We start from the raw sequence: 72,089 nt of genomic DNA, 5'->3' as shown, positions 1-72,089 counted from the left end.
GTCTAAGCCTTTTTAATTTCTCTTCATATGGGACTCGTTCCAAACCCCTAATCATTTTTGCTGCCCTTTTCTGAACCTTTTCCAATGCCAATATATCTTTGAGGTGACCACATTTCTATGCAGTATTCAAGAAGTGGGTTTACCATCTTTTTATATAGAGGCAATAAGACATTATCTGTCTTATTCTCTTCCCTTTTTTAAAGATTCCTAACATTTTATTTGCTTTTTTGACTGCCACTGCACACTGAGTGGATGTTTTCAGAGAACTATCCACAATGACTCCAAGATCTTTTTCTTGAGTAGTTGTAGCTAAATTAGTCCCTATCATATTGTATGTATAGTTGGGATTATTTTTTTCAATGTGCATTACTTCTGGGGTATATTATTTCTACGGTATATTAACAGGAGTATTGTATGCAAGACAAAGAAGGTATCTGTCCTACTCTATGTGCTGGAGAGGGTTCAGTCAGAATTTTGCGTCCACTGATGAGCACCACACTTTAGGACAGGTTAAAATAATGGAATTCATTAGTCTTGAGAAAAGAATTTTGGGATGGGGATCTTGGTGTTTGCAGTGTTTTTGTAACTGTTTTCGTCCCTGGATATGAGAGAGACAGGTAGGTGAGGTAATATTTTTATTGAACTAACATCTGTTTGGGGAAGAAACAAGCTTTTGAGCTTCATAAAGCTCTTCTTCGGGTATGAAGGTCCTGGTATAAAGAGAATGGGGATCAGTTATTTTCCATGTCTGCTGAAGGTAGTACAAGAAATAATTGGCATAGCAAGGGAAATGTAGGTTAGATAGAAGGAAAGCTTTCACACTATATGGGTGGCTAATCTCTGGAATAGGCTTCCAAATGAAGTTTTGGAATCTCCATCACTGCAGGGGTTTAACAGGTTGAACAAATACCCTTAGGAATGATCTACATTTACTTGATCATGCCTATTAATAAGGGCTGAACTTGAAGACTTCTTGAGTTCCCTTTCAGCCCTACATTTCTCTCATTATGTGTCTCTGTGATTTAACTGCAAAGTTTTTCAGGAATGGTGAGCTGAGGACCTTCAGTGGATTTGTTCTTTCTCTCATAAAAGTCCCTGAAGGTACCTGGTTTGGTGCACACATTTGGTGCAGGATTCCATCTTGTTCCTCCTCCTGGTCACTTTATATGTGTGGTCTGTAGAAGAAACAGTAAATCGCCTTGGTTTCCAAGATGCTTGTACATATATGACAGCTCATTGTCATCAAACTAGGATACTATGGCTTCTGTAGTCTTTCAAAGCCTAAAAGAGGTAAGAAAATGAAAGGGGAGAAAACTATCTTAAGCTCTGTGTGGATGAGGTGGAACTGATGCAAAATGGGGCATTTGGATAAATAATGGGAGGGTTGTGAATATGACTTCTATTGAGGAACTATACCTGGCCTTTATTAATGCAGGTCATAGTCTTTGGGTAATATTGGTTTCAAGTGGATTCACAGGCACAGTAGAAGCTATGGAACATAGTTAATCATATAATCTATGGCTGAGAGTACCCCTCCCTAATGTGGTACTTACCACAGTGATCCTTCCTTTGAACCTGAGGGGCAGATTACTAAAATCTGCTCTTCTCAGGGCTATTATATAGCACTTGATTATCATGGTAGTGAGTTTAGAAATAGGCCCCAATTCAGAAAAGTTCATAAGCTGGTGCTTAATTTTCAGCGAGTTGTTTCAAGTCCCTCTGACTTCATGTCTTGACCCACAGTCTAAGAACTGCAGTGACTCTTTTCTGAAAAACCTGTGCTCTATATTCTGTGTTGACTTTCTGCTTATTTCTCAGATACTACAGTGATGGGAGAGCACTATAGCCACCCTAAAATGTCTGGGCAAATTGCTGGGTGTTCTATATAAAGCCCTAAATGCAGAGCAACTATCTTAGAGTATAGTCACATAGAAAGCTTATTGGCTTGTTTTATGTGATTGGCCCTTTTGTTTAGGGGCAAGGGCAGGAGGATTAATTATTGGGGCCTCTTAAACTGGAAGGCTTATCATTCTGTGTTTTATTAATGTCAATGCTTGGCCGTGGGGGCCAATAAGCATTTCTAAATAATTATGTGCTCAAAAGTCTCCGAGTGTCATAGCTCTTGAGTGCTCAGAGAAATGTATTGCCTGGCAGAAAACCAGGGGGCCTTCTAATAGGGGCTGGCTGAACTAGGGGAAAATAAGGAATTTTGGACACACAAACTCCTCCTGAGTTCACTGAAAGTTATGCATGTATATCTGCCTTGTATCTTTTGGCCTTTTCTGAAATTCATACAATAAATGTACAGGACAGTTCCTGATTTGATGGTGTTATGAGAGATACGAGACTGGGGAAGGGTTATGAGTTCAAATGACTATACTGATATGTGCCAGACAGGCATAGAGTTTTGAGACAATAACTGTTAAATGGATTTCCTGGGGAGTCCCTGGGGAGTGATTATTGGAAATCTTACAAACGTAGTTATGCAAAAACTCAGTCTTTAGAAGCTACAGCCCTGGGAAAGGGCCACTGATTGGTAATTACCTTTTCACAAAGACTGGAAATCATCTGGAGTGTAGAGTGAAACACCTGACCTGTCCAGCTGAATCTGGTTCCTGATTTGAGGACTGAAATGAACTTGTAACAATGGGGGAAAACCCACTTGTGCATCTGCCCTAAGAATAAACACAGTTATCTTTCTGAAGACTGGTTGGTAACTGATATACACTGTTATTGCCCCTGGAAAAAGAATTACCCACAGGTGCTGTGGGACTATAAATCTAAATCCCTGGTCTAAAGGAAGAAAGACAGGGATCTCTGCCACATGAGACAAGATAGCTGGGAATCCTAAACCCTTCAATGAGTGTCCTTAAGAAAAACTGATGTGTGTGTCAAAAGTGCAGTTAACCCTGAAACTGTGACAGTTATGAGCATATGTACATGATCTTTTATCAAGTTAGGTGTGAAAGGAGCCCTAAGTTAGCCTTTAATTTTTTGCATTTAGTGTGTGAATAATCCATATGTTTACAAAGAAATGTAATTTCACAAATAAAGGCTGAGGACTATGAAAATCTTCATTTGCACACACAGATCTATTAAAATGTGAATAGCTTTATGTGCACTATAGTTATTTGCACACCCAGGCAACTAGTTGCCTCATTCACACATTTTTGTACCTGGATTGCTCTATGTAAGTTTGCATAGGTGTTGGAACTGAAGGTGCAGGGGATGCTGCAGCACCCTGTGGCTTGAAGTGGTTTCCATTATATACAGGGTTTCCCCTTGGGTTCAAGAGCTCTCAGTACCCTCACTATAAAAACTGTTCCCGCACCCCCGTAAGATTATAGGAAATCTCATTCCACGAGGTGTAACAGTTAACTCGAACTAAGGATTTAGTTCGAGTTAACATTTGACTGCCGTGTGTAGCTGCAGGCAGCTAGTTTGGACTAAGGGGATTTAAAAATGGCGCCCGGATGGGAAGATGCAAATAAAGCCCAGGATATTTAAATCCCGGGCTTCATTTGCAAGTTCGAATGCCTACAATAGCCTCCCTAGTTTGAACTAGGGGGCTATTGTAGACATACCCTTAGAGACTAACAAAAAATATAGAGAGAATCATAAGTTTTAGTGGGTAAAACTCACTTCATCAGATGAGTTGGAGTGGCACTGAAGCTTTGTAAATGAAGAGCTGTAAAGGAAGCTATGGCAAAGTGAATTGCTCCACAAAATGCTGGAGTAATCTTTGCAAAATGAAACAGAAAAGGGGACAGAGGAAAAATGCTGATTGTCTCAACATCTGCTGTATGTGGCTCAGCAGATGCCAGTCAGGTCAACATTTAAAAACAAGAACAACAATCTTTTTCCTCTGCTGATGTGGATTTCTTCGGCAATATGCCAAAAGGCTACATTTGATGCTTATGGAAAATGATCTTATAACCAGAAGTTTTTATTTTTACTGCAACTTTACTGATACATTAGCCAGGTCTAGATTAACCCTATAAAATAGATAAATGCTTGTCTTTTCTTTTCCAAACACACAAGAGTTCTCTTTTAACAATTTTGCTATTTTTTATTTTATTTTTACCTTCTATTTCTTACCATCACCAGTTTAGAACAGGTTACAGAAAGGTAGAATGTTTTTAAAATGTTGACATTTCAATAAAAATCATGAAAAATTATCAATTTTTCAGCATTTATGATCAACCTTATTTTGATAGTACCATTGGTATTGTTTTGCTTGACACCAACATGTCTGCAGTCACCACCCCATTCATTTGTACCAATTTATTAATTTCTGTCACTTATGCTTTAAATTTCAGAGGTGTACAATGCAGTGGGCCCATGTCTGTTACTGACCTTTGCAACAGCCAATGAGCTGCCAAGGTTTACCTCTATATAATGGTTACCTGGAATTGAGTGGAAACACATAGTGATATCCATGAATTTGTATAATCTTCATAGGTGAAAATCTTGCAATGAATCATCACAATAGCATGTCCTTCTGCTGTCTGGTGTAAACTCAAGAAACCACTTCTCTGAAACTTTAAACTTTTCACCTAGGGTAAATAGGTTTGGATGGAGCTATGTAGATTTATATCAAGTGAAGATCTGAGTCACTTTATATCAAGTGAAGATCTGATGATGCATGTAATATTTTTGCATCATTGCAAATGGTTTGATGTTTTCCCTAAATTGTCTGTACTGGAATCAAAATGTTGGTCCTGACTCCTACATTTACTGGTGACTTCTCTATCTAATTCAGTAAAAACCCATCAGTTTCCACAGTACTGGGGGTAATACCTTTCGACTATGTCTACACTATAGCCTCTTGTGCAAAAACATGTGCAAATGAGGCAAAGCATGGAATATCACCACGCCTCATGTGCATAATTAATGAGGTTCCATTTTTGCGCAAGAGGCTTTTGTGCAAAAAGGAGCCATCTCTGTCTCCGTTTTGCGCAAACCCCGCCTCTCACGCAAGAACGGTTCTTCCTGAAAAAAAGAAGAACGGCTCTTGCCCAAGAGGGGTTTTTTGCGCTAAAGCCTCTTGAACAAAAACAGAGCCTCATTAATTATGCAAATGAGGTGCGGAGATATTCCCCGCTTTGCCTCATTTGCATATGTTTTTGAACAAGAGGCTATAGTGTAGACTTAGCCTTTGTTTCTATTATAAGTACTTGAGGGAAATAATATTGTTTCTCTAATACCCAAAGGGCACGTCTACACAGCAAGGCAAAAGTTGAATTAAGCTATGCAAATTGAGCTACATCCATTGTATAGCTTAAGTTGAAATAGCTTAATTCATCTTTTGGCACCATCTACATGGCTGGAAGTTGAAAGAAGAGCACCCGTCCTCTTACTTCCCTTACTCCTTGTGAAATGAGGGTTACAGGAGTTGCAGTAAGAAGACCTCCAGCTCGACATTATTTTGAAATAATGGCTTGCAGTGTAGACGTGCTCTTTGTTATTTCGGAATAACATCAATTATTCCAAAATAACCCTGCTGTGTAGACATAGCCAAAGAGTGGTAAATTTTGCTAATTACTGGCTTTTTTATGTGCAGCAGTATAAGGTGCCAGTGTTGAAGTGTTGTATAGTTCCTCACAACCTGTAAATCTGACAATTTGAATAGCAGGCAATTTTGTCTAATCTATATATCTGTGTACTTGTGTGGCCCCCCATTACTATAGTTACTGAGTATTTCTCAAATATTTCAAATATAATAACTGCCTATAAGAGAAAAATCTTGATTAGTTTGTAGTTTGTATATGTAAAGAACCTTTTAGAGGAAAGCAAAAACAAAGGCATGAGTTTTGCATTGGTTTTGAATGGCATAATTTGAAAACTTATCTATGTAACCCACACACCTCCAGGGTGTGGTGCACTGTCCCATCTAGTGGCACTTGCAGGGAGAATAATGAATCTTCTCCACAGCCTTAGCTGAGAGCCAGTTGGCTTTTAGCTGCATGTGGTGGAGGCTCATGCACTAAGCTGCAGAGATTGCAGGTTCAGTTCCACCTGTCAGTGTTACATCTACACTGCCCCACTATTCAGACAGTATGGGTGTGAATAGCAGCACACACCACAGCACTGTGCTGTAACTCCCTTGTGTGGATATTACAAACAGTTCTTACCAGGGCTGTCAATTACTCAGTTAACGCATGCGATTAACTCTAAACAGATTAACACTTTATTTTTTTTAACAAGCATTAATTGCACACCCCTGGAGATGGGACTCAGTGACGGCCGTGCGGGGAGGGATGCACTATTTGCAGCAGTAAGCAGGAGTCGGTCTGGGACAAGAGACTCCATAATATACAGAGCAGATGCACGGATTACTGAAATGCCTCCTGGCCTGCAGGGACTTGTGCTCCCATTCCCACGATAATCTATTGATTTGTTTTACATTAGGGGAGGGGTAAGAACAGTCACCAGCAGCTGCGAGGATGCAAAACAGGGAAAGGACACTTGGGAGACACCACCACATGACACTCCCCACACCCACACCCACTGCACTAATTGGTTGGGGCCCTATCAAGTAGACGATAGGTGATTTGGGAGAGCCAGTTAAACACCTGCTGAGGGGAGAGAGGAGCTAAGCCCTCCACTACCTGCACCATTCCCTCCCTGCTGGACAGGGACACCCTTAGAGGTGTGAGGGTGGCCACTGCCCTTGTCTTGTGCTCCGAGTGGCACTGCTGTGTGCTTCCTGGTCAGGGGTGCCCTTCCTCTCTCTCCCTTGCTCCACCACTACTCCCACCTCCTCCCCCACCCTATGGAGACACCCTTGGCCAAACTGCTATGGACTGGGATCCTGCCTCCTGTCTGCTGCATAAGGCAGGGGCGGGGGGGGGGGGAACGACTGATGATGGGGTGTCCCACTGCCCCCACCCATGTGCACAATTGCCGCTGAGCTGAGGTTGGGAACAGGGGGATCCTGTCTGTTGAGGGTGTCTCAAGAGTGAGAGTTGCTGACAGCAACTGCTGCTGGCTGAAAAAAGCATCCTCTTCTTAAAGAGACAGCACTCTCCCAACACACACACATATTCTTCCCACATAGTCTCTCATAGCAAACCTAAAACTGAAATGGCACCCTGGTGAGCCAGGTGTGGCCAGAATGCTTCTGAATGGCTATGGCCTCTAGCAGGTGGCAGTCCCCATTTGACAGCATGAAGCCGGCCTTAAGCAACAGGCAGAGTGCCAGGCACCATGAACTGCAGCAGCAGCACAGAATTAGTGGTGGCAATATAGCACTTAGTGAATGCTAAGCCCTAGCACCTCTTTAAATACAAATTAAGCACTGGAGAAGGCAGTGGGCCTGAAGGTGATGTGGGTTGGGGAGCCTGGGGAGCCCCTGAGGGCCAGTGGTAATGGAGGCGCGCAGAGTACACGGAGGCCAGGGCAGTATACACTTGGTATTCTGCATTATAATTAAAGTAATATGTTTGAAAATGTAGAACATATCCAAAATACTTAAATGAATTGTATTCTATTGCTGCTTAGTCATGCATGGAAAGCTGCATTTAAACAAAACTTTTTTTAAAATTTTGCAATTAATCACTATCATTTTTTAAAAATCATTGGCTAGCCCTAGCTCTTACATTGCATTAATGTAGTTCTGTTGGAAGAGAACTACCAGTTGGAACTCTCTTAACTGGGATTCTCTGGTCTGGCAACCATGATCCCGGTGAAAAGCCAGCGGCAAGGATCCCTGCGGAGTTGGCAGGGTAGTGGGCTGCTTGCAGCAAGCTGATGGCACATGGCACTGTGGCTGCCTAGCAGCATTGGCTGCCCCAGTGTGTGGCTGCCCAGCAGGTCTGGGATTTGCAGTAGCTCTTTGTGGCAGGGACCTGCAGAGTGCAGCAGTCCTGTGGGTCTTGGAGCTCCTGGATGGTCCACATTGCTGTCCGGCGGGTCCTCGCAGTGATGGCTGCCCAGTGGGATTGGCAGGGCAAAGAGGCCAGCAGCAAGTCGGGAGCTGGCTGGGAGAATAGTGATCAGGCTGGGGGAGGCCAGTGGCAGGGGTCCAGAATGACCTCCCCTGGTCCAGCAAAATCCTTCATCTGGGACTGGTCAGGTCCCGAGAGTGCCGGACCAGGGAGGTGCAACCTTCATGTTAATATCAACTAGGAGCCTTTCGTGTCTTGCCTGCAGCATCCACACTGGGAAGCACTTTGGTGCACGCTGACTACTATTTACACCTTGAACTGTGAAACAGTATACAGGCAGTCCCCGGGTTACGTACAAGATAGGGACTATAGGTTTGTTCTTAAGTTGAATTTGTATGTAAGTCGGAACTGGCTCCAGATTCAGCTGCTGCCACTGAAACTGACCAGGGGCTGACTACAGGAAGCCGGAGGCAGAGTTGCTCTGCCCCCAGCTTCCTGGAATCAGCCTGATCAGTTTCAACAGTTCATAGAATCATAGAATAATAGGACTGGAAGGGACCTCAAGAGGTCATCGAGTCCAGCCCCCCGCCCTCAAGGCAGGACCAAGCTCCGTCTACACCATCCCTGACAGATGTCTATCTAACCTGTTCTTAAATATCTCCAGAGAGGGAGATTCCACCACCTCCCTTGGCAATTTATTCCAATATTTGACCACCCTGACAGTTAGGAATTTTTTCCTAATGTCCAATCTAAACCTCCCCTGCTGCACTTTAAGCCCATTACTCCTTGTCCTGTCCTCAGAAACCAAGGGAACAAATTTTCTCCTTCCTCCTTGTGACACCCTTTTAGATATTTGAAAACCGCTATCATGTCCCCCCTCAATCTTCTTTTTTCCAAACTAAACAAGCCCAGTTCATGAAGCCTGGCTTCATAGGTCATGTTCTCTAGACCTTTAATCATTCTTGTCGCTCTTCTCTGTACCCTTTCCAATTTCTCCACATCTTTCTTGAAATGTGGCGCCCAGAACTGGACACAGTACTCCAGCTGAGGCCTAACTAGTGCAGAGTAGAGCGGCAGAATGACTTCACGAGTTTTGCTTACAACACACCTGTTGATACAACCTAAAATCATATTTGCTTTTTTTGCAACAGCATCACACTGTTGACTCATATTCAACTTGTGGTCCACTATGACCCCTAGATCCCTTTCCGCCATGCTCCTTCCTAGACAGTCGCTTCCCATCTTGTATGTATGGAACTGATTGTTCCTTCCTAAGTGGAGCACTTTGCATTTCTCTTTATTAAACTTCATCCTGTTTACCTCTGACCATTTCTCTAACTTGCTAAGGTCATTTTGAATTATGTCCCTATCCTCCAAAGAAGTCGCAACCCCACCCAGTTTGGTATCATCTGCAAACTTAATAAGCGTACTCTCTATCCCAATATCTACATCATTGATGAAGATATTGAACAGTACGTGTCCCAAAACAGACCCTTGAGGAACTCCACTTGTTATCCCTTTCCAGCAGGATTTAGAACCGTTAACAACAACTCTCTGACTACGGTTATCCAATTGCTGAATCTGGAGCCTGGGACAGAACAGCTGGGGCGCTGCCCGGTAGGTTCCCACAGGACCAACCCGGCAGCACCCCAGATGCTCTACCCAAGGCGTCCCGCAACAAAAGCCTGGTCTGCTGGGGGGGGGGGGGGGGGGACACTAGCTGCGCCCTCTCCCCCCCCAACAGACCAGGGAGACCCGAGCAAAGCTGCACAGGCGGAGGGACCCCGCTGCCCGTGCGGCTTTGCTCCTGTCTCCCTGGGGTGCTGGGGGGGTCCAGCAAAGCCGCTGGACCCCCCCTGCAGACCAGGGACACCCGAGCAAAGCCACCGCCTGGTCTGCTGGGGGGGTCCAGCGGCTTTGCTGGACCCCCCCCAGCAGACCAGGGAGACTGGGAGAAGCTTTTCTCGCCCCGGAGGACACGGGTGGTGACCCGCCCCCCCGTGAGCCCGGGCGAGAAAAGCCCCGTTCGTAAGTGCAGATCCGACATAAGTCGGATCCGCGTAAGTCAGGGACTGCCTGTAGATGTGCCTGTAGTGCTCATTAGCAGTCATACTGGTTGTTAGAGGCTAGTTATCAGGACACCTGCGAGGTACCCAAATGCCAACTGGATGGGTCTAGTGAAAGAACCTGGATGGATAGAAATTTGGATATTTATTAACGTACTGACAAAAATAGCAACAGCTCTTTCAAACTTTTTTATTCTGAGCTGACTCCAAATTCAATGCTACCTACTACATTCCGACTACTGCACACACTGCTTGTTCTTTCTCTCCCCAGCCAAGCCCAAAGCTCTTGTACTTTTCTTTATTTGGTCAGCAACTATTTCTTGTAGCCAATCAAATTTGTTAGCCAGTTAACTGCTTTGGGATTTAGGCCCTTAAATATCTTGGAGGATCTGGGCCTTAGTGCTTTCCAGGAGTTTGTTGTTGTATTTTATTTCATTCCATCTCTTACAGACAGCATAGTAATGTAGTCTCATTTTTCTTAAACTGGCAATGACATTTCTTTCTTTTATTCCTAACCCTGTTCATCACAATCCCTCCGCTATATTTTATATCTTTGTTCTACTAAGTGTTTTTTTTCTTTTAGTAATCAGTCTCTAAGCATTTTCTATATTACTCTAATTTGCTAAAATTTAACTTTTTCTGGAGAAGAAGAAAAGGATGAATCAGGAAGTGGCATTGTGTCATGCAACTATACACTGAGCATCAACGTTTAATTATAACCTGTCATGAAAGGTGATGTGCTTCCTGAGGAATGGATTTACTTTAGCAATAAAATTCTAAATGGGCAGTTCTTTCCCTGTTGCAGCTCAACTTGAAAGGTCAGGAAGACACACAGGGAGACAGCGAACAGCTCTGCATATTTATGGACTTGTGCATTTGGTAAGTACTCTTTTGACAGCTAGTGTTTAAATCCAATCAATCATCACTTAAATACATGATAGTGTATATTCACCTCACCCCTTCATTAGCATTCAGTAGCAATTAATCAACACAGCAGCAGTCTCTAGAAAGTTCAACAATCCATAAGGTACATTTACATTAAAGATGAGTAAGTGAACATTTGGTCCACTTCAACCATGTCTTGTGTAGAGCCAGCTCTTCAAGTAGAAAAGACGTCTATCTATCTGTCAATCATCTGCTTGACTGATTGATAGACACACCATGTCTTTTATTTCCCATTGAAGTCTGTATTTGCCAAACCAAAGGGCAACAGTTTTCAACCAAAAAATGTCATGATTTGCAGTCCTGAGTCCTATTGTATGTTTTATTTTACTCATTTAAAATGTATTTTTGCCCTACATTGAAACATCAGCTACCCTCTTCTGAAACATATTTGTTTTAGCAGGTAGGCTAGGTACCTAAAACAGTGCGTCAGATTCTAGGGGTTTGTTTCCACCACTGGGTGGATCAACTCTATGATGATTGATCCATTGGAGGTTGGTTTTGTGGTCTAATTAAAACCCCCTAAATCGACCACCAAATGCACTCCTGTCAACTCTAGTACCCCACTGGAACAAGACATGTAAGGTAAATCAACAGAAGAAACTGTGCAGATTCCACAGGTTGTTAACCTAATGTGCATCGATACAGCTACATAATTCATGTAGGTCAACTGTAGTCCGTAATATAGACCTGCCCTTTAAGATTCAGATTTCTCCTTCTGCTTCAACCTGATGTGAATTAGAGTGTATCTTCCGATTTGTGAAGTCATCCAAAATAGGAGAGTGCAATTAGTTCCAACCCAGGATCTAAAGCATCTAAAACTAACAGGTTTACTATTTTAGTTCTATTACATTGTAAGTAATAGTACTACTTAACACTTACAGGGCTCTTTACAGAGCTGCAGGAAATTAACTAATCTAAGTTTAATTGCATTGGTTGTTCAGCAGGACTCATGACACAAAAATATATACTGGTAATTTTATCTTTAGTGTTTATCTTAAGCATATTGTATACTTTGTCTTTTGCAGCAGTGAAATAGTAGAAGCAGATTTTAGTGTCATTGTCCAGTCTTTTGTCCCTATTGGAAAATACCTGTATTTCAAAACCAAGGTTTATTGTTAGCCTCAGTGGTATAAATTAATGTGCTTGAGAATTTACTACCTTGTACTCGGTGAAGATATTGAAAGTATTTATGAATAAAACCAGAACGATGCTGAGACACTTAGAAGACATTTATTTCTGTTCTTTCATGGTGTTACAGTTAGTAGGTATTACTGGGTTGTTAATGTGAAAGAATATTCAGTAAGTAAGATATGTGTAAAGCTCTGTGAATACCGAAGGATTTATTTTTGATGCACCTGATCCAAATGCTGGTTGCTACTTTATCTGTTTCAATAGATCTAGCTGTGGTACTTATTATTAGTGTCTTATGGCCTTTTAAAAAATTAACTGTATATGCATCTTTCTTTAAGATGGGCTTCAGTGATTGGGCCAGACTCACTCCTGGTATAAATACTCAATTCTTTCCTGAACACAATGCTTGTGAATCTGCTGAACCATTTTCTTGATCACCTCAAGCTATAATTAATGTCCTTTAGTAACCTGAGACAGCACTTCTTGTTTTTGGAACTGTCTGACTGACTCCCTTATCTTTTCTGGTTTTTGCCCTCTGTTTCCCTTCCATAAAATATCTCCTTTCTATCAAAGTAAGTTTTCAAGTGCAAAAATCTGGGAGAACCAAAATAACTTGGAAATGAATTACTCTGCACACATTAAAATAGTGTTTGTATTACACCATTAGAGCTAGTGGGAGAGAAGGACATGAGCAGTGGACAAGGACAGAGTGGTTCTTCCTGGAACCGTAACCAGAGCAGAATTTCAACTAGAACTGGAGAGGGAAAGATAATTCTGTTTCACAGATCATTTTGGTATTTCAAAATATGTTTTAATTCTGATTCACAATGAAACCTAAAGTTTTCAAAATGCCCTGCTAAAGAGAAGGGAGCCCTAGTTCTGGGGCAATCTGCCTGCCAGGGTACCCCAAAGATGCAGACCCTGCAGGATCTGGAGTCCCCAACTCCAAGGCAGTCTGGCAGGCAAGCTGCAAAGGAGTCTAGGGGAAGAGCTGGAAGTAAACCTGCCTGGTAGGCAGGGTTCACTTGGATCTATATCTGGGTTCTATCTGCATATCTGGGTCCTTTGTCAACATTGACCTGTCTTCAGAAAACATTTAGGGTGCATCTACACAACAGAGCTTAACTCGGAATAAGCTATGCAAATTGAGCTACGTCAATTGCATAGCTTATTTAGAAATAGCTTATTTTGAGCGTCTACACAGCACTTAGTTCGCAATAGAGCACTCTTCCTCTGACTTCCCTTACTCCTCATACAATGAGGGTTACAAGACTCGGAATAAGAACTCCTCCAGCTTGACAGTATTTTAACACTATTTCGAAATAAACTGCCTGCTCTGTATACACAGACTAAGTTATTTCAGATAGAGCTAGTTATTTCAAAATGATGTTGCTGTGTAGATGTATCCTTAGCCCAGGCCTACGCTAGGGAATTATTTTGAAATAACTCCCTTTATTTCAATAAAACAAGTGGAGCGTCCACGCTACCAAGCCCCTTATTTCGAAATAAGGGGCTGGTTATTTTAACATAATAACTCCTGTTTTCCATGAGGAATAACGCTTATTATTAGACAATCTTTCAATTAAGCTGTCACCGTTCTTGTCTGTCTGTCACGAGATTTTTAACTTGCCCCTCCCGCACATGCGCCGGCTGCCCCATCAGTTCTTGCAGCAGCTCCTGCAGGCATGCACATGTGTGCTCTGTCTCCTGGCTTCCTCGACGAGGCAGGCCACACCAGCAAGCTCTGGCTCCTGGTCCCCCCAGCAGGCCACCAAGCTTCTGCAGGTGGCCCCACCTGTCTCCATGCTGGTACCTCCGGGTCCCGCCCCCCTTCCCCCACCCCCCGGCAGGCTGACAACGAGGCAGGCCACCCACCTCCAGCACCAGCTCCCAGCCCCCTTCCCCTCCAGCAGGCTGCCCCCGCCAACTCCTACAGGTGGCTAGCCTGCCTCAGTGCAGCACGGCTTCCAGCTTGCGGCACACCAGGCAGGCTGCCCCCTCCACCTCCTACAGGTGGGACACCTGCCTCCGTGCCGGCACCTCCAGGTCCCAGCCCTCCAAGTAGGCTGCCGATGAAGCAGGCCGCCCCTGCCAGCTATGGCTCCCGGCCCCCCTGACAGCCCACCCCTTCCTCACCAGGCTGCATCCTGGCCTCCCGGCCAGCCACCAGTGAGGCAGGCCGCCCCTGTCATCTATGGCTCCTGGCCCTCCCCCGCCCTGGCAGGCCGCTCCCGCTACCTCCTACAGACAGCCAGCCTGCCTATGTGCCACAACATGCAGCTCCTGGCTCATGACACCCCAGCAGGCCACCCCCACCACCTCCTACAGGGGGGCACGCCTGCCTCCGTGGTGGCACTGCCGGCTCCTGGCCCCTCCGGCAGGCCACCGACGAGGCAGACCACCCCTGACAGCTTCGGCTCCTAGCCCCCCTGACAGCCCGCACACCACCCCCTCTCCAGTCCGCATCCCAGCCCCCTTGCAGCTTCCAGCCCCCTAGCAGGCTGCTGAGTGGCTCCCGGCCCTCTGGCAGGCCGCCCCCGCCAGCTCAGGCTCCCGGACCCCTGGCAGGCCGCCGACCAACTCCTAGCCTCTCAGCAGCCTGCACCCCCCCCCCTCCAGGCCTCCTCCTTTGCCAGGTCGCGTCCCACCCCCCTTGCAGGTCACCGACACAGCAGGCCGCCCCTGCCAGCTGTGGCTCACAGTCCCCCTGGCAGCCCCCTCACCCCCCCAATCTAAAACCAAAGATATATAAATACATTAAAATTTTTAAAAGACAATCTTTGTAAAAGTACACCAAAAGACTGAAAATAAAGTTTTCAGCTACCAATTTAGGAGAAAGATTGCATGGCTAAGTATAATTCAAGGTAGTTGCTAACTGTTAGCCATCCAATCTCTCTCCTAAGTTTTGAAATGGTAATTTTGAAATAACAGTAGCATGGACACTTCACTGCTGCTATTTCAAAATAACTGTTTCCCAGAGTCATTCAAAGTAATTACTCCCCAGTGCTTCCTGGGGCTCTAAGTTGAGATAGTGCATCTACATTAAGGGAGCCTGCCTTGGACTAATTTTGAGGCTTCTCTGTAGTGTGGACATGCTATATTGAAATAGTTATTTTGAAAGTGATTATTTCAAAATAAGTTATTTTGAAATAATTTTCTAGTGTAGACATGCCCTATTACATTTTGATAAGTCTGAGAGTACTGATGAAAAAATGTTTCACTGGAATTTTTCTGACCTTTTCTAATTCCAACCTAGCCTAGAAAAAACTAGGGGACACAAGATGGCCACATGGAGTGTGGTCTGCTAATAGCATTCACTATGTGAATGCAAATATTCAAAGAAACAATGATGTGATCCCCACCATGTGTTTTAACCATACACATCTACACTGCAATGCTATTTCGGGATACCTCTGTCTTCACAACAAGCCCGTTATTTTGGGCTTGCTATTCCAACATCCTTGTAAACCTCACTGTAGTATCAAAATAAGATACGAAATTTGCGTAGATACGAAATTACGCAGGTTTAGCGATCACGACCTGCTTCATAAGAATGACTCTGCACCAAACACACTGCCAAACAATGCACCACTGTCTGTCTCCTAGAAGAGCGGCTTGTACACAGTAAGGAGAAATTTTTGCCTGTATTTATACTAACATTACCCGTCCCTCTGTGACGGTAGACATGTACATGGCATCCTCCCTCCCCGCTGTTCCCAGGTTGGGAGGCTTGAGCTGGCTCAGGCCATAGGGTCTCCTCCCTCCACGCTGCTCCCAGGTGTAGGGAGGCTTGGGCCATGCAAACTCTTTCTTCCTCGCTGCTCCCAGGGGTGGCGTGGGGGGAGGTTAGTGCCGTGTGTCCTCTCCCTCTCTGCTGCTCCTGGGGCCAGGGAAGCTAGGCCTTGCTTGGGCCGCAGGACCTCCTCCCTCCACACTGTTCCAGGGTTGCTGTGGTGCACATGCTCTTCCCCTCCCCAGGGTGGGAGGTGGGTGTGTGCTTGGCGCGCTGCTCCTCCTCCCCCCTTTCCCATAGTGGGGGAGGGGCCTGAGTGGAGGGGGTGGGGCTATAGGTGAGGCTGAATCATAGAATCATAGAGCTGGAAGAGACCTCAGGAGGTCATCAAGTCCAGCTCCCTGCCCAAGGCAGGACCAATCCCAACTAAATCAACCCAGCCAGGGCTTTGTCAAACTGAAACTTAAAAACCTCTAGGGATGGAGATTCCACCACCTTCCTAGGTAACCTATTCCAGTGCTTCACCACCCTCCTAGTGAAATAGATTTTCCTAATATCCAACCTAGACCTCCCTACTGTAACTTGAGACCATTGCTCCTTGTTCTGCCATCCATCACTACTGTAAACAGCCTTTCTCCATCCTCTTTGGAACCTCCCTTCAGGAATTTGAAGGCTGCTATCAAATCCCCCCTCACTCTTCGCTTCTGCAAACTAAACAAACCCAAATCCCTCAGCCTTTCCTCATAGGTCATGCGCTTCAGCTCCCTAATCATTTTGGTCACCCTCCGCTGGACCCTCTCCACTGCGTTCACATCCTTTCTATAGTGGGGAGCCCAGAACTGGACACAATATTCCAGATGTGGCCTTACCAGAGCTGAATAAAGGGGAATAATCACTTCTCTGGATCAACTGGCAATGCTCTTCTTAATGCAACCTAATATGCCATTAGCCTTCTTGGCTACAAGGGCACACTATTGAGTCATATCCAGCTTCTCATCCACTGTAACCCCCAGGTCCTTTTCTGCTGAACTGCTACTTAGCCATTCAGTTTCCAGCCTGTGACAGTGCTTGGGATTCTTCCATCCCAAGTGCAGGACTCTGCACTTGTCCTTATTGAACCTCATCAGAGTTCTTGTGTCCCAATCCTCCAATTTCTCTAAGTCATTCTGGCAAGAATATTATGGGAGACCGTATCAAAAGCTTTGCTAAAGTCAAGGTATATCACATCCACTGACTTTCCCATATCCACAGAGATGATTACCTCATCATAGAGGCTAATCAGATCGGTCAGGCATGACTTGCCCTTCGTGAATCCACATTGACTATTCCTGATCACTTTCCCCTCTTCCAAGTGCTTCAAAATGGATTCCTTGAGGATCCCCTCCATGATTTTTCCAGAGACTGAGGTAAAGCTGACTGGTCTGTAATTCCCTGGATTGTCCTTCTTCCCTTTTTTAAAGATGGGCACTACATTTGCCTTTTTCCAATTATCCGGAATCTCTCCCGATCTCAAGTCTTCTCAAATGTTCTCTTTGACAGTTGGCATGGTGGACACCTCTGCTTTTATAACAGTATTGATTCACAAAATGCTTCTCTGAACTCCATTTGTTACATGATACATAGATTCAACTTTTTCTCTGTTTTTAAACTTAATTTTCTTTCTTTCTTTCTTAACTGTTGAGTCAAATCACCATTTTGAAGAGGAGAAATCATGGGGTAAAAATTTACTTTTAAAACTCCTTTTATATCTGCGGGAAATTTCAATGAACCAATTTACAACATGATGATAGTCAGTGCGACCAGATGAGCTTGCATTTAAGACGATTAGACAACCACAAACATAAGGTGCTGTTGAATTTCTCAACCCTACGGGCAACAGAAATGGTGGAGCAGATTTCTGGGAAATTTTACACATTGGTACATAAACAGTCTGTCAAGAAATCACACCCTTCAGACGTCTGCCTCTTGACAGTCTTCAAGACATAAAAAAATTCATAAATGTGATTTGTAATTGGAGACATTTACTAGCCTTATAATACAGAGACTGTTATCACTATACAAATCCGGGAATGTCAATGAAAAATATTGAATCCTAAAGTGCTCATAATGCAAAGTGAGTTGTACTGCTTTACATTAATCAAAGGACTAAACACTCCTTGGGTCTAAGGCCCATTTTATATTTAGTTCACATCAACCACAGTATGGTACTGGGCATTCTAACAGTGCTATAGAAATAATAAAAAATGAAATGCAATAATAATAGGTATCAGAGGGATAGCCATGTTAGTCTGTAACTTTAAAAATGAGTAATCTTGTGGTACCTGAGTGACTTACAGATACTATATATATTTTTGTTGGCCTATAAGGTGCCACAAGCCTACTCATTGTTAATAAAAATATGAAATATGCACAAAAGAAAAGAGACCTGGAAGTTTGTGGAGTTCAGACATGGATTATTAAAAGCATTGCTTGAGTGATGAATGTGATGGAACTGGAGTTAAGAAGGAAGAAGCTGGACAGACACAAGGAAAGATGAAGGTAGGAAGTTCAACCTTATTAAATGGCAACCTGTGTCACCAGGTCAGGTTGGTATTGTCCATAAGCTGCTAACATCTGATGGCTATTCTTGAACAGGTATCTATAATGCAAAACCTGATCCAACATTTACCACTCCTGTTGGCTGCAGAGAGGCCAACGGATGGATGAACATGGAGTTGAATTTACTCACTTATATCTGGGTATGGCATGTTCAAGCAGAGGCATGGTGAGGTGGATGGTATGTCCAACCTGTCTGCCTATAGTGGTCTTGAGATAAAAGTATCTGTGGATGAATACTAGCCCTCAGAAGCCAGTACTATAAAGTTGGTACATTTCTGGTCATTAAACTCACTATTTTAAAAAATATAAAAAGAAATGAAAGCAAAATGAGATGGTTAAAAATCTAAGTAGTAGTTCAAAGCATAAGAGAGTAAGTTCTGAAGAGGGCAAGTAATGTGTGTGAGATAATTTCAGGGACTAGGAAGATCATTCAAACTGGATAATGATAATGGAATAAGTTGGGGAACAAAAACTGTGAAGAATTGAAAGGGTATGACAGAGAAAAAAAACTAAATGACTCTCTTACAGAAAAAATTAAATATAAAAATATGAGAAGGCAAAAGCAATGGAGGTGCGGGCGGGGGAAGAGGCACTCACCTCCATGGTTTAAAAAGAGCTATTTCAGCTCTTCTGCATTGCTAAGTGTCTCTCAATGTCCAAGAAGGTGATAGCTATTTGTGATATGAAGATTTGTACGGAAGACATGACTAAGTGGAATGAGACTGCAAATGAATAAAGATTATATACCATTTTAAACATGAAACTACTTGATTCTTTTCCTTTTTGGAATTTCACCTCTTTCTTCCTGGCACAGACTTCAGAGTTTCGCATAATTTGGTATTAAACTTTGAGACTTTTTTCACTTTCTAAACTTTGTTTCCTTTGACTTCCTTCCAAATACTTTATTTTCCTTTCTTCCTAATCCAGTTCTCACAGCTCTACTGTTCTATGATGCAGTTTGGTTTTTGCCAAACTTTCTGTTGGCATTTTCTCTGTATATTATTATTAGCCATTCCCTATGTCTTGTTGAACTCTTGGTCTTCTTTTTCCCTGCTGTTGTCAATTTGATCAAAATGCACTATTCAGGAATTTACCGCAGATGGAGAGAAGGGAGAAATGCAGAGCATTCTTCTTTTCAAGATTTCCAAAAAGACCACCCCCTAACCCAAGTTTTGGCTTCAGAATGTCTCAAAGCATTGTGAACCCATAGATTTATATGTTCTCCTGCATAAAGCCCTGTGAACTTCTAAACAAGAGACATCCCTAGCAGCTAGCTCCCTAAGGCTCTGTCAAAGTAACAACTCTTACATAAATATTTTTCAGCTATAACCCTTTCCATGTGGCTTGTACAACAAGTTCGCTCTTTTCTTAAAAGGGATGAAGATGACAGAGGACAAGGATGAGTCTTTTGGTTGTGAAATATGACTGTTACTCTTTTATAAACATCAGAGAATATTGTACAAATACTGGGGGTAGAAGAAAGAACAAAGAGCACACATTTTAGCAGCAGGGGGTTGTGTGCGAGGAGAGGCAAAGATTACATGTAGATAGAAGGATAAATATCTCCTACCTAGTAAATAAGGAATTTCTGTGAGTAATTTGTATGACTGGAAAATTACAGTAGAAAAATATTGTGTATACATAGGATGGTTATTGCTAGCACTACTTCGGGGATATAATAGAACAAAATAAAAGGGAGCCTATATATCAATACATATCTTTATCTACACAATAAGATTCCTGGATTGTCACTCTGTGTGTCCCTCTGAAGTCTAGAATGTTTGTTGAGATAGTGTGAGGTGAAGAAAACAACTACAACCATGGCTGAGAGCTCTTTTAGTTCAGAGAGGCAATAGATCGACTCATCATTGGAATTTGCTGTATGTTACCATTCAATTTTTTAATTTCTCAGTCAGTTTGATTTTATAAAATATACCAGAGCACTGCACAGACCAGTAAGATATTTATATAAGTGTTTCTCAAATTGAGGCCCTGCTGATTGACTCCTTCCCAGTGCCTCCTAAGGCCCACGGCATGGGGCAAAGGCAGACTTAACTGCACTAGTTCTCGGTGGCTCCCAGAACCAGCCACCAGGTGCCCACAGCCCCTAGGCACCTGAGTGGCTAGGGATACTCTGCATACTGCCTTTGCACAAGTGCCAACTTTACAGCTCCCATTGGCTGGGAGCCACAACCAATGGGAACCACAAGAGTGGAGCCTGTGGGCATGAGAGTTGCATGGCCACTCCTACACCTACGAACCTGGTGGCTGTTTCTTGGCCCGTACCACCACATCACAACACCCTACCTCAGACTTGAGTCCCCACCTGCACTTCAAGCCCCTCAGCCCCAGTCCCATTCTGGTGCCTGCACCCCCATCTGGATCCCTCACTCCTCTGAACTCCAACCTGTTGCCCCAGCCCAGTGAAAGTGAGTGAGGGTGCAAGAAAGCGAGCAACAGAGGGAGAGGGTTGCATGAGCAAGTGATGGTGCCTCAGAGAAGGGGCGGGACAGAGGTGGGGCCTCAGAGAAGGGGTGAGGCGGGGGGTCCGAGAAAGTGTTTAAATCAAAATGGGGATCCTCAGTTTGCTAAAGTTTGAGAACTTCTGTTCTATATCATACCAAGAGTCCTAGACCACTGTGTTATCAGAGGCACCTCAACTAATCACTATCTTTATTCTACAGTTAATTTGCATTCAATTGTTTCCTTGATTGTTGGAAGGAGACTGTACAGACGGTGGGTTATTTTCAAAACCACACACACAACACGACAATTAGAAAACAACAAGTGCGAACACACATAGCACCTCATCAGAACACACACTCTTCATTCACCATATACACAAATCAACTTTGTCATCTTGCACTAAAAATTAATGTTTATTCGACAGATATCTTTATACTTCACACAGACAAGGGCTTCAGAGGAAGAGTATAAAGAAGTAAGCTCAGACTGGTCTGTTTAAAGAGCCCTGCTTTCCTTCCTGATGGCAGGCCTGGCCAAAGAGTTTGTGGTGGTGGAAAGGGTTGGTTGTGTCACATGGCTCCCAGCCAGGGTAGCGAGCAAGCAGCTGGGCGCTGGGCAGTGAAGGGCCCTGAAAGCACGGGACCCAAGGCAACCACCTTGCTCGCTTTGCCCTAAAGCCGGGCCTGACTGGTGTAAAGATGAGGACCCGCTAATCACAGGAATCAGTTGTGCGAGTAGCAGGAGAAGCAAGTGCCTGTCTGGGGAAATTCTTTGGCTCCCAGTGTTCCTGCCTTCAACTGGAAGAATAGCTGTGCTTGAGAGGAGAAGACAATGTGTCCCTGTCCTCCTTTTCAGCATGAAGATGCCCCCTCATCCGTTTCCCCCAACAAGCTGCCAGGTCTTAGGGAAGAAGAGAAGAGAAGAATCCTCATGTTGCCTCCATTCCTACATCTTGGGATAGAGAGTACACTTATTAAATTTGCAGATGATACCAAACTGGGTGGGGTTGCAACTTCTTTGGAGGATAGGGACATCATTCAAAATGACCTTAGCAAGTTAGAGAAATGGTCAGAGGTAAACAGGATGAAGTTTAATAAAGAGAAATGCAAAGTGCTCCACTTAGGAAGGAACAATCAGTTCCATACATACAAGATGGGAAGCGACTGTCTAGGAAGGAGCATGGCGGAAAGGGATCTAGGGGTCATAGTGGACCACAAGTTGAATATGAGTCAACAGTGTGATGCTGTTGCAAAAAAAGCAAATATGATTCTAGGTTGTATCAACAGGTGTGTTGTAAACAAAACTCGTGAAATCATTCTGCCGCTCTACTCTGCACTAGTTAGGCCTCAGCTGGAGTACTGTGTCCAGTTCTGGGCACCATATTTCAAGAAAGATGTGGAGAAATTGGAAAGGGTACAGAGAAGAGCGACAAGAATGATTAAAGGTCTAGAGAACATGACCTATGAAGCCAGGCTTCATGAACTGGGCTTGTTTAGTTTGGAAAAAAGAAGATTAAGGGGGGACATGATAGCGGTTTTCAAATATCTAAAAGGGTGTCACAAGGAGGAAGGAGAAAATTTGTTCCTCTTGGTTTCTGAGGACAGAACAAGGAGTAATGGGCTTAAAGTGCAGCAAGGGAAGTTTAGATTGGACATTAGGAAAAAATTCCTAACTGTCAGGGTAGTCAAATATTGGAATAAATTGCCAAGGGAGGTGGTGGAATCTCCCTCTCTGGAGATATTTAAGAACAGGTTAGATAGACATCTGTCAGGGATGGTGTAGACAGAGCTTGGTCCTGCCTTGAGGGTGGGGGGCTGGACTCGATGACCTTTCGAGGTCCCTTCCAGTCCTATGATTCTATGATTCTATGATCTTTCTCTTTCATTCCAGCTTGAAGAAAGTTCCAGGAAATACCATCCGTGCCTTTCAGTTCCTCTCCCCTGTGCACTGGAGGGGCAAAGGGAAAAACCTGGATCAGATGGAAGTGAGTGGGAAGACTGGAAGGATATGAAGGGGAAAATAGAAAAGATGGGGGGGGAGATGAACTAGGGGAGACAAATGGAAGAAAAGAGAAAAGTAATTCTTCATAGGAGAAAACTGAAAGGCAGAGAAAAGGAGGCAGAGGAAATAAATATAAAAAGTGGAAAGGAAGTAAGGAAAATGGAAAGTCAAAACAGTTTTGCAGTATTATATAAGAATTTGGATACCAAATCTTTTCAATAAACCACAAACAGGCCCACTGATGGGGGGAGAGGGCGAAGGGGGCAATTGTCCTGAGGCCCAGAGATTCAAAGGAACCTGAAGCTCCCAGTTGCTACTGGCAGTGAAGGCTCTTGTTATTCGTGGCATGAAGGGGGACCTGAGCCTGATCTCTCTCTCCTCTTTGGTCCAAAGCCCAACTGTGGGCTGCTACACTCAACACTTTGGGGTGCTAAGTGGCTGCCCCCCAGACCACTTCCCAGCCTAGTTTCCTGTAACTTACTAGTGTAAATCACTCCAATCCAGGCTCTGACCCACACGTGCCATCCCCTGATTTTCCTTCATGGGTTTGTGTTGTCAGACCTCAGGCAGTGAGCTCCTGTGCATTACTTTCCCTGCAGAGCAGCCATCTTCTCACTTCCACTGCTTCCCACTGACTTGCCCTCCTCCGGCCAATGCATGCTTTGTAGGTGCAGCTTGTGGGGCTACCTGGGCCCAGAGGTGTGCCTTAACTCCTGGCTTTCTGACGTGGGGGTTGTGTACCTCATCACACGTGGAAACTCTCTGTATATGTATCTATCAGATCCTACCAGCCTGAAAGAATGCCTCACCCGGACCAGAAACAATGGGGGTATGCTTCACATTGTCAATGATGTCCTGAATGGACAACAGAGATGATAAGTGGGTTTGCTCAACTCAGGAATAGACATTACCTCACAAAAGCTGGAGGAAAGACTCCATGAGGAAGAAGCATCCCGGCACGTAGTAGCCACATAAGGCAAGGGACTCTGCCTGCCTGAACCCAGATGGTCCCCCTAGAACTCTGCTAATGAAGGCTGTTGTAGTTAGGATATTTGTTGTTATAAATGAGCTATGCTCTCTTATGCTTTTAAGTGTAAAAGAGCAGTGGTGTCAGAATCTGAGCACAGTGTCTGGGTGCATTTAAATGCTTCTCAGTGACCACAGGCCTCCTGAGAGACACAACCCATAAACAGAGAACTCAGATTTTCCTGTGGGATTCAGGAATGGGCTGTGTTAAACCACTAGGGTATCAATACTGGTCCTGGGGGGGGCCTACAGCAAATGGGCTGCAGGGCTCTGTTTCCAAGACAGGGCAGTAAACTGAGAGTCGGTGCCTAGGAAATTTGCCAGACAGGCCATGTTATTTGCTGAGATCAAAGAAAGCTTAAAATATCCAAGGGTATGTCTACACTACAACGTTAATTCGAACTAACAGCCGTTAGTTCAAATTAACTTTAATAGGGGCTACACATACAAACCGCTAATTTGAATTTAAATTGAACTAGAGGAGTACTTAATTTGGATTAGGTAAACCTCATTCTACGAGGACTAACGCCTAGTTCGAATTAAGTAGTTCGAATTAAGGGCTGCGTAGCCACTTAATTCGAACTAGTTGGAGGCTAGCCCTCCCCAGCTTTCCCTGGTGCCACTCTGGGCCAAACCCATTCATTTCATTTGGTGTCCTCTAGTCCTTATATTATGGGAACTAATGAAGAGCTTATCTTTATTCACCTTCTCCACACCACTCATGATTTTATATACCTCTATCATATCCCTCCTCAGTCTCCTCTTTTCTAAGCTGAAAAGTCCCAGTCTCTTTAGCCTCTCTTCATATGGGACCTGTTCCAACCCCCCTAATCATTTTAGTTGCCCTTTTCTGAAACCTTTCCAAAGCCAAAATATCTTTTTTGAGGTGAGGAGACCACATCTGTACATAGTGCTGAAGATATGGCATACCATAGTTTTATACTTCCCCTTCTCCTCCTCCCCCCGGCTTCCCCCTTCCAGCTCCCTCCTCCCTGGTTTCCTCCTCCCCTCTTCCACCCTCTCTCTTCCCCTCTCCCACCTCCTTTTTCCAGTCTCCCCAGAGGTTAACCCCCCCTCCCGCCCCAGTTTTGTTAAATAAAGAGAGTTTCTATTTTTGAACACACGTGTCCTTTATTTTTTACATCAGGAAGGGGGGCTAGGGAGAGGTAAGTGGGAGGAATGGGGCATGAGCCCCCGATGGGGAGGACTTGGGTGGCTCTGCATGCTCCTTGGGGTGGAAGCTCTCTTGCAGGGTCTCCTGGATCCTGACAGCTCCCCGATTGATCCCCCCGGATGGCAGCCTGCGGCAAGTGCAGCCGGGCTGATGGCCAAGTGCTGTGATGTGCCGAGTGTGGGCACTCAGGGCACTCCAAGACAGGACCGCTTTGCTGTCCCTCATCGAGTTAGACAAGCAAGCGGGGAACCCTGAGAACTGTCTGTCCAGGGTGGGGGTCGGGTCCCTTTAAGTACAGCCCGCGGCTAGCCTGAGACAGCAGCTCCACACTCTAAGTCCTAACCTGATGCCTTGCCAGCACTGGTTCCGGCCAGCCTTAATTTCGGTTCAGGGTCCACTCAATGTGGACATGCTATTTCGAATAAGCAAAACGCTAATTCGAATTAGTTTTTAGATCTAGATGCACTAATTCGAATTAGCTTATTTCGAATTAACGAATTCAAATTAAGTTAGTTCGAATTAGTGCTGTAGTGTAGACATACCCTAAGAGATCAAGAGACTGAGTCTCCCAGAAAATCGCTGGTAGGAGATTAGAAAGAAGCCCCCAATCTGGTCTGTGGGAGCTGGTAAGCTAGGCAACTTAAAATGTTGACTTATTTCACTGAACTAGACATATGCCTTTGCAATTGGCAGTTTTCATGTTGTTCAAATGAGCCTCTGGTATTTAATGATCCAGGCTGGTCTGTGTAACTGACTGTCAATTTTCAATGGCTATAGCAAGGAGCTTTTAGTGTTTGAGGCCACCTGCTGCACTGTAGATCGGTCTTCTGGCATTCGATTTAGTGGACCTAGTATGGACGAGATAAATCAAATGCTGAGGATGCGCCTGGTTGACAATGAGGTCGATTCATGAGGTGTAATGGAAGCTGATGAGAGCATTTGCTCCCATTGACCACCCACTATGAAGACAATGCCAAGTTTGGCTTAAGGTGTAGCTGGAATTGTGCACTGTAAGCTGACCTTCTGGATCTAGTAGAGACCTGGCCTGAGATGGGGTATTAGTTCCTCTGGATCACTGGAGATGCTGGCAGAACTATGGAAACCGTCTTTATCGCTGAAATTCTAGACCCTGATATTAGCACTGCTGGTCCTTATGGAATCACAGCTCAGAATGATTAAGAGTATGTGTACCCTTGGGACTGTTCACATGCTAAAAGATACATGTGCACATAAGACTTTTCAAGGCCTGCAACATAGCTTATTACAACAAAGTTTTTAATGAACCTCTTTAAAACCTGTTAAAAACTAAATGAAAATACCAGTAAGTTACTATAAAAGTGTTAAACTGAAAGTTTATTACAACAACTTGATAGTTGCAATAGTTTAAGAAGAATTATTGCTATACAACCATATTTTTGCCATTAAAACCCTGGTTTGTTGTGATATTTCCCTTGTGTCTGACCAGTTTGATATATTTTAACATTAATTCTTAAATATATTATTTTAATTTCTACCATGTCCTGAACAATGCAATAACCATTTTAATTTCAGATATTAAATTGATGCTTAAAATGTCATGTAAAATGTGCCTACATATTTTAAACTGTTATTAAAATGACTGATAATTAGTACAGGATACAAGAAGCAAATTATTAAAGATAACTCTCTCATTAAATGTTAATTTTTGAGACATCCTTATAAAATAGATGATTTGGAAAAAAAATCTCAATGGACCTAGGCTAGTAAGACAAAGTTTAATAATGCATATAAATAGCTTCATCATTCCACTTAATGTAACAACTCATGAACTTAGCAGGAAGGTAACAAGCATGTGTTGTAAATGCAATCACAGACGGAAGACCATTCCAAAGCTGGAAGGACCAGCTACATTAATGATTCTTAATGGTGTTCCAGTTCTGATTAGAAAGAAGGTTTTTTTCGTATTCCTCACATACCATTTTAGAAAATCCATTAATTACCAACTGAAAACTATTCATGACATTTTATTTTTGGATTTTTACGACTTATAAGCATGTGGCTAATTTTTACTGTCACAAGTCAAATATGAGTTTTCCATTTATTTTAACGGGACTTGGATTGGACTTAACTATACTGTCTTTGGTAGATCTCTATCGGGCTTGCATGTGGCATGATACAAATAGGAACTTTATAGATTTAAGCAAACAGGCAATAGCTCTGGTTGAGAGTCCCCTTTATCAAGCGGTTTAATTATCAAACCAATCAAGTGCAATTTTTCTCACCAAAATGTCGGTATGACTACCTACCTAAATCAATGTGAGTTTTGTAGCCTCCTCAATAGGAATAGGAATCAGACTGTAATTACAAGAGATTTCTTAACACAATGAATTTATTTTACTATAGGATTTTCTTCTGGCATCATGGCTATTTGACCAGGAAGTTGTTTCTAAATTATTTTTGATTCACACCCTCTCAATCTTTCAATCTTTTGGCATTCAATCTTTCAATAGAAGTATCAAAATATCATTCATATCACCTGTTCTTGTAATTGCACATTTCATATTCTGGCTGAGATAAAAGTAAAGCTGAGTCATGCCTTTTAGTTACTTCACATTTATATTCAGGCTGCGTTTAGACTGGCATGATTTTCCGCAAATGCTTTTAACAGAAAAGTTTTCCGTTAAAAGCACTTGCGGAAAAGAGCATCTAGATTGGCACGGACGCTTTTGCGCAAAAGCATTTTTTGCGGAAAAGCATCCGTGCCAATCTAGATGCGGTTCTGAGCAAGAAATCTCCGATCACCATTTTCGCCATTGGGGCTTTATTGCGCAAAAGATTTTAGCTGTCTACACTGGCCCTCTTGCTCAAATACATTTTTTGCAAGATGGCTTTTTCCTGAACGGGAGCAGCATAGTATTTGCTCAAGAACACTGACACTCTTATATTAAATCATCAGTATTCTTGTGCAAATTCAAGCGGCCAGTGTAGACAGCTAGCAAGTTTTTCCGCAAAAAGCAACTGCTTTTGTGGAAAAACTTGCCAGTCTAGACGCAGCCTGCGAAAGACTTCTGTGACCTTTTTGCTAAGTGCATGAGTCACTCCTTTTAAAAGGAGCAATTGAGATGTTGCTATTGATGCATTAATCTTTGACTCACAAGGACTGATTTCAGTGGGGAGTCCTGCTTTAAAATCAATAGCATGATCTGGCTCAAAGTTTGCCCTGGAGAATCTGTACTACTCTCACTGGACTTGAGCTTCATGAGCAGGAGTGGCCCGAGGCCAGCTGCAGCAGCTAGCGCCCTAGGCGGGACGGCACAATCAGTGCCCCTGCTTGAACGGCCATCAAAGGCCGTGACGTCGTCATCGGGCGCCTGAGCCAGTGGCGCCCTAGGCAACTGCCTAGCTTGCCTAGGCTCACGGGCCGCCCCTGATAACTGGCATGTATCTCACCTAACAACTGAAGAGCAATCCTCCATATTGTGAATGCACTATTCCAATACAAAGGGAGTTTGCATCCAGGTTAAAAAAAAAGTAGATAAACATTTTAGGAAAAATGACCAGTCAAATCGCAAATATTTTAGACCTGGGTTCAATGTAAGGACATGTCTACACTAGGAAAAAATTTCAAAATAAGTAACATCAAAATAATAACTCCCAAAATAAAAAATGGAAATAGTGCATCCACAATATGGGGGAGCATCGAAATAGCTCAGAATTATTTTGAAATAGCACATCCCCGCTGACTGGAACCTGCCTCACATTTAGAGGTGCCAGAAGCACTTCAGGAAGGGCACCAGGAGTGTGAATACTTCCTGTGGTTGCTTGGTCAGGCAAGCTGAGACACGTGTTTTCAGGGGCTCCTCTTTACGGTTGCATCCAAGACTGCCTGCCCTCTCATGGGACGCCAAACAGACGCAGTATGCTCTCATTTCCCTTGCAGACACCACAACACTGACACCATGGAGTCAGAGCTATTGCAAAGCAGTGCCTGGCTCATGGGCCTCATGCTGCACCTCATGGTGTAGTTTGTCCAGACTGCTCACATGCAGCTTCAGCAAGTTGATGACCAGCCCAAACCAGAGGACCCCTTCACCCAGGTCTTGGTGCTCCCGCTGCTGCAAATGCCCCTAAACCCCCCGGACACATGGAACGCTGGTTCTGGTGGAAGGAGACCAGTTCTGACTGGTGGGACGGCATCGTCATGCAAAGATGGGATGACCAAAATGGTTCCAAAATTTCTGCATGCAGAAGGCCACCTTTCTGGAGCTCTGTAAATGGCTCACCCTTGCCCTCAGGTGACATGGCATCTGACTGCGACCCTCCATCTCCCTGCAGAAGCATGTCACCATTGCCCTGTGGAAGCGCTCCACACCAGATAGCTATTTGTCTATCAGGAACCAGTTCGGTGTGGGGGAAATCCACAGTTGGTGCCATGATTCTGCAGGTAGCCAAGACCATCAACAGCATCTTGTTATGGGGGGAGTCGTCACTCTGAGCAATGTCAACACCATCATGAATATATTTGCCACCAGGGGCTACCCCACCCATGGGGAAGGGGCAATAGATGGCATTCATATTCCCATCCTGGACCCCCAACCACCATGTCTTTGACTATATAAATAGGAAGGAGTATTTCTCAATAGTACTGCAGGCGCTGGTGGATCACAAGGGATGCTTCATGGACATCAACGCTGGCTAGTTGGGGAAAGCACATGATGCCCACATCTTCTGCAACTCCTACCTGTTCCAGAATATGCACGCCAGCACTTTTTCCCCCTACTACAGCATCAGGATTGGGGACATGGATGTGCCCATCTTCATCCTGAGTGATGCAACCTACCCCTTGCTCCTCTGGCTTATGAAGCCCTACATGGGCGGCTTGGACCCCACCAAGGAGAACTTCAGTGCCAGGCTGAGCATGTGACACATGCTTCTGGAGTGTGCATTCGGCTGCTTGAGGGGGAGGCTCAGGAATCTCCTCACCTGCCTGGACCTTAGTGAGTGCAACATCCACTTCATGGTGGTGACTTGCTATGTGCTTCACAACCTTTGTCAGAGCAAGGGTGAGGCTTTCCTGACAGGGTGGGGGGCAGAGGATTAATGGCGGCCAGGGCTTATGAGCAGCCAGACACCAGAGACATTCAATGAGCACATCAAGGGGCTGTGCTCATCCAGGAGGCCTTGAAGGAGAATTTCAGCCAAAGCCAGCTGTGAGACTCTTTCCTGGGCCTCTCCATAAGGGGTCCCTGCATTGCCCCTGCGTGCCTTTCCTCCCCCTCCCCCTCCCTCTCCCTTCTCTTGCCCTCCATTCCCATCTTCCCCCTCCCCTGCAGAGCAAATAAAAAAGCCTTTTTTGTTTGAAAAAAACAAGTCTTTGTTTGGGGGGGGGGGATATAAAACAGGGAAGGGTAAAGAACCTGGAATGGAGGATGGAGACTGAGCGGGGAGAAGGGCTCGGGGATGGGGTTCGGAGTGGTGCCTGCCCTGTTCAACTTGGGAAGCTTCAGCTGTTCTCAAGTCCCACTGCACCATGTTCATGGACCCCAAGGCCCCTGGGAGGTCTAGGAACTGGCTGGTGGCCCACTCTGTGCACAAGGCCATGCACTCCATCACCAAGGTGAGGGAGGAGCACATGGCCTTGTGCTGGCTCACCAGCTAGTCCCGGTCAGCCCAGCACTCCTGCTGGTCGGCAGCCTGCTTTTGGCACTCTTCATTGAGCCCCAAGATGAGGGCCTGGAGGCATGCCATCTGCTCATGCAGCAGGTCTTCGTGGGTTCTCTTCCTTCAGCGGATCCTGCAGAGTTGGGAGGATGGCATGGGATGTGGTGGACATGCCATGCTTACAGCTGGCCAAGCTGAAAAGAAAAGTTACAAGAGCAGTCACCCCAGCAAACACTGTGCATGAACCCTAGCCCTCTCCAGGAATCTTGTTACAAGGGTAATCATCCCAGGAGACTGTGCATGAAACCTAGCCCCCTCCAGGAACCCTGTGAGAAGGGCAGAGAGGTTCCTGAGTGAGAGCATCATGGGGCTGAGTGCTCTGGACTGGCGCACCATGTGCACCCACATGCACAGGCTGTTGTGCAATCCCAGCCCCCAAGGCCGAGTCCTTGAGAATTATTCCTTGAGGAAGGCAGGAATACAGATTTCAAAATAACCAGCCCCTTATTTCAAAATAACAGGCTTGGTAGTGAGGATGCTCCACTTGTTATTTTGAAATAAAGGGGGGTTTCTTCAAAATAACTCCTTAGCGTAGACCAGGGCTCACACATAATGGATCCAATTGATCTCTGGTGTAATCCATTAATTTCAATTAACACACCAAGGATGATTATAGTTGTCATCATTAATGATAACAAATATTTTGGAAAGAAGCAGTATCTGCCAATATCATTGACACCTTATTACCTACTGAATAAACTATATGTCACTGAGACTAGTGATAGAAATGTAGCCGTGTTAGTCTGGTGTAGCTGAAACAAAAAACAGGACTATGTAGCACTTTAAAGACTAACAAGATGGTTTATTAGGTGATGAGCTTTCGTGGGCCAGGCCCACTGCCTCTCTTGATCTGAGGAAGTGGGTCTGGCCCATGAAAGCTCATCACCTAATAAACATCTTGTTAGTCTTTAAAGTGCTACATAGTCCTGTTTTATATGTCACTGAGAGAGAGAAAATGAAAACTGTTAAGATTCTGCTTATATACGGAATCCTCTATTTAATTTTAATATATACATTATAGACCATGATGCCTCACAGAAGTGGCAGCAATTGCACAGATTCTGAGCTGCAATCCAGCCGGAACAGGGGGTCCAGAAAGCAGCCAGCCCTCCCTAATTACTGATATTCCCTGTTTAGAGGAGTTGTCCCCATCTAGTGTAGATTTGGCACCTATGTCGCCCGTCTAATGTTCTGGGCATTTGAGAAAGACATCTTGGAGGCTGGAATGCTCCTGTGATCTTGTGGTGCCTAGCTGCCCTTTGGGGCCAGTTATTAATCAGCATATTTTACAGCAGTGCCAAGTATTCGAGGACCAATATAGAATGAGCCCCAGAACTAAAGTGCCAGATCTAGTCCCTATATGTAGTTGGTGTGGGTCCTGCTTTTAGCAAGGGGTTGGACTCAATGACCTCCTGAGATCTCTTCCAACCCTACGATCCTCCATCAATTATTCCTGGGGTATCTTTATGATGACCAAATCAATGTCAACATAAACTCTTTGTTATTAAATGAAACTATGTATAACAATGAGGTAAGAAAGCTTCCTACTGCTCTGAATAGCTGCAGCCTGTGATTATCCTATCCTGAGATGTTTTGTTTCTGCCCCAGCAGGAATTGTGTCACAGGAAACAAAACACTTCCGTATAGTGTAAGGAAAGTGGCACTTCTACTCTTCCTGAGAACTTATTGTAAAGCATGTATTTCCTCGTTTAGATCTCCTTAAGGATTTCTTGATGAACTAAAACACTGTTACATGAAATGAACAAAGTATTGCAAATGCCATAATTGACTTAACAACTCTTTAAGTTGCTTAAACACAATCTTTAAGCAAATCCTTTGTAAAAGGCTGTTTGATGTCATGGCCAGTACCAGAATCAGCCTGTGATTTGTTTTAAACTTCTATATCTACTCTTACTTCTTATATCTTGGCTAAGTTCTCAGGTATCTTGATTAGATATGTTTGATTTCTTTGAAAAATTTTACCTTCATCTGTCCTCGCCAACTATCACAAAATCACAGAATCATAGAATACTGGAACTGGAAGGGACTTCAAGAGATCAAGTCCAGTCCCCTGGCCTCATGGCAGGACCAAGCACTATCTATACCATCCCTGATCTTCCCAACCTGCTCTTAAATACCTCCAGTGACGGAGATTCCACAACCTCCCTAAGCAATTTATTCCAGGGTTTAGCCACCCTGACAGTTAGGAAGCAAACCTTAAATATCCTGGGCTTCATTTGCATGTTCCCGGGCAGGCGCCATTTTTAAAACCCCTTAGTTCGAACTGACTGCCCGTAGCTACACGCGGCAGTCAGAAGTTAATCCGAACTAATTCCTAAGTTTGGATTAACTGTTACTCCTCCTGCAATGAGGTGTAACAGTTAACTCGAACTAAGGACTTAGTTCAGATTAACTTCTGACTGCCGCGTGTAGCCACAGGCAGTCAGTTCGAACTAAGGGGATTTAAAAATGGCACCCTCCTGGGAACATGCAAATGAAGCCCAGGATATTTAAATCCCTGGCTTCATTTGCAAGTTCGAATGCCTACATTAGCCACCCTAGTTCGAACTAGTGGGCTAGTGCAGACATACCCTATGCTAATAGGTTTTATGAAGTATGGCACAAAACAACACATTAAGGAACTGTTATAAATTGGTGGGTTTGGTAATATGTAAAACATTTTTTGTAACTTGTAAAATTGTACTCAAAATACTACTAGCTGAAATGAGTAACTTTTACACATACCTTTTGTGGAAGGTGAACATGAGGTGAGATAAGAATTTCTTGCCAGAAGGAGGGGATACATACATAACCTTTTAATGTTTAACTACTTTGGCTTTAGACACTATATTTGTCCAAGTTCGATTATTTGGTATCTAGAACATTCCTAAGAATGACCAGTGGTATCTCTAGCCTCTGTTTTCCAGAAGCTGGGATTGGGTGACAGGGGATGGATCACTTAATGATCACCTGTTCTGTTCATTTCCTCTTGGCCACTGTCAGAAGACAGGATACCTGGCTAGATAGATCATTGGTCTGGCCCAGTATGGCCATTCTTATGAAATTTTCGGTTGCTTAAAGAAGTAAGTGTCTTGCCACACACACAGGCTGTGTCTAGACTGGCAAGTTTTTCCAGAAAATCATCAGCTTTTCCGGAAAAACTTGCCAGCTGTCTACACTGGCCACTTGAATTTCCGGAAAAGCACTGACGATCTCATGTAAGATCGTCAGTGCTTTTCTGGAAAAATTATGCTGCTCCCATTCGGGCAAAAGTCTTTTTCCGAAAGACTTTTGCCCAAAAGGGCCAGTGTAGACAGCATAGTACTGTTTTCCGCAAAAAAGCCCCAATCGCGAAAATGGCGATCGGGGCTTTTTTGCGGAAAACTACATCTAGATTGGCCACGGATGCTTTTTTTTGCAGAAAAGCATCTTGCCAATATAGATGCGCTTTTCCGAAAATGCTTTTAACGGAAAACTTTTCCGTTAAAAGCATTTTCGGAAATTCATGCCAGTGTAGACGTAGCCACAGTGTATATCTCTATGTCTGAAAATATGTTTCATATTTTCACAGAAATCATGGGGATGCTCATATCATGTTCCTCATATCAGATCATTCATTGTCCCTCTTCTAAAACTGGAAGTGGAATAATTTCTGTTATTCTAAGATAAATTAAAATGGCTTGTAATCTGGTTGATTGAATCATTGTTTCCGCTTCAGTTTTTGTATCGAAACCATACAGTGTTACTTTTTGTTTTTTGCTCCCAAAATGCTCTTGAGAAGCTTACCATGGAGAAGCATCTAACAGCCAAACACATGTGTTATTAAAAAGACTTCTGTGCTAACTTTCATTACCCATTTCTACATTTCAAAATGAAAATGAAGCTGGTGGGAAAGCCAAGCTGCTAGATACCTGAAATTATTACACTGAATTATGTGATTTTTTTCTTCAATTCCCTCAAGTGGCATAGATTAATTTACAGAGTGTATGTTTTAGCATCTGTGAAGTTCTCATGTGAGTAGTCGTACTGAGAATAAAGCCTGCAAACTGAAATGTAAATGAGGTAAAGTAGCCATTAAGAGGGTACCAAAACATTACTCCCCTTAATGATTTTTGTACACCTGTATATATGAACATCATTTTGGGGAGCGAGAGTGAAATGGGGATAATTAGAAAAGATACCTTTTCTTTCACAGTAGGAGATCTATAATTGCACAGTCCACAGAAGCATGAAGTGGCACATAGAAACTGAGGGTACATTTTTAAGAGATTTGTGTGGGACCAATTTGTAACCACAAAATTTGCACTCTCATAAGGAACTGTAGGTGCACATCTGAATACTTGTCCTTCTGAGCTCCTGGTCTGCAATCAGCTACTTTGAAGAACAATTACTGTAATTTGTGTCCAAAATCTATTCTGTACACAAAAATTTTCATCAGAAAAAAGAGGGGCAGATCTTTTGAAATTTTTACCTGAAAATACCTGTAACCACAGAAAGATATAAAATGTATAGTTGTTCATAGTCCAAATCCTGATCATCATTACACAGCTCCTGTGCGTTGTTATGAGACCTCTTCTCTACCTAGTAGTTTGTTCTTTTCATCATCTGAGCCACTATTGAGATAATACAACCACCTAAATGTTTAATGACTCCTGGCTCTCTATAACAGAATCTTAAGCATATGCCAGCTCTCTGTATCTCATTCTGCCATTTAGCACGAGGCTTACTAAATTGTTGGAGAATAGTTTCATCAAGCAGTAAATTTGTTTGGGCAAAATATTTGTGATTATTTTTTTAAAGAAAAGATTAAATGATACAGGAAAATAGCTGTTCAGAGGGTGATAGCAAAGCAAAGAAAAAGGATACAGGCGTGCTGGTTTGAACTTCAGAGACAATTGTTAATATTTCTTTTCTAGTTATGGGGTAAACGTGTGAAATATGTCTAGAGTTTAAAGATTGGTAATATCAAAGAGGCCTTTGAAAATGACATTTTTGTTGTTGTAAGCAGTTTTGTTGGGGGGAAAAAAAGTGAAACAGCCAGATGGCAATTCTTATCTTCATATTATGAAAAATAAACTACACAACTTTATTACCATATAAAGTTCAGAGAGATCATTATGAGCCACCGTTACACTGGTTAAATCACCCTTCACTTTATGCGTAGCCCTAAAGGCTCTAGGACTGTGTGGATACCATAATAGATGAGTGAAGAACTAAGAACTGCTTATTAAAATCTCACCCAGTCTTCACTCCAAATTCTGGGTGAAAGATTGTAGAGTTGAAATACACATCTAAATCTTCTACCTGTGCTAACCACTTGCATGATCAATTTATGTTATTACTTTAAATTAGTATTACCTAAGTAATCCCACTCAAATGATGTAGAATAGACCAAGTGTTGGCGAGGAAATGATGCTGGGTCCAAAGTGAGTTTTATGCTATTTGTCTGGAGATTCAGTTCTGCTGGCTGTCAAGGAAACTACTGTATAATTATAAATTTATTTTTGTAACTTGCACCATGGGACCCTTTATCTCTGAACAGGTGTCCCTTTATAGTACTGCAGAAATCCAGCAAGTATAAATAACAATACTTGGGTAAAAAGAAGCAGATCTGGTTCATTTTATATACATATAACAAATGAAACATTACATAGCAGTTGTAACATGAAGGCATTTAATATCTCAAGATGTTTTTGTTCATTTGCATAGAAACCCATAAAAAGATTGGTCAGTGCTTCTGAGCCAACCCTCTAGATCTCTGGAAAAATCTCACCTACAGGCTGGCCTCAGGCTTTGCCTGAAATGGTAAAGGTTACATCATCCATCTCCTTTTAATTTTAGCAGCAAGCTTATTTCAGTCAACACTAACAGGTGCTATTCTAAAGAGAATCAGTCAAGGTATTACATTTCCTCCGCATATGCAGCTGCAATAGCAAGGTATGTTATTTTACTCAGCCGCAAACCAATTTTCTTTCACTTCTGGCAATAGATGCATTTTATCCATATTTCAATAACATTTAATGTACCTTAATCAAATAATTAGACAGAAAAGCGTTTCATTAGATAAAACATTATATACATATAAAATATTAAAAACAAATTCTGTTGCATGAAGCAAAGTCCCCATATGAAAAAATCTTTGGGCTTCTAGGAAGGCCTCGTCTATTTGAAACCAGCCAGGCATTTATGACTATACTGGACAGAACACTGGAGAATATGCTATTCTCTATTGTCAGAAGAATGGACATGATGGCCTGCAGGGGTCTCAGACTCACAGCCTGCAGGCCATCTATGGCCCACACATTGTCACAATCTGTCCCTGGAGTCCCTGTGGCCCCAAAAGTGTGTGTACCCATCCCCAGCCCCTAAGTCCTACCCAGCCTTACCCCTGCATTATACCCTTTCCCTCCAGGAAGAGGCCTCGGGAATTACAGGGGAGATGCTGGTGAAGAGCAGCAGCAGGAGTCAGGCCTCCTGTACTCAGAGCGGCAGTGAGTATATTCCAGTGAATGCCGCAGGGGGGCCTGACCCCTGCTGCCATCTGGCACCAGGCCCCCCAGCAATCCCTGAGGCTGCATCCTTCGGGGAGGATTAGGGTATTTGGAGGAGGGGGTGAGGGTGGTAGGAAGGGGTGGGGTTTGGGGCTTGGAGATGGGGATCACATCCCTCCAGGCCACAGGAACTCCTGGGCCAGATTGCAAAAATGTTCGCTCTATAGATGGCCCATGGACCATGAGCTGGAGACCTCTAACCTAGAGGATGTAACTCATGTAAGTGTAGCCAATAGTTATATGAGTGCTCCTGTTGGTTTTCGTGGGAAAGTTCAAATTGCTGGATCAGGCCTTAAATATTTCTTTTCTACCTCTAGAGTCCTTGACTCCCAATAAATGCATTACCTTTGAGAACAGCACATTCATAGAATCATAGAATCATAGGACTGGAAGGGACCTCAAGAGGTCATCGAGTCCAGCCCCCCACCCTCAAGGCAGGACCAAGCTCTGTCTACACCATCCCTGACAGATGTCTATCTAACCTGTTCTTAAATATCTCCAGAGAGGGAGATTCCACCACCTCCCTTGGCAATTTATTCCAATATTTGACCACCCTGACAGTTAGGAATTTTTTCCTAATGTCCAATCTAAACCTCCCTTGCTGCACTTTAAGCCCATTACTCCTTGTCCTGTCCTCAGAAACCAAGAGGAACAAATTTTCTCCTTCCTCCTTGTGACACCCTTTTAGATATTTGAAAACCGCTATCATGTCCCCCCTTAATCTTCTTTTTTCCAAACTAAACAAGCCCAGTTCATGAAGCCTGGCTTCATAGGTCATGTTCTCTAGACCTTTAATCATTCTTGTCGCTCTTCTCTGTACCCTTCCCAATTTCTCCACATCTTTCTTGAAATGTGGTGCCCAGAACTGGACTCCAGCTGAGGCCTAACTAGTGCAGAGTAGAGCAGCAGAATGACTTCACGAGTTTTGCTTACAACACACCTGTTGATACAACCTAGAATCATATTTGCTTTTTCTGCAGCAGCATTACACTGTTGACTCATATTCAACTTCTGACCATTTCTCTAACTTTATTACCTTCCAAGTGTTTGCATATGATTTCCTTAATTACCTGCTCCATTATCTTCCCTGGGACAGACGTTAAACTGACCGGTCTATAGTTTCCTGGGTTGTTCTTATTCCCCTTTTTATAGATGGGCACAATATTTGCCCTTTTCCAGTCTTCTGGAATCTCCCCTGTCTTCCATGATTTTTCAAAGATCATAGCTAAAGGCTCAGATATCTCCTCTATCAGCAACTTGAGTATCCCGGGATGCATTTCATCAGGACCTGGTGACTTGCTGACATCTAACTTTCCTAAGTGATTTTTACATTAGTATACATCTCATTAAATATGTATAGTGGAGGCTAGTAGTTGTTCATATCTCTGTTCATCCCCAAATACTAGAGAAGACTAACTGGTACCACTTAGCCACTGACCCCGATAATAGTGTAGTGTGGAGCTGTCTTGCCTCAGGGAAACTCTGGGAAATTCCTCAGCAAGGCATATTTCTTTTGTCAGAAACTAACTACTTCTAGTCTTTAATGTGTAAGTTACTTCTTTACTGACATAGATTTAAGGGACTGGACCTGATTCTTCAGTGCCTTGCACCCTTTTCATCCAGATATCCGGGATAAAGTCAGAGGAAAAGGAAAACCATTCAGATCTACCAATATCTTAATTCTTTTTATATAAGTGTGAATGACTATACAAAGTTCGGGGCAATGGTGAATTGGGCCCAGCAAGTCTCTCTTGCACCACATAATACCTTGGGATTACCCCCAAGAATTTAAAACTGTGTTGGCCTTTATCTCACTAAAACAATCCAGTTAATCTTCTCCAGCATTAAGGGCTAATGATATCTCACTAAAGAAGCAATCTGAATAAAACAAAAAAATTATCTGGCTGTAAATTTAACTTTCTGTGGTTAAAATAAATTCCCTGTGCAAATAAAATTAATACATTCCTTGAAACTAACAACCTGAAGAGCTGGGTCTACCAGAAATCAGAATACAACTGTAAACTCAAGAATTTAATTTATCTTTTTACTAGCAAACCATGACTTTACCACATATATCAGCCAAGGTTTTCCCATAGACGTTTCATAAACTGTGTGTTTCAAAAAATGAAACACTGTGAAAGCATGCGCTCTTTACAATTTACAGACCTGTGCTGTGCTTCTTTCTTCTAACTGGAAGATTGATCCCACTGCTGCACACCAAATAGCTCATTTAAAAATAAATACAGTAAAAGCTGTGTTATAGGGCCTGATATCATCCAAAATCAGACATTTCTGATCTTCATTGAAAGTCAGGTTTATCATCTGATTGGGGTCAGCAGGCTCCCTAGCTGGCTCTCTGGAACTACTAACATGACCCTGATGCTCCTAGACAGAGAAAGGGCCACAGTAGCTCTGTGTGCTGCCCCCATCCTATCCCCTCCCAAACACTGGCTCCTCAGCTCCCATTGGCCAGGACCCGCAGCCAGTGGAAGTTACAGGGGTGAAGCCTGTGGACAGAGGCAACATGCAGAGCTGCCTCACCTCACCTCTGCCTAGGAGGAGCAGGGATGTGTCGCTGCTTTCAGGCAGCTGCCTGAGATGAATGCCACCCAGATCCAGTACCCAAAACCCCTTCTGTGCCCCAACCCTGTACCCTGATTTTCCTCCCACACCCTAATACCCTCCCAGAGCCCATGACCCACATTCTCTGCTGCTCTCCAGCCTGGAGCTCCCTCCTACACCCCAAAACCTCCTCCCCAGCTCCAGCCCAGAAACTGCACCCCCAGCCAGCGCCCTGATCCCGTCCTGCACCCAACCCTCTGTCCGAGCTTGAATCCCCCTCTTACATCCCGAGCCTCTCATTTCTGACCCCACCCTGGAGCTTGCACCCCCATCCAAAAGCCCATATCCCCTCCTACAGCTCATCCCCTTGCTTCAACCCACAGCCTCCTCCCACTCTCTAAAGCCTTAGATAACCAGAATATTTACTAATTGGAACCTCTGCCCAGTCTCCCAACATGCAGATGATAAAGCTGCCACTGCAAATCTGGTTGTTACATTTCATCTCTCGTTATAGTTTTATCATTCACACTCAGGTTTTTCTTCAACACTGTGTTGAGGATCATTTCAGATTCATATAATCATAGTCATGTACAGCAACATTGGACCAGGAGAGCCTCTCTAAGAATTGTCCATAAGCTTCCTGGTACTTTACAAATAATATGCATGCTACCTCATCAGTTCACTGTGCTTAATCACATTCTTTCCCCATTGTGGCTATTGCAATGCAACCGATGTGTCTCATTATGTCTGGAGGTGGTAGGACTCAGCATAACTTCACAGTCTCTAAAAAATTGGCCCCATTTACTATTCATCCCCAATTAAAGATCCATGCATGTATGTGAGTAAAATATGCAAAGAATTGCCTTTGACTGAGAGTTTAGCAAATCTCCAATTGGCTCAGCCCTGATGGAGACTCTTTTTGGCTCATCTCACACATACGTTATCTAAGGGCTACAGGTATTCTAGATTAAGGACTGACTGCTGTAATGAGGGCCAGTGTGTATGTACAAGTTCAATCACTGGAATGAAGACTTTGCTGACTTATTTAATCTAGCATGGTGTCTAGTCGTCAATTTGCATTTTCCCCCTTGTCTGTTGGGCAGCAATATGGAGCATGTTGGTTATATGACACATACTAGTTATACAAAGCCCTTCCCTTTGGGGGGAACAACCTCCTATCTGATGGAAAAGTAGGAACATTACTGCCACTGCTGTGTATTCCCAGGTACCAGGCCCCCTCCCTTCTCTCCTCATACAAATCCCACTTTAAACAATAATGTCTTCCACACTGCCCTCAGACACGTTAGCTAAATACCCACTTCACCTCACCATATTTATATTGTTTGCGGGGAAGGGAGAGGAAAAGAATGAGAATTACAAATGAAAAATAATAGCCATCTCATGTGAACATCACTCTCTGCATCTTATTTTATCATCATTCATAAACACCTGAAGGCAAGGCCTGTATTTCCATATGTCTTGCATGCCACCAGTCACATTGCTAGTGGCTTAAATAACAACACATGAAAAGGTGCATGACTTGCCTTGAGAACTGAAAATTATAACTCTGTCTACGATACCCAACAACTTGCACCACTCTTAAAGGCAGGGCACGGTATGCTCATTCCTTTGAAAAGCCTCAACTAGAGTTTATGTGCTCTATGATTAATAACATGAACTAAAAATAAGTTAAGGGCAGTGATGATGGCTCTTTGAATGTTTTAAGGTCTGACGTAGAGGCAGGTGATATGTCCAACCCCCCGGGTGCCTCAGCTTTTGCCAGTGAGCATGTACAAAGCTGCCTAAGTCCTGGCACTACTTCACAGCTAATGAGTGGCTTGGAGCCCTCCCTCAGGCAGAAGCTCTGGCATTTATATCCACAGACAGGCCTGATCTTCAGAGCAAGCCAACGAGCTCAGGATCCTCACAAAAGACAACCCAGGGATGAGCAAGACAGGGGATGAGTAAGTTGGGAGGCACAGGGAGGGAGGTACCCATGTCATTGATGCCTAACCAGTGGTCAGGCCATTCGGTTGGAAAGTGGGAGACACAAGTTCAAGGCCATATCCAATGACTAATTATTTGCACAAAATGGAATGAGGAATGTTTGACAAAGATACACCCCAGAATATCAAAAAAGCCCACTGGTTAGTACAACTGTGATAACGGAGCCTACACATTTGTGAGCTCAATTGTGAAAAATAGGCAAATGTTCATAAAATGTCATAACTTATAACAAAAATGTTGATGAGAAAAGGTTCAAAGGCAAGACAGAAACTGATTTAGTCCAAAAAAAAAGACCTCCTGATATAATTGAAGGGGGGCAGTGCTAAGATCTTATGAGGTAAAAAAGAACAGTGTGAGCCTGACAATCAGTGAATCACAATTGGCCTATTGGAAATTAGGCTTGATTGGTGGACAAAAAAATAAGGAGGTAGGCTCTTCTACTCACCACTGTGTTAAATAAAGGGGACCTTAAAGTAAGAGACTTGGGGAACAAGATTGGCTATTAGAGCAAGACTCGTGTCTCAGACACGACATAACTTCGTATATGTTCTTTTCTTCCCCACCTTACTTTTTCTCTTTCTTATTCTTCTCTTTTCTCCTGTCTAAGAACAGTTTGGTTTAGCCAGCCAAGATGATATCTTACAACATTGTTGCAAAAGACTGTGACCAAAGAAGCAGCTAAAAACAATGTTCTAAACAGCCCGATGCTGGTATAAATTTCTCAGACCATGGAGTGGCAAAGAAAACTGCGTTCTGTGCTTTGTGTTTCTCCAGCAGTGAAGACGCCAATAAGAGTTAGCATTAAAGGCAGGAGCAATAGCTTTGGTGTTATTTTCTTTCCCCTTTTGTGTGTGTTTGTCTTGTTCTGTCTTCTAGGTAATGGCATCAGAGCTTAACACAGCAGCAACAACAATGGCTCCAGCCCATTTCAACTAACGTCTCTTTCCCTCAAAGGACAGATGTTAGCAGGAAAACGCCCCCTTTTGACTTTGAAATGGTATTAAAGATGATAAAGACTGTTAAAATGACAACCTTTCCTAGTACTTGACATTTTAAATGATGTATCTGATTGTCATTCTTTTTCTGTACCTTTAATAAAAGGTTAAAATGATTTTAATGGTGTGTTTGTCATGGTACTCAACGGGCTGACCTCGCTACATACCAAATCCTGTACCTTGTTGAATGCTTTTAAATATTGGAAAGAATGACAGATTGCCCCCCATGGGATGCCATCTGGCCCACCAACTTGGGCTCCCTTTACACTGTACTGCTGTGACCAGCCTGCCAAGCCCTCTCCCAGGCTTGAGTCCGTGCTTTTACCAGCACACATACAGGTAAGGACACACCCAGTTGCCATACATACAGATACTGTGACCAGCGCTGCATGGGAAAACTCCAGCTAAGGAACTTCCCAGCTCCTTCAGCACAATCCACTCCCCCTTTGGAATGTAAACCCAAAATTATACTGTCTTGTGCTGCAAAGGGAACTATACAGCATGAGCTCATGAAATTTGCCTCCTCCCTCAATGTGGAGAGGAAACATACAATAGCTTTCTACCCTGAGTTAGGACTCCCACACACTGGCTTTGGACAAAGCAAACGTAACAACCATAGGTAGATTTTAAGAGTATAAGGGACAGCAATCAGATCAAAGCAGATTATCTAGCAAATAAACAAAACATGCAAATTAAATTTAATATACTTTATAGCTGGGAGATGAATAGCAAATTCGTACTCTAACTGACGGTGCAAGCTGTGCTGCCTAGCTTAGAAACCCCATGTGTTCCATTCATAGGCTGAAAATCTCTTTGGTCTGGATCCAGCATTTTCCCCTTGTTCCTCAGGTGTTTCTAGAAGTCTTCTTGGGCAGTCAATCCATGAAGACCCACTGTGATGTCACTCTCCTGCCTTAAATAGTTTTTGCATATGGCTGGAATCCCTTTGTCTCAAAGCTCTGTTCCCACGCCAGTGAGTGGAAAAACACTGGTATTCCAAGATGGACTCCAGTACCAGGTGGCCTGGTCACATGTCTCTGTAGTGTTATAGCAGGCATAATTCAGGCTGCTTGTACCATCCTCAGGAAAGCTCCCTGGGTTTAGAAAAATAAGCTTCTTTTAAGGCCTGGGCAAAATATTGGGCTGGATCTGGCCCATGAAGCAACCAGATACAAATCACAAACAGAGCAGGATGCCTCAGGCAGACTCTGTGCCTGCCTCCCACATGCTTCAGGGCTCTGTTTGAACAGCTGTGAGACAAGGGGCAGGAAGAGAGGTTTTCATGCACTGCTCCCACTCCCAGCACAATCCCAGTGGCTAGTTTCTGGCCAATGGGAGCCACCTGTTGTCAACAGGCAGCTTGTGTAGCACGCACCCTCCCTCCCCGTCCTGTCCCTTAGGCTCATAGCTCTTCAAAAATCACATGAGCCCTGCAGCCACTGCAGGGGTAGGGCAGAACAGGGCAGGGAGTTTGCTTGAAAAGGCTCCCAGCCAGAGCCTGCCTCTGGCACCCCAATCCTTTGCCCCTTAAACCCACATAACCCAAACTCTCTGCCCTCTCTGGTCCCCATATCCTCTCCCAGATTCTGCACCCCAATCCATTGCCCCAGGTCATAACCCAAACCCCTGCACCCCACTGCCCTTCCCCAGGTCACAACCCCCTTTTTCCCAAGATCACAACCCAAACCTTGCACCCTAGTCCCCTAACCCAGGTCACAACTGCCTCCTTTACCCAAACTCCCTCCCAGTTCATGCATCTTCTCCATTAGTATGAAAGAGTGTGGCCTTTGACCACTTTCCAAATTCTTGGAGTGGTCCCCCCATCAACAATTAATGCCCATCCCTGTTTTAAGGCCTATTGTTTTCCTAATAGTTCATTAACCTGAAAGAGCCCTTCCCAGACAGCCATGTAGACTGAGTGTCTTTTGCCTAGTGATCAGTCCCCAAGCATGAACACATTAGTAATACAGATACGTAGCCAATATTCCTAACTTCAGATACAAAAATGTTACAGCCATACAAATGAATAATCATATTTAGTAAATCATAACCTTTCCAATGATATCTCCTATGACCTATTTTACATTATGATTATGACATAATCATATCACAGTAATAACACTGTGAAGAATATGGGGTGCAGTGTCACAGACAGCTTCAGGGTCGTGCTAACACCTGTGATTCTTTGGATCCATACATTCCATTGAAATTAATACATCAGGGCACCCACCTGGGAGACTCAAATTTAAAGCTCTTCTCTGCCTGATTTGGAGCAGGAACTTGAACCCAGGTCTCTCCCATCCCAGTTGAGTTTCCATTTTTCAGCATTCATGTAGATGCCTAAGCCCTGCCACTGCCACACCACCAATGGGCTTCTTGGAGCCCTTGCTTGGACCAAATCCTGAGAGGCCCTAAGTGAAATACTCAAATGAGGCAGGGGAACGTTTGTTCCCCCAGCAAAGCCCAGTCCTATAAGTGTGGCAGCTGTTTGATCCTGGAGCAGGAGGAACAGATGCAAGCCTCTGAGAAGGGATGGGGCTGAAGCACACCTTCCTGGGTTCATGTAGTCATTTTTGTTGCCAGAAGGAGGTCATGCTGAAATGAAGGTTGAGAACTGCTGTGCTAGTGCTATTACTCACACGCTTTCACTTACGCTGAATGCCTCACAACAACCCTTAATAGCCGCAGGAGCTCCTGGCTGCTCCTCACATTTAAAAATAGTGTCTTTTGGTGCTCAGCACTTTTGGTGTCTACCTGTGGAGTATGGAGCCTACGATTAGCCTCGTAGGTTTGAAAATGTTGGCCAATAACAACAACATGGTTTTTCTGTCTTAGGCCAAGTTCCTTTCTCACCTTTCTTTCTTTTTTTTTTCTGACCGGTGACATATTTTAAAGTCCCTGTTGAGTATAATGTGTTGCCTCATTAGAATGGTAGGGTTTTTTTCAAAATTATAATGTTTCTACCTGATTATTGCCAATGTTCTCAGACATATAGAAAAAACCACTGCTGTCCTGGAGCTGCTGATGGCTTCAAGCTCTTACTGAAGATGGTCCTAAACTCCAGAGTGTATTTGTATCTACCTGAGATTAAATGACTAAAAACAATAGAAATCTCTCGTGAAGAAATACTGTTTCCCTGCATTTTGCATGCCTGGTCATGAGCAGGCGTTTGTCACAAGAAAGGCACTCTGGATAACAAGCTCCAGTCCAGTGTGTTATGGAGTAGCAATGGCCAGCTATGACTCATGAGAATGCTCTTTGGCAGAGTCATACTCGTTACTTCTCACATGTCTGCAACCAGGAAGTGATATTAAAATATAATGATACATTCAGTGTAGACCTGGTGTGCAGAACTTTAATGAGTTCAAATCTACATTATTTAATGGGCTGTCCATTTTCTCTCCTCCTTCTGTCCTATTTGCTCTTCCACTATCTGCATGCCACTGTGGCATTTTTAGGCCAACCCAGATTGGTACTTAACACATGAAAGATCAGAGAGGTAGAATGAAAAGCTGAAATAAAAGCTGGGGCCTGAAGTAGTCACATCTTCATGTCCCGTCCTGAGAATCAGTCCTTTCATTAGTGGTGGGTACTAGTTCTATCAAACTTCTGTTTTGTATAAATTTTTAGCAGCATGGATAATTTATTGAATCTAGGATGATAGAAAACCAGCTTTGTACATCATTCAGCTTGCAAAAGATGTGTAGCTTCAGTTCCTTAATGGTGTCATTTTGGCTGAATGCTATTAACAGATTACCCCTGCCTAGGGCAGTGGAGCATGTGCAGCAGAAAGATAACCTTGTGTTCGTAATTTAATATTAACTGTTTTCTCCATAGTACCTCTTTCCAGTACATTAACAACAAACCAATATGGCCTTGTCCCCTGCGGTCGTATTCTTCAGCAAAAAATGGATTACATGATAGCAAGTTCCTGAAGATTTCCAATGAAGTATTACAACGCATTCAATGCCTGCTCTGCAGAAATGAAAAAATAAACAGGCTTAGATTCAATCAAATTTAATTCCTCCAATTTAGCTTTACCACACTTCAAAGGGTGCTCTTATTAATGCCTTGGTGAAAAAAAAATGTAATAGTCATTTTCCCCCTTCTTACACTGAAAGCCTGCAGTTGTGTTCAACATATAGTGAGATCAAGAAACTGGGTTTTTTTTCCGTGAATACTCTGACACAGTTTGATATAAAAGTGTAAGCCATTTACAGAAAACTCTTTATGGAATTTTTATCCTATTCCATTCCCGGGAGCTAAATTTATATCCTGCATTAGCTATCATAGCACTACAGTATTAGTCTTCTCCCTTTGCAAGCAGTTCAGGGCAGTCTGAGGGTCCTATCACTCTCTACCACTCACATACACAGGCATTACGGGTTTATCTCATCTTCTGCAGCAAGTGCCAGGCCCAATTCATTCCTTTAGGCTACTTTACTAATAACCTATTCCTTATCAGGGCCTCTCCACCTCAGCTTGTGATCAAAGACCCAATTAATGGAATGGAGAAAGGTGAAGCATTCAAATAATGGAGACAGCTGTTTTTCTCTGTTAGAGAAAATCCATTTGTATTGTTATCACACACTCCCAAGTTCTGCAGCTCCTGTTTAATTCAGTCTCCTATTTCTACTGATGATAAAAAAAATCACAATGAACTCAGAAGAGAATGGCAGAAATATCACAGTGTTTCAACTCAGCCTGGGTGTTATCAACTTGAAAGTGAAAATACAAGCAGATAAGGAGAGAAAATGTCCAACAAAGACCATATCAAATTTTTCAAAAAATGTACTTTCATGCTGCATTCTTTAGTCACCTTTCTGATTTTTTTTTTCAGATTCTGATATATACTCTCTAAGTCCCCTATCTGAACCAAAGGTGCAGAGATGAATAATATCTTGGGTTTCAAGTCAGTTGAAGGAGGAGAGTAATCATGATTGGCCAGCATGAATACTGTCAGTGAACTTCAGATTCTTCGGAATCTTTTAATGTCTGCAAGCCTGAAGCTGAGAAGGATATTTACATAACCACCCCTGGTGGATCATGATAGTTTCCTAGTCTGATAAGGATGGGGTTATGACACATCAGAAGCCCATGTTAAATGTTCTCTTTAATAGATTTCTAGATGTAGATATTCTCAAATTACCCCAAAATATAATTATTAAAAACACGTTAGCACAAAAATTGTCAATAGCTCATTTCATAAAGGCATAAAGGGCACCATACAATTATCTTTTTTCCCCACTTTGCAAGCATAGTTTCTTTGCTTCGTGCACTGTAGCATACATTCATGGCTTGTTGTTAATATGCTTAGCGTAAGACTCTCGGGTTTTAAAGCTAGCCTTGTGGAAATCTATTTTGCACCTCTTAAATAAGGGCTACATATAAAAGGAAAAAGAAAGACACAGACATCTGCCAGATATGCAGCTAAAGCTAATGTATGTGTATATGGGAAATCCTTTTCCCCATCACTCACTAGCACCTACTTCCTTGCAGATCTGTAAATTGAGAATTATTTGCAGTTTATAAGCATGTCTGTGCATTGTTTTTGTAATTCTCAATTAGGGTTATTTTAGGAGCCTTCCTATGAGCTTTGAAGCAGGTCCTTTGAAGGTAAAGAATGAAAATCCTGCCTTTAAATTCTGGCTGAAAACAAACAACTGCCAAACATACACACAGTAGCTATGGTCCATGCAGTGAATACAGCCAGCAAAGCTTTTCCCAGCTTGATTGCGCATAGGGGACCACAAAAGCTATGTTAGGCTGAAAAAAGGAAACTGCATATGCATGTAAGTCTAACGTTTAAAGGAAGACTGTGGGGAAACAAAGACTAATTACTATTAAATGGAGAATGGTGGACTCCTCAGACCCAACCATCTTTTTTAAAAATCAAATTCTCGCAAAAGACACCAACCTTTAAAACAGAAGTTTTACATTTGCATTTGCGTTGGTTAGAAAAATAATGTAAGCAGTAGTTATTTGGCCACAAGTCAGGGTTTTCTTACCTTCTTGTCATTAAGGCAATGTCAAACAAATAAGGAAAATAAAGGTTGTGAGCAAGCCAAGATCATTTAGGAAATCTAAGACTACTGTTTATTTTTCTTCAGAATAGTGAAATGCATTAGAGCCAAACATTATTTTGCGTCTGTGAAATGGAAAACAAGCCAGATAACGGAAAACAGAATTAGGGTCCTTATCTACGGGATGGTCAGAGTTCTGCTTCACCACTAGACATCATTGATATAATGTATGATTTAGGAATACTGAGAAACAATACTTTTCCCCATACTTTGCTAGTTTCTACAGACTGAAACTAGTCTTAAGTACCCATGGCAAGATCTTAGTGAAGGCATTTTTCTAATAAAAGTGGGAAAGGATCATATTTAGGGATATTGTAGGGTGGTCTTGTAAGAGAGAAGGTGGCTTTTATTAAGGGTGTTCTCTTGTACTAATTTTGCAGTATAATAAAATACGAAGAAGGCCCAAAATGTCGACTGGAATAACTGTTGTGCATAAAAATTATGCAGCCTGCCCCCGAAACTAAAGCTAAGAAGGAAATACAAAAATTAGATCTGTCATTCCTATCACAGAAAGAGCAAAATATTTAGAGCAGTTAGAAAATTGGGAAATCTCCCAGTATCGAGAATTGGTGAAGTTTGCATTTAATCTGGTTTCGGGGGACAGATGTTTTTCTTTTTTGCCATAATTTTTTATATGGAATGGGTTATTTTTGCTCTCAACTATCACCTTGTACTTTTGGAATCACTCCACTGAAATGCATGGAGAGGCATCAGATCTATATTGACCAGAAGAATCAGCAGGGACATGGCTGTCCCTTTGTAAAAAACGAAGATTCCAAATTTTAACCATGGATGTAATTTGGAGATGAAGGGGGGCATTTTTTCCTCCCCTCCAAAAAAAAAAAACCCTGCAAGCTTTGGGCAGGGAGGAAGTGGCACCAGCAGGGAATGCACTTAAGGTTGGGCAGTAGCTGGTGGGCAGGGCAAAAGGAGGATGGGTCATGCAGCTGGTTCCTGGTGAGCTATATGCAGCTGCTGCAGGTAGGAGACTGGCTGCATTAAGTGTCTTGGTGAGGCAAGGGACCCTGCTGCTGAGCAGGGAGGGGACACAGATGGCATGGGTCACAAAGGAGTACAGGGGTAAGGGAAAAGGGAGCAGAGCGGGAGTAGAGAGGTTAGGGGAGAAGGGGTGCAGGAACCCTGCTTGACTTTGCTCTCCCCCTAGACTACAACAAAGGTTCAAGTGCCCTCAGTTGCTGTAAATAAGAGCAGAATTTGTCTTTCAGTCTCTGAGTTACCTTGGAAAGACTAGAAAATTCTCCTCCTGACTGTAAATTAGTGAACTATAATTAAACGGTGAGAGTTTGTACTGCAAGTATATTTGTACAGTTATTTGACAGTGCAGAAACATTTACAGCTTCATTGGTTCTTGACAGAACAGAAGGCAAGAGGCCATTTAATTTATCATCAGCTAAGTTCTAATACAAAACTGTCAGGTTAAAAAGCTGCAGACACCTTGTGTACCAAGTAGAACTTATAAATTGGTTTAGTAAAACGTTTGTTCCTTCTGAAAAACTTTTTTTAAAAGAAAAATCTCAGTATAGGGGAATAAAATGTGTTAAATACACACACACGCACACACACTTTTAAAGATACATCTGTATATTGTGCAGCAGTTTTTATTTGTAGAGAAATAATATAAAAATGGTATATAAAATGGTATGCCAATAAATTGTAAAACAATTGGTGTATACTCCTGCTTAACCATCCAGAATAGTAAAAGGCCCAATAGAACCTTTTAGAATCTTTAATTTAGTCTTGATTGGTTTCTACTGGTCTCCAGTTTGATGACTTAGGGACTAGTGAACAAACAGACTAATTTTGCCTTCCCTGGCATAAACTAGAAGTAACTGAGCTGAAGTCAATGAATAACTTACCCTCATGTAAACCAACAATGAGAAAAAAAGTCTGGCTTGATGTTCTATTTCAAAGCCAGCCTACCTACCTACTGTGATGAGAAAAAACTAAACTAATGGCTCTTAGGCAACATAAGCAGTCATGGGGAAAGAGGGATGGTCTTCTTCTCGATCAGTAACTGGTTAAAGGATAGGAAGGTAGGACTAAATGATACATTTTCACAGTAGAGAGAGGTAAATAGTGGAGATATCTACTTTGGGATATGTCCTGTTAAGTTTATTCATAATGATCTAGAAAAAGTGGTAAATAGTCAGTGGCAAAATCTGCAGACAATACAAAATTACTCAAGCTAGTTAAGTCCAAAACTCACTGCAAAGAGTTACAAAGGCATCTCACAAAACTGGGTGACTAGGCAGGAAATGACAGATTAAATTTAGTGTTGATAAATGAGAAATCTTGGAATCGTCCTGGATAGTTCAATGAAAACTCCCAATATGCAGTGGCAGTCAAAAAAGATAACAGAGTATTAGGAACCATTAGGAACCATTAGAAAAGGAATAGATAATATGACAATAAATATCAGAATGCCACTACATAAATCTATGCTACTACCACACCTTGAATACTATGTAAAGTTCTGGAATTAGAAAAGGATCAGAGAAGAGCAAGCAAAATGATTACAGGTACAGCAAGTATATGATAGATGTCTCTATAATCATGAGTGGTGTACAGAAAGACTACATCTAGACTGCAATCTCTTCTTTTGAAAAAGTGAGCCGCTTTTTCGAAAGAGAGCACCCAGGCAGTCTGGATGCTCTCTTCTGAAAAAGCCCTGTTTGCATTCAAGAACGCCTTTTTTCGAAAGAGCACTTTTGAAAAAAGGCGTTCTTCCTCGTGAAATGAGGAGTACCGCCGTCAAAAGAAAAGCTGCATTCTTTCGATTTAATTTCAAAAGAACGCGGCTGTAGTCCAGATGCAGGAGAAGTTTTTTTGAAAAAAGGCTAGTTTTTTCAAAAAAACCCTGCAATCTAGACACAGCCAAAGTGAAGGAGGAAGTCTTATGTACACCTTCAGGTAACACAAGAATCACAGGTCTCCCAGTGAAATTATTAGGCAGCAAATGTAAAGCAAACATAAAGATGTACTTTTTCACACAATGCATAGGGAATGTTGTGAAGGCCAGAAGTATAACTGGAATTTTTTTTAAAGAGTTAGATAAGTAAATAAAGGATTGGGCCTTCAATGGTTCTTAGCAACCCTATCTCAGAGTGTCCCTGAGTCTCTGACTGTCAGAAGCTAGGACTAGATGACAGAGAATGGACCACTCAGTAAATGGTCCAGTTTGGTTCATTCCCTCTGAAGCATCTGGCACTGTCCTTTGTAGCAAGATCGTGTTTCTCAAAGTGGACTATGGGCCACTGCTTCCCACGGCTCCCCTTGGTTGTAAATGGCGAACCACAGCCATTAGGAGCTGCGAGGCTCTGTGACTGTGGAACCAGGGACGTCCTTAGCCACAGGCAGAATAGGCAGTTGCCTAAGGCACCAGTATTTCTGGGGCACCACTCTGCTGGGACGGATGGGAAGCAGTGGGGCATGTGTAAGCAGGGGCTAAACTACTGCTTGCTATCAGCCAGCTAAAAGGAGAGAGCTGCCCTGTGGGTGGGTGTGCTCACTCCAATTGTTTAGCTCTGCAAGATAATTAACTGTTAACTGTTGATATGTAAATACAGCTTATGCCAGGAGGGGAAGGAATCCGAGGTGTGGTTATGTAAATCCAATTCAGCCAGGGCTGATGGAGGATCAGTGTTGGAATGGAATGTGGTGTATTGTAACTAATTTGGGTTGTTGTGGGGCGTCACAAATCATGCCATCCCTAAATGTGGGAACTGTAAAATATGACACCAGTGCGTGCAGGAGACACCATCATTGTAAGAGGTCTCAGAGGAACAAGCCTCTCTCCCTTGCCAGAACTGAGTGAACTGAGTTGGGGGGAGGAGGAGGAGGAGGAGGGCGGCGGCGGCGGCAGCAGCGGCGGCAGTGAGGGCGAGGGCGAGGGCAGGTGGGCGGGCGGGCGGGCGGGCTGGCTGGCTGGCTGGCTTGAGGGCTGAGTCAGCGTCAGCGTCATGCCTGCCAGATGTGAGCTGTAAGACTGGCTCAACCTGTTCCTTTCCCCCGGTTTTATGGACAGACTTAAAGCAGACTCCATGAGGAGTCTTTTTGCTAGTCCAGTGGAAGCTGGAATCTTTTGTCAGCCTAGGTGGTGGCCAAAGAGTTGAAATCACTAAGAGCTGAAATCACTGGTTTGGCCGAGAGCCAGACCCATTGCAGCCAGTGGAGTGGCCAGCAGAGCAGCTGGTGGGAGAAGCCAACGGACTACAGGAGCAGCAGAAAGGTGGCCTAGCCTGAGGCTCAAGGAGGGGAGTCATCTGGATGATGTGTCAGGGTCTGCACTGACTAGACAGAGCTGTAAGTGGGGCGTTTGAAGTGGGGTACAGAGAAAGTTTGTGTAAGTGAACTCTGTTGTGGTATTTTCTCAAGATAATGCCATGTGACTTCTCTCTCTTTCATTAAAAGTTTCTTTTCTTCACTCAGACTCCGTGCTTGTGAGTGGGGAAGCACTGCCTCTCAGAGGCGCCCAGGGATGTATGAATTTCCCAGGCTACTCGGTGGGGACTCGAGCTGGTTCTGTGTGAGATAGACCCCTAGATATTGAACCCGGCCCTGGTTGCTGCCGGGCCTACCCAGTGGAAGGGTTATACATGTAACAGTAGGGCTGGGTCCTAGAGAGGGCCGAATACGCTGCCTGCAGCACAGTCTGAGGGAGGGGATTGGCTGCTGGGGTGTCTGGGAAGGGGAGGGCTTAAGGGTGGAAGAGCAAGTCAGGCATAGGGGCACCAGTTTAATAATCCCGCCTAGGACACCATAAATCCTAAGGATGGCTCTGTGCGAAACCATTAAGTAACCAAACCAGAGCAGCCCACGAGCAGCTTCCTCCAAGTGGGCCTGCGGCTTACTTTGAGAAACACTGGGCTAGACGAACTGTTGTTCTGATCCTGTGTGGCTGTTCTTATGTTCTATTTTTCAGTAGAAGAAAAGAGAGATTGAAGGACACAAATTGTTATCAGTTTCCACCCACATTCCTCTAAAAACCCTCCCATATCACAAGGTATGTTAAATGGCTCAGAAATTATTTCTTTTGTCTTCCTTCTGAAAATAGAAGAGCTTTCTTTTGTGGTTAGTAAAGATGGCACTCGGATATGCAAGGGCTAGTGTTCAGTAAAAGCTATCAAGGATTATGCATTAGCATGACCATACAGCTCCAGCTCATTCATTTAACTGCATTTGGTCCTTGTTTACCTAAGTTTGCAGCAATAAATACAGATGTGCGGCTTTGAATCCACACCTGGCATTAATCAGCTGCTGCTGCTATCTCACAGCTGACTGTAAACAAGGAAAAAATGCTCAAGTGGAAATACTATTCCAGAATAACAAGAACTATTAATGGCACCCACAGTGATGAAGGAAACCTTCCTGACAACAGGCACTTCCTACTCATTCCAATGATGAAAAAAGGGCTTTTACCATATGAGATCAGTCCCTACTTCCATAGAAATATCTGCTGTTTTTCATTCTAACACAAGTTTTCGTGTGCTGATTCGGAATTTGTGACCTTGATCAAATCTTTCCCCAAAATTCAACATGAACCAAAACTAGAACATTGTGAGATTTTTTTTTTAAATGTAGGGAATGTGTTTGATGGTTCATTTGTTTTCCTGTGCTGATACACTTTGCTTTGGCCAGGATCCAAAGGATAAATAAGCTGTTGGACTTGATCAACAGCCCGGGAAAAATAATCAGCCATGCCAAGATCAGTTCATAGCCCTTGACTCATAGAATGATAGAATACTAGGACTGGAAGGGATCTCGAGAGGTCATCGAGTCCAGTCCCCTGCCCCCATGGCAGGACCAAATATTGTCTAGACCATCCCTGATAGACATTTATCTAACCTACTCTTAAATATCTCCAGAGATGGGGATTCCACAACCTCCCTGGGCAATTTATTCCAGTGTTTGATTACCCTGACAGTTAGGAACTTTTTCCTAATGTCCAACCTAAACCTCCCTTGCTGAAGTTTAAGCCCATTGCTTCTTGTTCTATCCTCAGAGGCCAAGATGAACAAGTTTTCTCCCTCCTCCTTATGAAACCCTTTTAGATATCTGAAAACTGCTATCATGCCCCCTTCAATCTTCTCTTTTCTAAACTAAACAAACCCAATTCTTTCAGCCTTCCTTCATAGGTCATGTTCTCTAGACCTTTAATCATTCTTGTTGCTCTTCTCTGGACCCTCTCCAATTTCTCACTTCTTTCTTGAAATGCGGTGCCCAGAACTGGACACAATACTCCAACTGAGGCCTAACCAGTGCAGAGTAGAACGGAAGAATGACTTTTCGTGTCTTGCTCACAACGCACCTGTTAATGCATCCCAGAATCATGTTTGCTTTTTTTGTAACAGCATCACACTGCTGACTCATATTCAGCTTGTGGTCCAATATAACCCCTAGATCCCTTTCTGCCGTACTCCTTCCTAGGCAGTCACTTACCATTCTGTATGTGTGAAACTGATTGTTCCTTTCTAAGTGGCACACTTCACATTTGTCTTTATTAAACTTCATCCTGTTTACCTCAGACCATTTCTCCAATTTATCCAGATCATTTTGAATTATGACCCTAGCCTCCAGAGCAGTTGCAACCCCTCCCAGCATAGTAGCATCTGCAAACTTAATAAACATATTTTCTATGCCAAGATCTAAATCGTTGATGAAGATATTGAACAGAGCTGGTCCCAAAACAGACCCCTGTGGAATCCCACTTGTTATACCTTTCCAGCAGGATTGTGAACCATTAATAACTGCTGTCTGCGGGTATGTCTACACTACCCCCCTAGTTCGAACTAGGGAGGGTAATGTAGTCATACAGGGTTGCAAATGAAGCCCGGGATTTGAATTTCCCGGGCTTCATTTGCGTAAAGCCGGCCAGCGCCATTTTTAAATGCCGGCTAGGTCGGACCACGAGGCATACAGCTAGTTCGGATAGGAAGCCTAATCTGAACTAGATAGTCCATGCCGCGTGTAGCCATGCAGCACGGGGTCCGACCTAGCCGGCATTTAAAAATGGCGCCAGCTGGCTTTACGCAAATGAAGCCCGGGAAATTCAAATCCTGGGCTTCATTTGCAACTACGTATGACTACATTACCCTCCCTAGTTCGAACTGGGGGGTAGTGTAGACATACTCTGAGTACGGTTATCCAGCCAGTTATGCACCCACCTTATAGTAGCACCATCTAAGTTGTATTTGCCTAGTTTATTGATAAGAATATCATGTGAGACCGAATCAAACGCCTTACTAAAGTCTAGGTATACCACATCCACCGCTTCTCCCTTATCCACAAGACTTGTTATCCTATTAAAGAAAGCTATCAGATTGGTTTGACATGATTTGTTCTTTACAAATCCATGCTGGCTGTTCCCTATCACCTTGCCACTCGAGGCTGTATGTCCAAGACGCACAAACGGAAATGTGGAGGGACAACATAAAGAAGTAGACCTTTTCCCAAACATAAGATTTGTGGTCGGCAAAGACTCAAGCCCCCTTTGCAGTCATCTGCTGAAGTCACAGGATAGTGTTCTCCAGTCCTCTTCTGATCCAAGGTTCCCTCCTAGATCTGACACACTCAGCTATATTCCCTAAATGGTACTCATCAGACCCAGTTGTTCACTGGGGGAAGAGGGGTGTCAGTATATCTAATACAATTTCAGGAGAATGTACTTACCTATACATATGATTTAAGGGGAGGATTGTTTCCTGAGCCTCCTTCCCAGGTTACAATGGTGAAAGAGAGAGACAGTGCTTCTAATTTTCCAGTTTATAACAAATCTGTATTCTTCATTCATGCATGTGACATCAGAAGGGACTGTGAGATCATCTTTAGCAATCCTGCTCCCATCCCAACACGGTTTTGAAGCATTAATAGACAATATGTTGAATTTTTGTTGTTGTTGTTGTTGTTGCAGATAATCTCTGGTTTAAATGTTCTTCAGGTATCTTTGTCAGTCAGGATGTGAAAAAAAACACCTGACAGACAAAAGTTTTACTGAGGAAAAGCACTGGTGTGGACAGCGCGTTGAGCGTGGGAGACACTCTCCCGATGACAAAATTGCCACCCCTTACTGGGGAGGGTTTTATTTTGTTGGCTAGAGAGCGCTCCCCTGCCAACCAAGTGCAGCCATACTGCATACCTTACAGCAGTGCCTCTGTAGGATGTGCAGTGTACACTTGCCCATAAGTAAACTATGGTGCTAAGGAAGCAAAATATTATGTATGGCCATCACATGGATGATCCAGATGGCCTCTATCTCAGTTTAGGTACAGACATTCATTGCTTGTGCTAGGAAAATTGATCTTTCTTATGCCTCTCAACTCCTGGCTGTTGCTAGTCTATCAATTTAACTCATTTCAAGTGGTGTGTAAAAACATGGGCATGTCTGGTGGGTGGAACTGACATTAACTGGCTTTAGGTCACTCATTAAGGCTAAAGTATCCCAGAATAGCTATTCCACATCTTCAGAGCAAACCTATTATATCGAGATATAATGGGCTCACTATTCTGACATCCCTGTAAAACTCATTGCCCTGGGGATAAGGGACGTTTCAGAATAGCACTTTATTTCAAAATTTGTTGCTGTGTAGACAGCACCAAATTTTGAAATAAGTTATTTTGAGGTAAGGGTGCTATGTAGATGCACCTGAAGACAAGGATGACATTTCCAGCCAAGAGACTGCTTACAATTCAGTGTAGTAACAACATTTAGGGGCATGCCCTATGGGCAAGAGAAGACTGGAAATAGTTGATATCAGTCTCTTACAAAACTTCTTGTATGTTGTTATACTACTAGCAAATGGAGCTGTGACATGAATTTTCCAAGTACGCGTATGAGAGGAAAACATGTGCTTTTGTCTGATAAATTGTTTTGTACCAGTTGAGCACTGCATTCTCATTGCTGTGGAGCTGTTGGAACAGAGTTCAATACTGCCATGACACTGCAAGTAACTGCTTATTTGATGACCTTTTCTTTGGAAGCTACACATGTGGCTAGACATGTGGCCATCTAGCTCCACAGAAATCCCTCTTCGATAGAGTCTGGTGCACATCATTTGTGTGGCATGATAGATGCATTATCTTTTATGCCTGACTGACCTTCCTGTTAAACGTATGTGAGGAAATTGAGTTCTAAAGTAAGGATGGTTTCTCTTCAAAATATCCTTTTTGCCAGACTGTGCCCCTTCCCTACCATATGGATAGCTTCTAGTCCACTGTCATCGTGGATATACTTAAGAGTCAGGGGAAATGTCTTGTTGGGGGCAGTGAAATAATATTTGATCATTGCAGCTGAGATAAACTCTCATTTCTGATGCTTATCTTAGATTGATTTTACCTTAAGAGTGTATCTATTTGATTTCATGTCCAAGAAGCATTGATATATCAGTTACAGATTTAAAGCTTTGGACAATAGATTTTAATGCTGTTTGTTTGATCCAAGGATCTATGATCAATTGTAGTCCACTGATGCTAGTGCTTTATCAATGACTGTATTGTTTGTGGTCGAGTTTACAAACCACAATCAGATTAATTATTTGTTACTCATCTACTAAGGCTTAGAGACCACATTGGAGATGCTGAAAGTTTCACTTTAGTCATTCCTGTGCTCCCTGATCTATCTGTTTTCTGTTCCAGTGTACCATTTATCTAAGAATTCACAGAGATAATTGTACCAGATAGAAACATTTGAAAAGAGAATTGGTTGGGTTGGGGGCAAGGTATCAAGAGTTTTTGTATGTTGTTTCTGTTTTAACTGGGAGGTCAGAAATTATGGAATAGCTTTTAGTTTAGTAATGGAGAAAATAGTGGAAGACTACTGAGTCTACACTGGTTATTGAGTCAAAATCATCCTGTATATTATAAACAAAGACTGTGCATACTCTATAGGTTAGACTTTTTCAAATGGCTTTCATTTGTTCAAAAGCAAAATTATTAAATGTATGACTAATGCATGTTTTTACATAGCCTTCCCTGCTATATCTGTTTGCTGTTTGCGGGGCAGTTAATGTGGAGTTGGAGTAACAATTGCCTTAGCCATAGTTTCGAACTGTTTCTTAATGCTTAATGTTTATGCTTCATCCAAAGTATTTCAGCCTTGTAAGGGGGTCAGTTTTCTGCCAAAGGTCAAAGAATGCAGCACATTTTAAAATGCAGATAGTCGGATCTGCTCATTTAAGAGCTTTGGTACATCATTTTGCAATCACATATCTCAGAAATAATTTATACAATCAATTAAAGAGCATTATCAGGAGATGATTTGACAACTGTTGCCATGCCAACCCCTGAAGCAGAGAGAGCCTCAGTGTTTAAAGGCTGCACCTGGTGATAGATGTAGCAGATTTTGAGGACTCAGAATCACAGATGTCCAAAGGTGTGGGGGGAACATGATTTAAAGCTTGATTTTATGCCATTTTTACTGGCGAAAGGGTGTTGATGGCATGTTGTTCACGTCCTCATTAAAATTCTGTCATTTTTCACAAAGTGTTCTGCATTCAGGGCTGAAAACTGAAGTGAGAATGCACTTTACAGACTGATAAAATATGATAGCAAAATGGATGATGTTCATTTGCAGGCTGCATTAATTACAAAAAAAGTTTGTGTCAGTGTGTTTATGAAAAGTCAGTTAATCAAACACAACTTTACCAGACTTAATGGACATGTCTTAAACACTCTTGTATTAATATTTAAAATTCTGGTTAGCAAATGTCTTCCGGTGCATTGAGCTAAAAAGTAATTAGAATAGGTCATTAGAAGAAGAAAACAACAGAAGCTGAAAATACACTTTCAATTGGCTAGCCACAGCCTTCAGTAAAATCCTTCATCGTTTCAGTGTTTGGACTTAAAACCTTACTCTGTGAGTAGAAAGGCTTCTTGTGCATTATGCCTGCACTCACAATGGTATGTAGAGTATAGATATGCAAACCCCTACAGCAGGGATATAAATAGCAGTGCCAATAGTGAACAGAGTAAACAGACACCTCAAAGGGGTAGCTCTTTTAGTCTATAGCTGCAAAAACAACAAGGAATCCTGTGGCATTTTGGAGACTAAGTGTATGTCTATATTTCATTCCTCTTCTGAGAGAGGAATGCAAATGCAGATACCCGAAATTTCAAATGAAGCGTGGATTCAAAGGAAGGGTTTTATCTCAAAATAACCCCTTTTTTCCTCAAAATCACGCTATTCTGCAATAGCGTGATTATGCAAATGAAGCATGGGAAATTCAAATCCGCGCTTCATTTGCAATTTTGGGTGTCTGCATTTGCATTCCTCTCTTGGAAGAGGAATGAAATGTAAACATACCCTAACAGATTTATTAGGGCATAAGCTTTCATGGGTAAGGCCCATTTCATCAGATGAATTGGAGTGGCTCCAATTCATCTGATGAAGTGGGTTTTACCCATGAAAGCTTATGCCCTAATTAATCTGTTGGTCTTTAAGGTGCCACAGGACTCCTCATTGTTTTTGCAGAGTAAAGAGAGATGCACTAGAACCCCCACACCAAAACAGTGCCTGCCTCATTTACTCTACCATTGTAGCAATGTCGTGTCCCATTGTCAGAGCCTTTCCCCACTGCAGTGAAAGGTTCTAGCAGTGGGGAAAGACTGTGGCAGTTGGGAAGTGGTAGGAAGATGCTCTCAAAGCTCCCTGCAGCTAATGACTTTTCCTGATGCCTCTCATCCCCAATACTTGTGTGGTTCACTATTTTTTGCAGCGACACGGAAGTGTGGACACAGCCTTCTTTTCACTATACCTCTTACATATGTGTACCCTAAATATAAGTGCAGCTAAGGCCTTACTGAGACATAAGCATTCATTTAGGCAGTAGAGAAGACTAAGTGTCTTCCCTACTGGGAATACGGGATGAAATTCTATGGCCTATTTGTGCAGAAGGTCAGACTAGGTGACCATAGGAGTCCCTTCTGATGTTAAATCTATGAACTTGTGATCTAAGGACAGTTTATACTCATGATAATTGTAAGATTTTTGAAACAGGGACTTTCTCTTAATATTTGATATGGTTTGGGATGCCTCAGTGTTAATGTAATACCAATAATAAATAGTAATAGGACATTTGCATAGCTATGATGCATATATTGTCATGTGTGAAACCTGAGTGGATCCCAAATCCTCAACACCCAGGATCATTCATTTAGCACATCTTCAACAACCTCAGGAAACCTCTTATTTTCAATTGTTCTCTAGTAATCCTAATACAATGAAAACTATCTTAAAAGTTTTCAGTGACAGGCTTTGTCTATACTTACTTGGAAGGTTGAATTAAGATATGTTAAGAGCTAACATATCTTAGTTCAAGTTTCTGCATGGTCTCCACAATGGGAGGTTAATGGGTGTAAACACTCCTATTGGCTTCCCTTACTCCTCTTGAGGAGCAGGAGTACTGACACTGATAGGGGTGCCCCCTACTAGACCCGCTAAATCAGACTTTGGAAGATTGATCGCAGCAGAGTTGATCTTCCCCGTAGTGAAGACATGGTCATAGGTTAAACAACTTCTTTGACTAGGCTTGCTGCATAACCTATTGAAGTTTGTCTTAAAACCTATGAAATACAATTTATTTGATCTAAGAAACCATTATTTGGTCTCATAATTTCTTTATTTTTATTTCCAGTCATGTATCAGTAACAAAGTGTAATGTTTTCATTTCTTCCTCAAAGCATCTCATGAAAAAAAGGCACTTTTAAACTTCCTCCTGAATTTCACTGGACTGGAGGCACCATCTATAGACAACAAAAGTCTTACCTCCTAAATCATGGCCAAACTCTGAAGTTCTTAAACAAGCAAAATTTCCATGAAAGTAGGGTCCCAGACCCTTGCTTGGCATTTCAATGGGTGCTTTTTCAAATTCTTTTAAAATGTTAGCAACTAAACATGGAACCTTCCAACAAGTACCCACATCCTACTTCTCCCATTAATTCATCCCATCCCCTTTTATACGTGGTTAGTCAAATAACCTTGAGTGTACCCCAAAGAATCATCTTATTACACCTAACTCCTCAAGCTGCACAAAAGGCTAATAATCATAGTTATTATTGCAGAAAGGTACTATTTCCTCATAGCCTGTGTGAAAGATATTATAAGAGAGATTCCTGCATGATGCAATTTACAAGCATTTCATAATGTTTAAACACTAACCACGTTGTTATGAGTCCAGTACCCATCTTAACACAGAGATAAGATGGACTTCTTCCCAGCAATGAATTTGTCAGTAGAGCCCCACACAGATACAACATTTGTAATCACACCTGCGATCTGCAAAAATGGTCCTGAGCTATAAAGAGGTTTTTTCAGCTATACAGCGGATATCCACAGCTATAAAATGGTTATCAGTGGATTTGCAGGCCTCTGTTTGTCAATGCTCTACTGAGGCCTAATGCCTTAACCAGAGCTGTCCCTGGGTTTGTCAAGGTTACACTTTCTGCTTATGTTAAGGATCTGGATCCTTGTTTTGGTGGGTTTTTTAAGTATATTTGCTCAGCAAACCCAGACCTCTGTAGGAACCAGTTTGAATTGGTGCTTGTGACAGCAGGGTAACAAACATGAATGAGAAAGCCCGGATTTGAGACATTCCGAATTATCTCATGCTGATTTGGAGAACTTGTAATAACACTACACATTTTCATTTCTCTGCACAACAGTCTAGATGTCAGATATGAAAAACTTGATGAAGTGCTTGTGGTGATATTATGGCAGCTAGGTACTTGGTCATATCAGAAGAGATTTCTTTATGTGCCTGCTACCTTCTCTGATGCAGTGAGTAGTTCCACAATGCAAACGAGGTCAGAAGTTGCTGTATGACCCATAGTGGGTTGCTGCGGGTGTTTGTTGTCATTTGGCTTGGTAGGGTATTTTTAGCTGTGATATGTACAATGCAATGGTTATTTTGCACATAAGTGCAAAGCTGCTTAGCAAAGGAAAGTAGACTGCCAAGAAGCAAGTGCGATGTTTGTTTATCATGCTGAAAGCAGAAGGGATTATGACGCCGACAGATTTCTCATCTTATCCAAGTCCTCCTAATGTCTTAACCCCTCTCTACTTCCTCACAGTTAAATGAACCAGCTGCTCAAAATGGGGGGGGGGGGGGGGGAATGCATAAGTCTAAGCAGGCTTGAAAAATGTACAAATATTTTAAACAGCATTCAGGAATAAATAATAGGTTCTGAAGTGACTCAAAGCACTCCCCAGGTGCTAATTCTGGTTCCTAAATCATAGTGTTTGCCAGAAAATGCAGCGGTGGCCAGTGGACATGCAATTTAGACGTTATCTGCTCTGAATAGGCCACTTTTGGAATGCCACAGAGAGACTGAGGTTATATCTACATATGAGCACTTTTGTCAATAAAAGATTTTTGGTCAAGGGTTTGACGAAAACAAACCACTGACTGACATAAGCTTTACTGACAAAAGTGTCATTGTGGATAGTATCTCCTGCCAACATACCTGATGCTGCTCATTGGTGGTGGTAGAATTATGCCTGAGTGCTCTCCCACAGGCATAGAGCAGCTACTCAGGAGATCTTACAGCAGCATAGCTCAGGTGTCCCAATAAGGTCTGTAACGTTGGCAAAATCTGATCTCTACATCCTCCATGGACGAGAGCTTAATTCTATTCTCCCTCATGTTCTTCTATTGACTTCAATGGTGATATGCTCATTTCACACCAGTGGAAGCCCTGGGAGCTGAGAGGATGTAAAAGGGGCATGGTGTGTGTGAATGCTTGGCTGTGCTGCTGCCCAGAGAACAGAAAGGTCAGACACAATTCCTTCTCTAAGCAGGGACAGCATGTGTGGGGTTCTGGACAGAGCTGAGTTCAAATTTGGAGGAGGGAGAACTCAACTTGTAGGTCTCACTCTCTCTCCGGATTTTCCCCTGCCGGGCCTCTCTCACAACCCTCTTCCAGAACTCTTCTTATTTCAGTGCAGGCCCCTTAGGAAATACTTGCATGGGGCCCCTAGGCAAACGACCCCCTATTTCCTGCTTTTCAAGCTTTGGCAAGGTAGATTTTGCTGTTATAAAGTGCTATGCACCCGGGGCTTAGCTAAGTCAGCTGCAGTGAATCTGGTTCCCTCCAAGCTCCAGTCATCACCCAGTCCTGTCTATTTTCTGTACCTCCATCTAGCTGTGCTGTCCTCAGGGGGAAAGTACCTGGCAAAGGAAGCAGTGACAGGGATGGGAAGGGGTGAAAGACCTCTACCACTAGTCAATCAGCTGCCAGAAGTCCCTTTTTATTACTTCTACTCACATTCAAAAGTGAGGGGAAGGGCCTTGAAGAGAGGCAATGAATAGGCTGCCTGTTCCAAAGAGATTACAGATTAATGACCAGTTCTTTGCTTGGCCCTTACACTTAGAAGGTCCCTCACTATTGCTCCAGGAGGAGGCTGACAGGCAGAGCCTTATGGGTGGCACAATTCACTTTTAGAAGAGTGCATGTGAAATCAAAATGAAGCTGGTTTTCCATTAGCAGGAAGTAAAGTAGCTGTTAAATGTCAGCACAGTTGACTAGAAATGAGTTTCAATACTTAAAGGTGTTTGATCTTTTGTATGTTTCCCCCATTGGATTTCAGACTTATGGAGTGCTTTATATAGACTTCAGTTTTGCAGCATTTTCATGGCATTAGTCATCAAGCAAGCTAATATGGATGACCATATTTACATTATATTACCAATGAAACTGATAGAAATATCTAATTCATTAGCTGAATAAACTAAGCTTCCTGTAGCATGTCAGGCTAGCATATTATAGGTAACTCTATAATACTATTTCCTATCTTATGGCATTCTGTATATAAAAGGGTGCATATTAAAGGAATCTATGCAAATACTTTTACCTCTTTCAGTCTCTGATAATTAATATGAACTCTAAGTGCTTTCTGGATTGTTGGGCTGATAATTCACTAGCAGCTGAAGTAATAGAGGTTGTGTTGGAAAGATGGACTCAAACATGCCTTGCAGAGTGCACTAAATGATTGAACCCAAAGAATAATAGGTATGGAAATTGCTGTGTGCATGGTGTTCATTCAAGGATAATATATGAGAGGAGGAAGGCAAGCAGCAAGTTAGCATCTGACTCAGTCAGCATCTATGACTGAATAAAGTGTGTGTGTAACCTTCTGTCGTTAAAAATATATTTCATGGAAACATTATCAATCTGATATATGACTTGCTAAGCTAAAATATTTTGTAGTACTGTTTCCCTATAATGCTACCATTGGGCTAAATTCACATTTACACATGCTAAATAGCACCTTTGAAATCAATCCTCTAGTCATGTAGTTAGGTTCTACTCAACATGAATAAGTATATCCACGTTGCACCCAACCGTTGCCCCAAACAGCACCTGATGAGATATCTTGTTCTATTAATTTTTAAACATATGTAGGAAGGGTTGTATACACATTGAGAATGAAGATAAGCTGATTATTATTAGGCTATTCCTTATGTTTTACCTTAACCTAGTATACAGGACAGAGTGCTTTAAAGAAAAAAGTTGCCAAACATTGAACCTCATACAGGTGGATCAGAACAGTGGGGCATTGGTTGTGTGAGTTAAAATTAGCTGCTTTTTCTCATACTACTTGGAAAGCTCAGCCTACACCTTTTTTTTTTTTTTTTTCCTAGCAGGAGCACTCAATGAAGCAGAGAACCAAACCTAGTCATTGAATAAAGTAGTCTGACAAAGGAATAGTAAAAAAGATAAAAATGGAGCAAGATAATTGCTAGAGCATTTTATGCAAGTATGCTGGTCAGGGATGGCTTGCAGCAACTTTGCATTATAGAATAGCAGGAGTATGTCAACAGAATTCATGCTGAAAACATATGTTCTTTTGCTCAAACCAGTTTTCCTTACATCTGGAGACAGAGCATTGGCTGGGAGAGAAAAAAAAATAAAAGGAAGATGGCATATACAGTTCTCTTCTAAGAGAAACCATTCCTTCAGTCATGAACAAAATCTTTCTCCTTCTATCACTAGCGGAATGTCTCACAAAGTTTCGGGGTGGATATTTCTGTGATGTTTTTGCAATAAAAGAGGGTGGTATTTAAACATTATTTCAGGTTTATGAGCTTTTCCTATAAGCGAAAGCTATGTTTTGATATCAAACACAATCATATTTGGCAAAAAGTGGAAAACTTGGCAAAAACATTGTTTAAAATGTCTGCAAGACTTGTAAGATTCTAAAAATAATTCTCTTTTGCTGTCAAAAGTTTGGGAAACAAAACCCAGATGTTTCACCCCATTCCGGTTACAATGCCAGATTGCTCACCGCTAAGCAATCAGTTGAAATTCAGCATCAGAGTTGGTCCAAAGGTCTTTGTCGAGCAATAAAATTGTATGTTTTATTGATACTCATGTGTCATTTTCATTAGTCATTTGAGTACCGTAGACATCATAAGACAGCTTTTGCCATCCTTGCTCACTCGGAGCACTATTTTACTGTATAGAATCAGGCCAATAGAATGTAGAATGGTTGTTTGAGAATACATGCATTAAATACCAAATTCTGCAGCCCTTATTATTTTAATTAACAGGCCTACTTGTGTGACTAAATGCTGCTTAATCTGCTAGTTGCAGATTGGCTCTTGGTTAACAATCTAGGTTAGGGTCAGTCAATTAAAGAAAGTTATGTGTACAGCTCAAGATAAGACTCTTAGCTTTTAGAGTGTAATTTTTACTTATAAACTCGACAAGACCTGAGTCTTTTCATGAAATCATATGTGATGAGTAACACAAAAATCACTTGGGTAGTGTCAGAATTCTAGGTGCTCCACTCCTTAGGGACTAAATTATAATCATATTAGAATATTATACATCTGTGATAAAGCTTTAAAGTCTGTGTGCTACTTCTCTCGCCTTTAATATAATGATTACCTGATGGTTGACCTTTAACATGTCAGATAAAAATGCATTATTTTGAAACTGATTTGAGATGCCCTCTCTTGATGGTGACATAGCTCTAGATGTGAATCATTAGAAATGGTACCCAATTATTGTTGAACACTTGAGGATTATGCTTTGAGGGAATTGCTGCCTTACTTGAAAAAAAGAAAGTAATTAACTGGCTTACAGAGAGGACGTATGTGTTTATTCAACCTACTGAACTATGATGGATTTTTCAGGTAATGTTTTTACAAAGATTGTTTCTCTAATTGGTTGGCATTTTATACCCCCAAATTTAATATCATGACTTCTTCCTTATACCACAAGCCTTAGACTAGTAACCCCCTAGGGCTAGTATTTACAGTCTCATTCACTGGAGAGGGTCAGGTAAGATTTCTATTGAAAGGCTGTGACACTTGTCATCATTATCTTTGCAAAACATGTGTATGAATAATCTGTAAGGAGATAGGTATATACATCGGAAATAATGTTGTAAAGCTTTGCAGTTGGAGGCATGTCTCTTTGTGAGTAGCAAGCTTATAAAACAATGCCTGCCAAACAGGAAGTGGGAGACACTCATATCATTATGTATTGTGTATCTTACAATGCAGAAGTGCATGTGAATACTGATTTAAATGCTAATGAAGAGACTGCAGACACTCCAAACTAAAAGAAGGAGGTGAACAATGAAAGTGGGAACTCTGCTAACAGATAAAGAACAAAGGACTGGTCTAATATAAATAGGTCTGCCAAAAGCTACTCTGAGAGCCTTCCAGAGTACTTGGTATCATGAAAGGATGATCTCACTTTGAGTGCAGAAGGCCGAGGCCCTCAATAGACTTTAAAATTCTTTGCGACTAAAGGCTTCTGCTTAAAAAAACCTCCCCAACTTCACAGATTTCCTGGCCTTAGATTGGTATTGGTGCCATCATCCAAATGCAAAAACCCCTTTGAAGACCCAGGAAGGCACACTTAGGAATTCCTTCCTGTAAAGTATGCTCAAGCTCTTCTAACCCTTTTAAGTAGGAATAAGTAGGAAAAAGTAGGAATAAAAGATCCTCAGGAAAAGGCTTTATTTTCCAGAGAATCACGTCTAGACTGGCGCTTTTCTCCAGCTTATCTCCAAGCCAGAAAAAGGCGGCAGCCATGTTAATGCAAATACCGCGGGGGATATTTAAATCCCCCGCGGATTTGCCTATTCCAAAGTGCTACATTAACATCCCTTTTCCGGAAGGGATGCCAGTGTAGACACAGCCTTACAGACAAGACAATTAGGGTTATATCTTAAGAGTTAACTACTATGGATAAACTTTAGTTAACTGAATGTACAGAAAAGGTATTACCCCTCCCCCCGCCAATTCATCACATCTTTAATGGTCATATTCATATTCTTCAAACGACAAACAAAATGTATACAGAGTGCAGCTCAATGTGTATTGAATCAGAACTAACATAAATGTTGCTCATTTCAACTCAATGAAAATCCTTTATCACACTTGTAAATGTTATGTACTGTTTCTGCAGCTACTTCAAGGAAATATTTGCTAAATAAAATTTCTCTCTCTCAACCCTTCTACTAGCTTCTTCTCTGAGTCCCCTTCCTTGGGAATATTAGGCTATGTCTACACTACAATTTCAGACTAATAACTCCCCAAATAATTATTTCAAAATAACACGTCCACACTACAAATCTCCAATGAAATAGCACAGATCTATATCAAAATAGCATGTCCACACTGATTGGAGCCTGAATTGCATTTAACGCCCCCCCCCCCCCCCCAGAAACACTCCAGGCAGGGCACTAGGACAGCACTCACTTCCTGTATCTGCTTCCTGAGGGTAGCTGAGAGGTGCACTCAAAGGGGCTCCCCTCTATGGCCATATCTCAGACCCTTCTCCATTGCTTCCTCCTTGAGAGACAGCAAACACCACATTATGTGCTCTGATTCCCCTTGCAGATGCCACAGCACTTCCAGCATGGAGTCAGAGCTGCTGCAAACCAGTCACCAGCTCTTTAGACCTGATGCTTTGCCTCCTGGTGCAGTGTGTGCAGGCTTCCTTCATGGCACTGCTTGAGGATGACCACCAACCTAGAATTGATTAAACCCTCACCTAAGCCTAGGTGCTCCTCATGCTCCCCATTCCCTCCCACCCCACCCCCTGTATACCATGTACCGCTGCTTCTGGTGCCAGCAGACCAGTTCTGACTGGTGGGACTGGATCATCTTAGAGTAGTGGGAGGACCAGCAGTGGCTCCAGAACTTCTGGATGCAGAAGGACACCTTCCTGGAGCTATTTGAGTGGCTCAACCCTGCTCTCTGGCAATGGGACATCCAATGCGACTAGCCATCCCCCTCCAGAAGTGAGTTGCCATCACTTTTTGGAAGCTTTCCATGCCAGACAACTACCGCTCCATCAGGAACCAGTTTCTCATGGGCAGATCAAGCATCATGGCTGTGCTCATGTAAGTTTGGCTCTTTTGCAATTGTCCCAGGAGGTTGGTGAACCACTGGAATGGCATCCCTAGGGAAGGCAGGTGGAATCTCCCTCTCTAGAGGTTTTTCAGTCCCTCCTTCACAAAGCCCTGCCAGGGATGGGGTAGCTGGGGTTGCTCCTGCTGTTGGAAGGGGCATGGGAAACTCCCATGGGCTCTGGCCACCCTGTGATTCTATGATTCTACAGGTGGTGAGGGCCATCAATGCCATCCTGCTACACTGAGTCATCACCCTGGGCAATGTGAACCCCATCATCACTGGCTTTGCCGCCATGGGCTTCCCCAACTATGCGGGCAATTGATGGAACCCATATTCCTATTTGGGCTCCCAACCACTGTGTGACTGATTACATCAATAGGAAGGGGTATTTTTCAATGGTACTGCAGGCCCTCATGGACCACAGGGGCCGGTACACTGAAATTTACATCAGGTGGTCGGGTAATGCACATGATGCCCATGTGTTTAGGAACTCCAGCCACTTCCAGAGGATGCGTGCCAGCACCTTTTCCCCTGACCACACTATCAGGATAAACTTAAAAAGCAACAAATGGTCTGAAGCGCTTAATAGACTAACAAAACATGTAGATGGTATCATGAGCTTTGGTGGGCACAGCCCAATCTGAAGAAATGGGCTGTGCCCACAAAAGCTCATGATATCATCTACATGTTTTGTTAGTCTATAAAGCGCTCCAGACCATTCGTTGTTTTTTAAGTTTATCCTGTACAGACTAACTCGGCTACCCCCTAAGGCTTCTGAACATGCAACGCACTATCAAGGTTGAGGATGTGCACATGCCTATATGCATTGTGGGCACCACAGCCTATCACTTGCTTCCCTGGCTCATGAAGCCCTACATGGGACACCTGGAAACCCCCCAAAGAACACTTCAATGCCAGACTCAGTATGTGTTGCATCATGATGGAGGGTGCCTTTGGCCATCTCAAAGGGAGGTTCCGGTGTCTCTTAGACAACCTGAACATTGGCAAGCAGAATATGCCCCAGGTGGTGGTGTCCAGCTGCATCCTCCACAACCCGTGTGAGAATAAGAGGGAGACATTCCTGGAGGGGGAGGGGTAGAGACTGAGCAGCTTGCAAGGGCTTTTGAACAGCCACACACTGCTGCCATCCAGCAAGCCCATTAAGGGAGTGTGCAAATCCAGGAGGCCTGGAAGGAGAGATTCAGATAAGGCCAGCTATGACACTCACCCCTGGGCCTTCCCACAAGGAACCTCTGCATAGCCCTGGGTGCCTTTTCTCCCTCACCCTCCTTTCCCCTGCTCTCCTTTCCCACCATCCCCCCCTCCCCTCTCCTGCAGATCAAATAAAAAAAGACTATTTGTTTGAAACATTAAACTGTTATATTTATTTGGGGAATATATGACTGGGGAGGGAGTGGTGAAAGAACCTGGGAGAGGAGAGGATGGAGGAAGAATGGGGAGGAGGGGGAAGGAGGGACTAAGAGATGGGTCTGGGATTGGTGCTTGCCTTGGGTGGTCCCATTTCAGGAACCTTGGTGGCCCCAAGGAGTCTAGGAGGAAAAGCCAGGAGGGCTGGGGGTCAGAGTGGGTGCTGGAGGGACTTGGGAGGGAATGGGTGCTGAGGGGGTGGCTGCTGGACCACTCTATGGAGGTGACTATGCTCTTGGCAGTGTTGGCGTATACTGTGCACATTGTTTCCTGATTCTGGGACATCTGCTGACAAATGTTGTGCCGCATCTCCCATTCAGCATTGTGTTCCTGGTGGTCCTCCTCAAAGTTCATGTTCATGAAACGGAGGCACTCCAGATGTTTCCATGCCATGTGGTCACCAGTGTTTGCAGTTCTTGCTGAGTCGGGAGGATGGCGCTAGAGATGGTGGAGAAAACACACTCATAGCTGGTCCAGCTGTGAAGAAAAGTGCAAAGGGCAGTCATCCCAGGAAACAGTGTGTATAAAGCCTAGCCCTAATGGACTTTTGTTGACAAAACTATACCTGCGTCTACACTTCTGCTGAGTTCTGTCGATATAACGTTGACAAAACTCGGCAGTTTTGTCGACAGTGGTAAACCTCATTCTACGAGGCATAACGCCTTTTGTTGACAGAGTTATGTCAACAGAAGGTGTTACTGCATTGGCACTGTCCTTTGTGTCTACACTGTCATGTCGACAAAGCGGCTTGCTTTGTCGACAGAACTGGATGTAGTCTAGATGCTCTTTGTTGACAGAAGCTTTGTTGACAGTATCTGTCGACAAAGCCTCTGTCAACAAAAGCCTGTAGTCCAGACATACCCTGAGAGTCTCAGTTCAGATGACAGCGATGTGCTTAGTGCAAGGCCATCTGTGGCCCAGACAGTGGGCACTATACTGCAGGGGCATAAATGTCCTTGGGAGCCTCGTTACTCCCATGTCCCAGGGAGGCATGAGAAGGTGTTGACTAGGCTAGGTGCCTGCGGGCAGAATGGGGGACAGGGTGGCTTGGCAGCCGTGTCCCACACATGCCAGATCCAGCATAAGTGGTGTTCCACAGAGGAAGTACTTCTATCTCTGCCCACTGGAAGGTGTTGGGGGAGGTGTGTGTAAGCATCAGATGCCTCTTGCCAGGGAAGATGGTACTAGCATCCCCACCACTTCCTCCCCCTTGCTGTGCTTGACCGGGAGTGAATGCTGCCCCAAGAGTACAGACACGAGCCTATGCCATGTGCAGCACTGCTGTGTCTTGCCCTGGTCCTAGCCTCCTTAGCTGTTGCTTGTGGTGGGAAAGTGTCCCACTACAGAGTC

The sequence above is a fragment of the Pelodiscus sinensis genome, chromosome 2 (assembly GCF_049634645.1).
Source record: "Pelodiscus sinensis isolate JC-2024 chromosome 2, ASM4963464v1, whole genome shotgun sequence".
Classification (NCBI taxonomy): domain Eukaryota; kingdom Metazoa; phylum Chordata; order Testudines; family Trionychidae; genus Pelodiscus; species Pelodiscus sinensis.
The sequence above is the reverse complement of the archived record's forward strand: the minus strand, read 5'-3'. Positions refer to the sequence as shown.